The 72,089-nt window shown below is 37.4% G+C and overlaps 2 protein-coding genes across 2 annotated transcripts in view; one reads left to right on the forward strand and one right to left on the reverse strand.

The window, feature by feature from the left end:
* Positions 1-24,354: 24,354 nt before the first annotated feature.
* Positions 24,355-37,079, reverse strand: c14h1orf53 (chromosome 14 C1orf53 homolog). Its single transcript, XM_039735791.1, has 3 exons — positions 36,791-37,079; positions 25,297-25,398; positions 24,355-24,452 (listed from the first exon to the last, which is right to left on the reverse strand). The coding sequence occupies exons 1-3, from the start codon at positions 37,022-37,024 to the stop codon at positions 24,381-24,383; spliced, it is 408 nt and encodes a 135-aa protein (XP_039591725.1). The 5' UTR covers positions 37,025-37,079; the 3' UTR covers positions 24,355-24,380.
* Positions 37,080-56,904: 19,825 nt separating this feature from the next.
* The window catches only part of dennd1b (DENN/MADD domain containing 1B), a 393,949-nt gene continuing 378,764 nt past the window's right edge, over positions 56,905-72,089 (forward strand). The window contains exon 1 of the mRNA XM_039734662.1: positions 56,905-57,236. Coding sequence (XP_039590596.1) covers positions 57,220-57,236 — 17 coding nt within the window. The 5' untranslated portion in view covers positions 56,905-57,219. The remainder of the gene's footprint in view (positions 57,237-72,089) is intronic.

Below are 72,089 nucleotides of genomic sequence, written 5' to 3' on the forward strand. Positions count from 1 at the left end.
ACGTATTGGGCTTTGGTATTCTTTTCTCTTACTGGATTTTTGACCTTTGCTTTGTTATTTTAACTTTCTTAGTCTCAAATCTCCCCAACCTTGTGAAAAATTTAACTTTTCTGTCACCTGCTTTATGGTGTCAGAACAGTTCTGTATGATTGTCAAGATTCTGTAAGGATCAAAACGATTTGCAGTAGGCTCTGACATGTCACTGAGACTATATACTTAAGAAGTGATGAGAAGAAGTGACAAGAAGTAAACGTGACAAACTTCTGTCAGTCTCTGGCACTGACCAGAAATAAGAAGGCTGGTGCTGTGCATGACCTTTTTGGAACTGGGAACTCACAATAGCTCCCTTTGCACAGAGGGGGCTGGGCGGTCTCATGGTCTGAAACCCCTGTAGATTTTATTTTTTCTCTCCAGCCGTTTGGAGAGTTTTTTTTTGTTTTTTCTGTCCTCCCTGACCCTACTCTTATTCTATGTTAATTAGTGTTGTCTTATTCTAATTCTTACTTTGTGTTTTATTTCTTTTTTCTTCATCATGTAAAGCACTTTGAGCTACATTATGAATGTATGAAAATGTGCTATATAAATAAATGTTGTTGTTCAGCCGGTCTTGCTATGAAGTCAGATGCAGGTGTGTGCTTTTAATATACTAGCTACTAAAGAGCAATTCAAAATTACACAGTGCCAAAAAACAAGGAAATTAGAAAATACACATAAAAAAGGATTATTAAATACTGTACTAAGAAATCAATGTTCAAAAAAACGATTTTCAAAAGGCAACAAAAACAACAATTTCTTTTAAATAAGACTGTGTCTGCCAGTCTACAAGATCAGAAAGGCTGATAATACTCTAATATAATACTAATGCTCATGAATGCGTTAAAACAGAAAAAGAAACAATTGTAAATGATGTCACATTTCAGTGCAGGGTTCCTGACATTGTGGTGACAACGCAAAACTTGTCAGCTAAACAAAGTGATATGAAAACAAATGACCAAAGCACAAAAATTTCATTTACATACAGATTGTCACTACCTACAAAGATTAAAAAGAAAAATGTTCAGTTAAATTCAATATACTGTATATTGCTGCTCTAGATAAGCTGTTCTTTGTCAGTAAACAGTCTTAATTGTGAAATTATAAATAATCACTTGTACTGCATTGTTTTATTCTGCACTGCCAGATTATATCACCTATCATACTGCTAAAACAGAATTTACAGTGGAAAGGATTAATAGGATCATTAAGCATTTAAGGACACTTTGTTTGGACTATGTTCAGATATGGCCATTTTAGAGATATTTGACCAATTCCAGTATCTCTAGTCACTACTAAAGTAATACATTTTAGATTACCTTTATTTTGAGAAAGCATGTTTCCAAAAATATGATAACACCAAAGAACAAAACACTCTACAAAACTATTACATAGAAACTTGTAAAATACACTAGATGACATTAAAAGCATTTCCATTTATGAAAAACAGCCACTGTTCAAATTTAATCACAATAGGGCACTTTCTGAAAATCTCAATTGATCATCCATCTGGATTCCAAAATATTTGAAGGATGTGGGGCTACTGTCTGCATCTTTCTGAAATTTGCAAACATCCATATTTCAAGTTTTCTACCTATAGAAAGTTATCAGAACACCATTTAGTAAAATTTGACTCTACAGTTGCAAGATCTCAGAATACTGGCAAGTCACGGCCTTCAAAGCGATTGAGAAATTGACAAAGTGTTTGAAGCCAAAATCATGTATCATGCCAGCACAGCCTTTCACATACAGCTAAAAATAACTCCTAAAGGCACTAATATACACTTGTCCTTTTTCACTCATTACACTTTTTGTCCGTACCTTCATCACCTCTCTTACAAAAAATAAAATGCCTTAAAAAGAAAGAAATGATTTAGTAAATTCATACTCACCATGGGTTCTGCATGTGTTGTCTTATCATTCTCCAAAAAGAAGTAGGAAAAAATCGATAATGTCATTGTGCTTTTCAAGATGCACAAAATCACCTACTTTTTACTTAATGTGGAAACAAATCAATACAATTTAGAATATTAGAAAACTGTGATAATACTTCAAATACACAGAAGAGAAATGCAAGCATTTGCACTGTTTAAAAAGCACAGGTTATTGATGAGCGAACATGTGAGTACTAAGAAAGCATGAGAGGCATGGGTGGCACATCTAAATGTAGCCAGGCAGGAGCTACCAGGACAAAAGTGATGAAGGCTTATTAGTTTGGTAGGTTTAAGTGTAAAAATCCTTATTTTGCTTATCATTTCTCCCAAACAATTTTGGAACTACTGACCACATAAACCTGAAGCCACAAAAGTTACATTCATGCTGCATTTGGGACGAAAGCCAGCTTGTGATTCCAGAATTACATTCTCTGCAACATGACAAAGTAGCTGGAGAAACATGACATGGCCAAGGATTTTCCCAACAACATCCAGGAGTTCAGACACCACGACTGTTGCTACAGTCTGATCGATCCCTGTTTTTTTTTGTAGATGGTGACAATGGTGGCATATTTCCATGAGCTTCCAGCACAGAGTGAAGAACTCGGTCAATTTGGCAAGAAGATTAAGTCTCCCATATTTATGTATTTCGGGAGGTATAGTGTCTTCATCAGCAGCCTTCTTGTTTTTAAGACCTTGGATAGCAGTTTGGACTTTGTGGAGAGTTTAACACTCATCTAGTTCAGGGATCTGGGGAAGTATGGGGATTCTGTCAAGGACTGAAGAATTCGCTAGGTTCATTTGGTTCAACAGTTCTCGAAAGTGCTCTGCCCAACGATCCAAGATCTGTTGCTTGTCTTTGTGCAGTGTCGCATCATCTGTGGTCCGGACTACAGCTACATTACATTGAGAAGGACCATAAATTCCTGTGACAGCATTGTAGAACTCATAGGTCTTGTTTTCATCCATGTAGCGTTGGATTTCAGTGGCCTTGTTAACCCACCAGTTGTTCTGGATTTCACAGAGCCTGCGTTGTGTAACTGATCTAGTGTCTTTCCATTTCTGCGGGAGAGAAGCTGATGATGGATTTTCAAAATCAGCTTGGAATGCTGCGTTGTTGGCCTCGAGGAGGAAGAGAATCTTGTCTATGGCCTACTCAAACCAGCCTGGATTCTTCCTCTTGGACAATCCAAGGGCTTTCTTAGAGGAGGACTGCAGGTCAGTAAGCAGCGAGGTCCATAGTTCATCAACATCAGGATTGGCAGTTATAATGTCACCATCCGTGGTTGTGATCTGGATGTGTTCAAGCTGGGTATGATGTTGACTTGTCAATGCATTTCTGATATCAATGACTGCAAGGGATGCAACATTGAGGCATGGCTTGGGGGATTGTCTTCTAGTAGGTAGATTGGACAAGTCTATGGTTTGTCCAGCATTCTGCTCCTTGCATCGCTTGTGTGATCAAGACATCCTTGAGATCATGGACAATCATGTCTAGGAGGTGCCAGTTCTTTGATGGAGGATGCATCCATGTCATCTTGTGTTTGTGGGGGAGCTGAAACATTGTGTTGGTAATAAATAGTTGGTGCTCTGCACAGAAGGATAAGAGATGGAGCCTGTTGGTGTTCATGTTTCCAGTTCCATGTTTCCCAATTGCATTATTTCAAATGGCACTTGTCCTGGGTATGCTGCTGAAAGGCTATCACAACAATGCTGCCATAAGTGCAGATTCCATACTGAGAATAGACATCACCCAATGGTAGTTCACTTTGTCTGTTGCCCATCAATGTAGGACTTTGATGCAGGAGAAAGGAAGAAGATAGACGGAAAGAAGAGCATGTGCAAAGGAGTTGTTGATATCGGTGGTAGTGAGGGTGCGCAATTCTCAATCACACAGCTTCACATCTTGTCATCCGTGTGTGTCCACGTGGCAAGCCAAGAGCAAGACAACCACGTACGGCAGAAAGTTGCACCACTGTTGATGGACCCTTAGTGGGATGGAGTGAGGGTGGCTGAGTAAGTCTTAGTCAGGACTTCACTTCTGACGTTGCTGCCATGGGTGGCCCTACTAGGAGTATATGTCTCCCAACAGAATCGCTCAGGGGATCATTGATCACGCAAACCACTCCACCACATTAAGGTGCTGACTCAAGTGTAATAGGGTCTAATGTCTTGTGTCATGATGGTATTTCAGTTATTGATTATCAGTAACTTTGCAGAAATTTCTGATGTCCTGTTTTCACTTTGTAGTTGTGAATTGTTGAATATTGTTTGATGTGGGAAAAATTACTTTAAATGCCTTTAGCACAAGGCTGCAACATAACAAAATCAGAAAAAAATGAAGGGGTCTGAACACCTTTTGAATCCACTGTAGCAGAGCTAATATGAAAGAAGCCAACTACAAAAAAGAGACCCCCAAAAAGTCTAAGGCCTCAGTCAGTACTTGAGCCAATGGGATTCTTCTTTTGCTTGACTGGCAAAGATGCTGCAATTCTTCAAGAGTTAGATTGCTGTTAACATTTAACTTCAGCAATGTCTCGGTCATCTCATGCAGCTGAACAGTACTGGATGCATTTTTAAAACCTACAGAAAAAAAGTTTGACAATAGTTCTGAGTTTACACCTGATGTTTGAAGATGTTGGTTAACATTACCATCCTGTATTTAAAAGAATATGATTAAATGATAATAATACATTATGTCAAATTAATTCCTTCTTACACACAAAAATACTTTATGTAAGCTTAAATTATTGAATAGAAAAGAAATAATACACACTGAGAAGATAAGTTTTTATATAGAGTGATGATAAGATTGTAATCCTTTAAATTCTGGGCTTGTGTGCTTCTGAGGGTTGACAACCAATGAGTAACTAATATGGTCCTGATAAAAGGATGAATTGGGACATTCTTGACCTGACAAAAAAAAAAAGAGACTCGTTTGTCTGATGTTGCCTGTTTCACACAGCACAACAAAGTGGAAAAAATCAGAATCAGAAATCACTTTATTGGCCGGGCACACTAATGTGTACTAGGAATTTGTCTTGATAGTATTAGTGCAACATACAAGGACCATGCAGAATAAAAAAGATAAATATGAGAAGATAAAATATAAAATGATAAAATAAAGAGCTAGTAGGATTAAAATGTCCAGGCAGTCTAGTGTGCAGGTATACGTAGATACAGAGTAGAAGCTCAGACCTGATTAGTAAGACTAACTGCACATGGGAAAAAAACAGTATAAGTGATGGGTTGTTTTAGCTTTCACTGCACAAATACTTTTGCACAGGCTGGAGATTGTGGCTGAATTTGCCATACCTGTAAAGTCTTCACAATGGCACTGGTTCTGTCAAGCAGCACTTTATTGGCTGTTAAAAAAGGCTGAACTCATGATACTCTAAAAACATGAAACTGAGCTGGAAAGGTTGTCATGTAGTCATAGCAACTGCATTTTTCATGTCTGACATCCAGTCCAACTAAAAGATGTATAAAGTGACATTGGCTTTAGCCAACTCCCCCTCCACAGTTGGTTAAGAAGAATGTGACCCTACAGATAGCAAGTCATTAAATATCAGGGAAGAAGAATGATCCCAGCTTCTGTAATTAAGTGCATTGATAGTGTTAAAGTTTGGAACCATTAACAGGTGTGCAGTCACTAGAAAGTCTCTGTTACTTCAGTATAACTAGCAGTCTGTTATATAGTGAAAAGAAAACATTATTCATTAGTGAACCATGATAGTACTTGATTAGCATTACATCTATGTAGCCCTCTTACCCAATTCAATGTCTCAGGAATGTAAAATGGAATTGTGAGAAATACACCCAAAGCAGTAATCTTCCCAGCACCTTATATATCATGCCATGAGTGATGCTAAGGCCATTTCCAGTGCTTTACTCATATTTTTAATGTTTGCCTTTAGCCGAGCCCATCACATACAACTGTGACCAAGCTTCTCAATAGTTACAGAGCAATCACATATTCAGTGCTTTGTCATTAATGCTTCTACTTTCCACTGTGTTCTGTTTATGCTCTTGTATTTTCATTTCTGGCGTTAACTTCATTTCTGACTACTTTTTGCCTAAGGATTTTGTCACAGAGTTTGGCCATCTCTTTTTTCTGTTTATGCCCTTGTCTACTCCTTCAGGTATTTCCTATCTCAGATCTGGCAAATGACTTTATTCAGTCAGTGACCACTGGCCCCTAGTCTAGCAACATGTAAGAATCATAATGATATGTCAGACCTTCGGCACCTCACTCCTTTAAGTACCGCTTAGCCCTCTGTCTTGATGAATGGCCTTGCTCTCAAATGGTTGTGTGAGGCAAAGAGGAGGTGGTTGGGAATAGGGCAGAGTTGACAAAAGCCTGATAAAATTATTATTACTATTGGGGGATAAACACTTTGAGTTTTGCTTGTTTATTATGCACTTGGAAAAAGGAACAGTAATGTGATGTAAGTCGACTCATTGACCAAGTGGGCTTTCATTAAAAGACAGCAGAACCAGTGATGCAGTTGGATCATTGTGGTTCTCTTTGTCTTCTCTCCCTTTTTTAATGTTGTGTCACTCATGTTGTGCAATCACTAGTGAGACATTTTACCAGCATCAAAAATGGCTGAGAGCCAGTTCATTAGGTACACATTGGTACCTAATTAACAAATTCTAGTTGTATTTAACCCTTACGGATATCCTTATGACTCTACACTCACACAATGGTGCAATTTACTGGTTTACTGGGTGTGTTGCCTGACCTAGTCTGGGAAATTTCATAAGATAATGACACCTTTTATTGGCTAACTAAAAGATTACAATATGCAAGCCTCGAAAGCTTCTATAGACACCTTCTATAGACAGGTGTGTGCCTTTCCTAATCCTATCTAATCTATTGAATTGACCACAGGTGGACTTCAAAAGGTGTCGAAACATCTAAATAATGATCAAAAGAATGGGATGCTCCTAAGCAATATTTCAAGTGTCAGTCAGTCAGTCATGATCCAACAATGACCCTTTCCATCCATTTGTCCATCTCCATCACTCCCCTCCTGTGAGTGCACTGGTTAGAGATCAGGCCAATTTAGGAAAGGTAGACCGAGGAACGATGGGCAAGGAATTGCCCCTCAGGTGCACTGGGTTGGTTTCATTGGTGATGTCTTGCCATTGTCTTCTCTTCTTGTTAATGTGTCCGTTGTTGTTCAAAGTGATGGATTCCGTCTCCAAAGCATGCTGTCCTCAGCAAATTTCTCAAGCTGCTTATATGCAATTGAGCAGGCCTTGAGAGAATGTTTCAAGTAGTCCTTCCACCGTTTCTTTAGTCCACCTTGAGTTTGGTATCCTTCAGCAGATGTGGAATGCTTCTAGTGTGCAGATTTGCTTGCCGTAGGGAGTCCAGGATTCACATTCATAAAGGAGTGTTCATATACATACCATATGATATACCACAACCTTGGTTGCCATGCGAAGATTTTGGTTACAGAAGACATGCTTGCATAGGTGGGCGAATGCAGAGGAGGCTAATTGGAGGCAGTTCCTAATTTCTTCAGTTATAGAGTCATCACTAGATATTATACTTCCAAGGTAGGGTAAGGATTGTGTGTTGCCAGTCTTGATGTCCACTGGAGGATCTGTGTGCTGGAAGGCAATCTGAAGTGTCGGTGTCTTGGAGGTGCTGGTTTCCTGGCCCATCCAAGAATAGGCTGTATGCAAAGACTCATTGATCTTCTCAAGGCTTTCCGGTGAAGAGCTAAGCTGGCAACATTGTCAGCATATTGGAGCTCATAAATGATTCTTGAGGTGGTTTTTGAGTGCACTGATAATCTTCGGAGGTTGAACATATTGGCATCCAGTTGGTACCAGATTCTCACTTCATTAGTGTTGTCCAATGCACTTTTGGAGAAACAAGTGACAGCAACAAGGTAAATATTAAAAGCACGGGCCAGAACACAGCCTTGCTTAACACCAACAGTAATTTCGAAGGGACAGATGTTTTCCCGCCAGCAAAGACCTTCGCCCTTATTCCATCATGGAAGAGACGGACCATAGTGAGGACTTTTGTGGGCCATCCAAACTTACGTACTTCCCAAAGCATCTCACAGTGAATGGTGTCAAATGCTTTCTGCAGGTCAATGAAGGCAAAGCTGATGTCTCGCTGGTATCCCTGAGCCTTCCCTAGGAGTTGGCAGACAACAAAGATCATGTCAATTGTGCTGCATTTGGGACGAAAGCCAGCTTGTGATTCCAGAATTACATTCTCTTCAACATGACAAAGTAGCTGGAGAAGCATGACATGGCCAAGGATTTTCCCAACAACATCCAGGAGTTCAGACACCACGACTGTTGCTACAGTCTGATCGATCCCGTTTTTTGTAGATGGTGACAATGGTGGCATATTTCCATGAGCTTCCAGCACAGAGTGAAGAACTCGGTCAATTTGACAAGAAGATTAAGTCTCCCATATTTATGTATTTCGGGAGGTATAGTGTCTTCATCAGCAGCCTTCTTGTTTTAAGGCCTTGGATAGCAGTTTGGACTTTGTGGAGAGTTTAACACTCATCTAGTTCAGGGATCTGGGGAGTATGGGGATTCTGTCAAGGACTGAAGAATTCGCTAGGTTCATTTGGTTCAACAGTTCTCGAAAGTGCTCTGCCCAACGATCCAAGATCTGTTGCTTGTCTTTGTGCAGTGTCGCATCATCTGTGGTCCGGACTACAGCTACATTACATTGAGAAGGACCATAAATTCCTGTGACAGCATTGTAGAACTCATAGGTCTTGTTTTCATCCATGTAGCGTTGGATTTCAGTGGCCTTTTAACCCACCAGTTGTTCTGGATTTCACGGAGCCTGCGTTGTGTAACTGATGTAGTGTCTTTCCATTTCTGCGGAGAGAAGCTGATGATGGATTTTCAAAATCAGCTTGGAATGCTGCGTTGTTGGCCTCGAGGAGGAAGAGAATCTTGTCTATGGCCTACTCAAACCAGTCTGGATTCTTCCTCTTGGACAATCCAAGGGCTTTCTTATAGGAGGACTGCAGGTCAGTAAGCAGCGAGGTCCATAGTTCATCAACATCAGGATTGGCAGTTATAATGTCACCATCCGTGGTTGTGATCTGGATGTGTTCAAGCTGGGTATGATGTTGACTTGTCAATGCATTTCTGATATCAATGACTGCAAGGGATGCAACATTGAGGCATGGCTTGGGGGATTGTCTTCTAGTAGGTAGATTGGACAAGTCTATGGTTTGTCCAGCATTCTGCTCCTTGCATCGCTTGTGTGATCAAGACATCCTTGAGATCATGGACAATCATGTCCAGGAGGTGCCAGTTCTTTGATGGAGGATGCATCCATGTCATCTTGTGTTTGTGGGGGAGCTGAAACATTGTGTTGGTAATAAATAGTTGGTGCTCTGCACAGAAGGATAAGAGATGGAGCCCGTTGGTGTTCATGTTTCCAGTTCCATGTTTCCCAATTGCATTATTTCAGATGGCACTTGTCCTGGGTGTGCTGCTGAAAGGCTATCACAACAATGCTGCCATAAGTGCAGGTTCCATACTGAGAATAGACATCACCCAATGGTAGTTCACTTTGTCTGTTGCCCATCAATGTAGGACTTTGATGCAGGAGAAAGGAAGAAGATAGACGGAAAGAAGAGCATGTGCAAAGGAGTTGTTGATATCGGTGGTAGTGAGGGTGCGCAATTCTCAATCACACAGCTTCACATCTTGTCATCCGTGTGTGTCCACGTGGCAAGCCAAGAGCAAGACAACCACGTACGGCAGAAAGTTGCACCACTGTTGATGGACCCTTAGTGGGATGGAGTGAGGGTGGCTGAGTAAGTCTTAGTCAGGACTTCACTTCTGACGTTGCTGCCATGGGTGGCCCTACCAGGAGTATATGACTCCCAGCGGAATCGCTCAGGGGATCATTGATCACGCAAACCACTCCACCACATTAAGGCGTTGACTCAAGTGTAATAGTAAAGGGTCTAATGTCTTGTGTCATGATGGTATTTCAGTTATTGATTATCAGTAACTTTGCAGAAATTTCTGAAATCCTGTTTTCACTTTGTAGTTGTGAATTGTTGAATATTGTTTGATGTGGGAAAAATTACTTTAAATGCCTTTAGCACAAGGCTGCAACATAACAAAATCAGAAAAAAATGAAGGGGTCTGAACACCTTTTGAATCCACTGTAGCAGAGCTAATATGAAAGAAGCCAACTACAAAAAAGAGACCCCCAAAAGTCTGAGGCCTGAGTCATGGGATTCTTCTTTTGCTTGACTGGCAAAGACGCTGCAATTCTTCAAGAGTTAGATTGTTGTTAACATTTAACTTCAGCAATGTCTCGGTCATCTCATGCAGCTGAACAGTACTGGATGCATTTTTAAAACCTACAGAAAAAAAGTTTGACAATAGTTCTGAGTTTACACCTGATGTTTGAAGATGTTGGTTAACATTACCATCCTGTATTTAAAAGAATATGATTAAATGATAATAATACATTATGTCAAATTAATTCCTTCTTACACACAAAAATACTTTATGTAAGCTTAAATTATTGAATAGAAAAGAAATAATACACACTGAGAAGAGAAGTTTTTATATAGAGTGATGATAAGATTGTAATCCTTTAAATTCTGGGCTTGTGTGCTTCTGAGGGTTGACAACCAATGAGTAACTAATATGGTCCTGATAAAAGGATGAATTGGGACATTCTTGACCTGACAAAAAAAAAAAGAGACTCGTTTGTCTGATGTTGCCTGTTTCACACAGCACAACAAAGTGGAAAAAATCAGAATCAGAAATCACTTTATTGGCCGGGCACACTAATGTGTACTAGGAATTTGTCTTGATAGTATTAGTGCAACATACAAGGACCATGCAGAATAAAAAAGATAAATATGAGAAGATAAAATATAAAATGATAAAATAAAGAGCTAGTAGGATTAAAATGTCCAGGCAGTCTAGTGTGCAGGTATACGTAGATACAGAGTAGAAGCTCAGACCTGATTAGTAAGACTAACTGCACATGGGAAAAAAACAGTATAAGTGATGGGTTGTTTTAGCTTTCACTGCACAAATACTTTTGCCGGAGGGGAAGGCGGAGATTGTGGCTGAATTTGCCATACCTGTAAAGTCTTCACAATGGCACTGGTTCTGTCAAGCAGCACTTTATTGGCTGTTAAAAAAGGCTGAACTCATGATATTCTAAAACATGAAACTGAGCTGGAAAGGTTGTTATGTAGTCATAGCAACTGCATTCTTCAAGTCTGACATCCAGTCCAACTAAAAGATGTATAAAGTGACATTGGCTTTAGCCAACTCCCCCTCCACAGTTGGTTAAGAAGAATGTGACCCTACAGATAGCAAGTCATTAAATATCAGGGAAGAAGAATGATCCCAGCTTCTGTAATTAAGTGCATGGATAGTGTTAAAGTTTGGAACCATTAACAGGTGTGCAGTCACTAGAAAGTATAACTAGCAGTCCGTTATATAGTGAAAAGAAAACATTATTCATTAGTGAACCATGATAGTACTTGATTAGCATTACATCTATGTAGCCCTCTTACCCAATTCAATGTCTCAGGAATGTAAAATGGAATTGTGAGAAATACACCCAAAGCAGTAATCTTCCCAGCACCTTATATATCATGCCATGAGTGATGCTAAGGCCATTTCCAGTGCTTTACTCATATTTTTAATGTTTGCCTTTAGCCGAGCCCATCACATACAACTGTGACCAAGCTTCTCAATAGTTACAGAGCAATCACATATTCAGTGCTTTGTCATTAATGCTTCTACTTTCCACTGTGTTCTGTTTATGCTCTTGTATTTTCATTTCTGGCGTTAACTTCATTTTTGACTATTTTTTGCCTAAGGATTTTGTCACAGAGTTTGGCCATCTCTTTTTCTGTTTATGCCCTTGTCTACTCCTTCAAGTATTTCCTATCTCAGATCTGGCAAATTACTTTATTCAGTCAGTGACCACTGCCCCAGTCTAGCAACATGTAAGAATCATAATGATATGTCAGACCTTCGGCACCTCACTCCTTTAAGTACCGCTTAGCCCTCTGTCTTGATGAATGGCCTTGCTCTCAAATGGTTGTGTGAGGCAAAGAGGAGGTGGTTGGGAATAGGGCAGAGTTGACAAAAGCCTGATAAAATTATAACTATTGGGGATAAACACTTTGAGGTTTGCTTGTTTATTATGCACTTGGAAAAGGAACAGTAATGTGATGTAAGTCGACTCATTGACCATAGTGGACCTTCATTAAAAGACAGCAGAACCAGTGATGCAGTTGGATCATTGTGGTTCTCTTTGTCTTCTCTCCATTTTTAATGTTGTGTCACTCATGTTGTGCAATCACTAGTGAGACATTTTACCAGCATCAAAATGGCTGAGAGCCAGTTCATTAGGTACACATTGGTACCTTTAACAAATTCTAGTTGTATTTAAACGGATATCCTTATGACTCTACACTCACACAATGGTGCAATTTACTGGTTTACTGGGTGTGTTGCCTGACCTAGTCTGGGAAATTTCATAAGATAATGGGGCAACAGTTATAGGGCCGTCAGTTAATTTGGCATTTGTATCAGAGGTACAATGTAACTAAGTGCTTTTCTGTATTTATTTTAACAAAGGGGTGTAATTATTGGAATACAGTGTAATGTAGTGGCTTAAGCTGTTGGAGCTAGGACTTCAGACCCTGAGATTGTGGGTTCAAATCCTGCTACTGACATTGAGTCACCATAAGCGAGTCACTTCACCTGCATGAGCTCAATCGTATCTCAATATGCTGCAAGTCACCTTGAATAAAGGTGTGTTAAATAATAATCATATTATTAAGTCACTGTAGCTGCTTACTCTTGAACATGCTACACACAATTCTCCATGAGTAAAACACTCCTGCCTTTTTCTTTTAAACTGAAATGGGTAATCAGCTAAGTTTTCTCTAAGCTGTGCTATGTTCCCATGTGAACTGGTGCTCAACTGTTATCACACCACTCACTCCCCTCCTGCGCAGCAGTATGGAAGAGCCATTCAGCTCAACGACTCAACCCCCCCGGCTAAAACATTTGAAAAATCCTCATTCAGAATGGCAGCAGTAGCAGATGTACAGTAAGTAAGAGCACAACTACTAGTGTTCAGTTCTTTTAAGTCCTCCAAAAGCCAGCAGCAAATATGGCTGCATAACTTGTGACATTGTTTCCCTGTGCAGCAGCCCCCCTCTCTCTCTTAGCCTGGCTGCAGGCACTGAAGTTTGCAGTGATGTCACATAAATACCATTAAAGTAAACAAAACATACTAATAACAATAAAATTGACTCAAAAAATGAATGTAATGTTTTGTTGTGGACTTTACACATTTCCACCATGCTAACTGCCAGGGGTCACCCATGAACCTGCAATGTCTGGCCCTCAAACACAGTGCTTTACAGCATGAGCTAAAGGAGAACTCCTAGTCACTGATGGAAAGAGACTGCTTTTATACACTGCCAGTGAAGCACTTTTTGGTGACATCAGCTAAGCTCTCCGCTCAGCCCCACCGTGTCTTCACAATACCGCAGCACACTCCACTCCTCCAAAATAACAATTCTGCTGACTACGACACATGATTTGCCATAGAACTGTACCATGATCCAATCCAGTTCACACATTTGCACTGTAGTAACTGCTAGTGGTCAACCACAAATCTGCAATGCCTGACCCTCAGAAGCAGCTTCTTACAGTGTGAACTAAAGGAGAACTCATAGTCTCGGCTGTGCGAAGATTGCTTCTAAGCACTGCAAGTGGAGGGCTTCCTGTTGACCTCAGCTGAGCTTTTCACTAGGCTCTCACCTTTTCTGCATAGCACTGTCACACATCTATGTCAAGTCAAGTCAAGCTGGGGAGCATGCACTGGTACAATGCGTTGCCACACCCACTACACGACAAAACAACTTGGGATCCTGGTTGGCATTCCCCCAGGCAAACACGTGGTCCAGTCCAACATTCTGGAAATGACTCTCTATCTGACGCAGCCAGGTGTTACGTGGTTGACCCCTTGGCCTGGTTCAGCCACTTGGATCCCCAACAATGATGATCTTATGAGCTGGATCACCCTCGGGTAAATGGGCCACATGGCTGTAGTGCTGTAACTGATGCTCCCTCACAATGCAGGTAATGTGCCTCATTCGGGACTCCATGAGCAACCGCTTATTCGACATAAAGTCACACCAGTGGTACCCAAGAATTCTCCAAAGAGACACAGTAAAAAGGAGTCCAGTCTTCGTCTCAGGTCACTGGATAGTGTCCATGTCCCGCAACCATATAGCAAGACAGGAAGTACCAGGACACTAAAGAACTGGACCTTCGTCCTTTTGCATAGATATCGGGATCACCACCCACCCCTTTCCAGCGACCTCATGACCCTAAGCTCTCCCAATCGGTCTACTGACTTCATAGGAAGAGTCACATGAATGTGACTGTCAAGGTAAGTAAACCTCTCGACAAGGTCTACACTCTCTCCACAGACAGACACACTGCTGATGGCTGTGCCCAAGAGGTCATTAAAGGCCTGGCTCTTGGTTTTTATCCAGGACACTCGCAAGCCCAGACACTCAAAACTCCTCCCTAAGTCTCTCAAGCACCCCGATCAGAGCCTCCATTGACTCTGCGAAGATCACAGCATCGTCAGCAAAGTGAAGATCCATGAATCTTTCTTCACCAACAGATTGCACCACTGCCACTTGACCCCAGGACCTTGCCCAACACCCAGTCCATACAAGCATTGAACAGAGTAGGAGCAACAATACACCCCTGACGAACCCCAGAATCAACTGGGAAAAACACACGTCTAACAAACCCAAAAGTTATCCTAGTCAATTCCCGACATGGACTACGGAAACTGAGATTTGTTAGTTAAAAATAATACTTGCTAGCTCCTCCTGGAGAAGATGAGAATTGCAAGAGGTGACAGCAAATGCGAGGTCCTCGATTTCACAGTACTAATATATAGAAGGGTTTCATTTTTTTATTTCTCTGCTTCTAGTGAAACGACAGCCAACCATCACACAGATGTACTGCAATACTGAGAAAGTCACAGAATTGCAAAGTCAATAGTGACGACTAAAATGACACATGAGGAGTACTAATGACAATACTAGTGACAGCAAATTAATTATGGGACATATTAAACTAATGTAAAGTTTTTATGATCACCAGCTTAGTGTTTCTTTTGAGTCAGTCATTCCAAATGATCTGATGCAGAGTAACTCATTCAAAAATCTTCTTTATTACACCAGACATGCATTCCGAGTAAATTCTCTTTGTGTTTTGTTCCCTCTATCCATCAAATGAGTGTGCTTCAAAAGGAAAAATAAAAACACTTGAGGGGCTGTATTATAATGTGAGTAATTTTTGAAGCAAAATGTCACAGTTCAGAAAGTACAGTTCAGTGTCTGGGTGCCTCAAGGCTTTCAGCCTACAGCTACTTGCTTTGTGATGCAACCAGGCATGCATTTATCTCCTGTCAGTGAGCTGAGCCTGCTGTTGGTGGGTAATGCCATATACTGTATTAGGGCATTGCAGTTATTTATTACTTTATAACTTGCCTGTTACTTCAAAAATTAAGCAGGTATTAGAAGTCAATCTATTTATACATTTTCAGTTTAAGTACACAGCTCATGGTGTTGTATAATAACAAGGAAAACCTGCAGCGCTGGAATATCTGTAAAATGTATAATGTAACATTCTGCAAGGTGTTTATATTATTAATTGTATGAATAACAATGCCATCCACTTTTCAGCCACCCTCATACAAACTTTGCACTGTGGGACACAGAGCTAGTTATCACAGGCACAAGGAAGAAAAGCGACTGTGATTAGGAAACATGCCATCACAGGACACATTCGGTCGTACAGCACCGTACAGGAAAAATGCACATAGACACAGAATCTGCAAAACCGAAGACAGGACATCATCAGACCAGGATTCAAGCCCAGAACTCTGGGGAGGAAATATTCTGTATAATAATTGCAATAGGCTGCTCTTATAAAAGAAGAGAAAAATTTTATGAAAACAGTGCTAAGTAACAGATGCATCTTACCAACAGGTCAATTTAGCATAAGAAATTCTGCCATGTCCTTATGACACCAAGCATCTGTTCACACCATGATGTAAGTAGAAACAGACAAGCATCACATTAGGCAGTAACCTGTGTGAATAAAAGATATAAAGTTACATGAAGTAACAAATAACATGTTTAAATTAGCATTGCTATCAAGATGTTTTAATATGGGATTTTGATTAATAATAATAATAATAAAAAAAACATCTTCACCATAAAACAACCTCCAAGATGTTGTGATTTCATAAACCACCAGACTTTAAAAAGGTTAAAAACCAGGGTTTTGTCCTAAACAAATTGGAATGCAGTGGTCCGTCCAGTAGTTCGATGTACATTTTAGTGAAACCATGGGAAATCACTCAACAGAACATTTTAAATATAATACAACCGAGTGTACTATACAGTGTGGGGAACAGCCCGGACACAGACAGGCAGACACCGATGTTTTACCACCACACATGCCTTTATTAAACATCTCTTAATACAATGTCCAATACCACACAACCCAGTGCCCCTGCACTAATCACCCTTTAGTTCAGGCCCTTTTCCATGCCTTTCTCTCTCTTCCTCTCCTCTCCTCTAGGCTTCGTCCTCTTCTACCCAACTCCAGCTATTGAATGGAGGGAGGCAGCCCCTTTTATCCTCACCCAGACGTGGTCCAGTTGCCTCCCAATGAGCTTCTGCCAGTACTCCCTGGTGTGGCGTAAGTGCTAGCCATGCACCCGGAAGCACCCTGGGTGTCCCTGGTCTTCGTCCCCCCAGCACTTCTGGGTGTGGCGGAAGTGCTGAGGACCAGGGCTCTTCAGACATCTAGGCACCCCCTGGCAGTGACCACAGGCCCCTACAGGGTGGAGCATTCCATGCTCCTTTCCCATGGTCCACATTGTCACCAGGGCAGTTGCCCCCTCGTGGTCCGGGGGAGGCGTAATCCCTTCTTCGGTCCTTCCGAGTGTCCTGGCTGGGTACCACCCCCAGCTGCTGGTCACAACAGTAATAGAGAATCAAGCACGTTAACTGATATAAAATGTACTGCGGACCCAAATAATCGTAAAGTAAAATGAATAGGAAATTGAATGTCATGAAATACTTCAATAGTATTTAATTTGAAACTAAATACTTCGGGTTGAATGACGTAAACAAGCAGCATAGACGGACACATTGCTACAGTGGTGACTTAATCGTCCGACGATGGCAAGGACGATGATCTGAAGCAAGGATAAAAAATGAAAATGATTCAAAACAAAAAGTTAAAAGAATCATCTCATCTCATGGCGAGTTCAGGTATTGTGGCATTTTAGAAAAAACAACTTAAACTTCCTATTTTAAATGCTATTTTAAAGCTGGACAAGTTAAATCTGATTTGATCAGACAGAGTGGAAAAAGCAGAAAGGGGGGTCCGAAGACTTATGTGAATAAGATATACTAAAAAAGCAAGCACATTACAATTAAAGCTGAAATTTGTGATAAAGGCTTTGAAATGCAGTCTGAGTTCATCCACATTGCTGACTAGGAGTTTGCCCCTTCCTGTTGATGCTTATTTTGAAACTTGTCAACAGAAATGATTCACTCCATTGTGTGACACTCTAAAGATGAGTCATTCTGGACACTGGTGTCTTCAATTAGGCAGCTTTGGATGAAACAGGTTGGACCTGTTGTATTCAAATGTTAATGCCTTTAAATGTAAGCGTGCTGTAAATCTGAACAGGTCTCACCATCTTACTGCCACTTACAAATCTGTTATATACAACAGCAGCATTTCTTCATCATCCAAGCCGTGGTATCCAAGCAATCATTGAGTCTTCTCAGTAACCTGTTTCATCATTGTAGGTGACGTGGCCTAAGATGGAATTGGAATTGTGTCTGAACACACAGTCAAAGGTGAGCAAGGAGTACAAAAGGGGCTGCACACACTGCCCCTTTGAGTGCCTGTGTTGATGGTCAGTGTGTAGGATATAATGCTGCCAGTCTTTACATGATGAAGTCTGTTGGTTAAGAAACCAAAATCCAGTTACAGGGGGTAACACTGGGCCCTGAATATCAATGGATCCAAAAATAACACATTAAACAGTTTTTTAGAAAAAGTACAAAATATGTATTATTTTGTTTCAACTCCAATTTGTGCAGTTTTGTTGTAACAGTTGCTAAGGCTTTTTTATGGACAACGTCCAGGGTTACACTGAGTGTGTTATTAGGGGTCAAGGGTATAAAGTTTAGCTCTATACACTTCCTGGTATCTGAGATTGGTTACAAATGGTGTGAATGTGAGATGCTTGCAATAAAACTTTTTCCTGGTTAATGAACTTACTTATTGCATTTAGGGGTCTGATTTTTGGTTAGCATCTTCACTCCTGATAAGAGATCATTTGGACCTCTGGTTATGACTTCAAGTTGATTATCAGGCACAGAGATAACTGTTGTCCTTTTGAAGCAGACCACAGATTATCTCAGTGAAGTATTAAAGATGTCACTGAAGGCATCAACTGATTGGGTGCTATGTAGTTTTAAAACAAGCATAGAATTTCCATCCAGACCAAATGCCTTATAGACATTAACTCTTTAAAAGTCCTTCTTGTATAATACACAGAAACACAGGATGAAGCATGTGGTCCTGTAGACAACAGAATGTGGCAGTAGGGATCAAATTGGGCATAAAGAAATTAAGTTAGTCTTGAGGGAAAAATGAAGATGGTATTAGGTTAGGTTTTACTTTTTAGTTTGTTTCCCAGTCCAATGTTTGATTCTGCTGGGTTGGTCTCCTGTTTCTTCTTCTACTATGTTTAAAGGTTAAAACATTGGATCTGCACAGCATGATTCTATTCAAATCTTAAAAAATGTTAGAATCTTTTTAGCAATCTTTAATTTTATTATCTGCAGTGGCTTGGTGACACACGACGGTGCTCCTGCCAGCAGAGACTTGCAGTAGTTCAGACGTGAGGAGACCAAAGCCACAAAGAAATTCAAGGAAAAAGGAAAAAAAAAACAAAACAAAAAAAAGTCACAAAACTAAAGCCAGGATTGCAGCCGTAGTGAAAACCTGGCATTGAGGCTTAAATTTCCGTTACATCCAACCCTGAGCCCAATGTGTAATTCATTCTGTGATGTCTTCTGACTGCCATATCATCTGTACTGCTGTCTCCAGGGTGAAGTCTGTCCTCACGTGCAGTGGTCTCAATAAACGTCTGACATATTCATTTGTCCTTTCTCTAAAGTCAGACCTCTCTACAAGTTTCTACTCTGTAGACTGGTAAAGAGTTGCTCTTCCACGAGTTAAAACACTCGGTAAACTTTCCCAGCACAAAATCTTTTTCCATGACCTTTGTTTTCAAAGGACACGACTTGAAGGTATTTGTATTCTGGAGGGTTACATCTTTCCTGTGCAACAAAACTTGAAACTAAGAAGTAAATGTTTTCACTCTCATCCAAAACAGAAAAAGAAGGACGGAACACAAACACATTAGAGAAAGTGTACCTTAGCTTTACTGTCAGTTAATTTCGTAAAACAAAATATTCTTGAGACAGAGAAGGCCACACATTACAATAAGTCTTTAATTCATCTTAGTGAAGACATGAAAAATCAGACTCATTCCTCTTGGATCTGCTGGTGTTGAAGCAGATTAGGCAGCACTTTCACCTTCAGCCCCAAAGAAGACACTCAGAGTCTCGGGACAAGCAGCAGTATCAAAACTTATTGTATAATGCACATACAGACTCACTTAAGATGGTAATGAGTGAGCAACCATAGGAAACTCTTACACTTATTACAATTCTTATCATACAAGTCATTATTCATCCTCATCTGACTTCTATCATTTCACTGCTTTAATCGTGCCTCTAATTAATTCTACCAATATTTCTTAACTGAGGGGGTGTCAAAACCCCTCTCTGTCCATCATTTTTGTTTGACAAGGCCTATCCTTACTCCTTACTAGCTTGGCGCTTGCTATTATTATTTACAGCCAGAGTTCACACTGCCTCTCTATGCAAGGGGCCCATCTTTCTCCAGCACTCCTGCACGTCTAACCTTTGGCTTAATGAACTATTGTTTATTTCCAGCTCATACAAAATAATAGAAAAATATGTAGGCATATTTCTTTATAATCCTAACTCTTGCATCTTAATACTTAGCAAAATATAGAGTCTACTTTTCTCATGTGTTTATAATACTTTTCTAATACGTAGAGATTACCAATTTTAAGAATATATTTTTCAATACTGGCTTTCCCCAGCTCTCTTGCTTCCAAAAAAAAATCAAATAGATTCATCTGAGCAGATCATGGTTATCAATTGGCAACCATCAATTGTTAACTCTGAGTGTGGGAGCAATTTTATCACCTTACAAGTGTCGTGATCTGACTTACAATTAAAACTTTTCCTGTCTCTTTATTCATCTCCTTATTTTCTTTTGACATTGTGTTTGGAGTTTTAAAGAGCAAGTCATCCACTGGTCCTATTAATTGTGTTTCAACATGCTTTTGACTATATAAAAAATGAATTGTGTTTTTCCAGCAACACCATTTCCTGGTCCTGTTGCCATGACAGAGTAGCCAGTAGTTAGGGAACATGTTCCAGAAGTCACCTCATATGACATCATCAACATGGCCATATTTAAACCAGTTATGTGCTTGGGCATGTCGTCCAAGATTGTGGATTCACCGCAACCCTTAGAGTTTGCTCTTTTGTTGTGTTTAGACTCTTCTGGTTATGAAATTTACCCCCATTACACTGACGATGATTTTCTGGTTACATGTTCATTTATTGCTTTAGAATTCCATTCACTGTTCCAGACTGTATTTTTTCTTACATGTCCAAAGCTTTGCTTTTGTGATTCTTTGTCTTTAATTAGTTGTGTTGGTGAATTAAAGGAGTGGATGGATGAGAACTACTCCTCTTTAAACACAGATAAAACAGAGATGTTAACTGTTGGAGGGAATGACGCTGATCACAACAATATTCTGTCATCATTTAACTCAGTTGGAATCACCATTAATTTTACTGAATCAGCCCGCAATCTAGGAGTTATCTTTGACTCTAGCATGTCATTTAAAGCGCACATTACAAAGTTGTCCAAAACATGTTTCTTCCATCTTAAAAATGTTGGGAAATTATGGTGCTTTCTAAAAAAAACAGAATTCTGAGAAATAAATTCATGCATTTATTTCTAGTAGGATTGACTACTGCAATGCGGTATTCAAAGTTCAAACTGTTCTTTATACATCTTCCAGTTAATCCAAAATGCTGCTGCAAGAATTATTACAAGAAGAAGAAAATACGAACACATAACTCCAGTTCTTAAATCCTTACACTGGCTCCCGGTTAAGTTTAGGGCAGAATTCAAAATCCTTCTTTTAACATATAAAGCATTAAATGGCCAAGGTCCGGCTTACTTATCATAACTTACAAACCAGAGCGCACATTATGAGATGCCGGTCTGCTTATGATTCCAAGAATTAATAAAACAAACAGTGGGAGGTCGAACTTATAGTTACAGGGCCCCTAAACTTTCGGGTGGTCTGCCTGCTACTATAAGAGATGCCCCTTCGGTCTCAACTTTTAAATCACGGCTGAACACGCACTACTTTAGTTTATCATATCCTGACTAGAGCTGCTGATTAACAGTACAGCACTAAAACATAAGTAACGGGATAGTTATAATTGTATACTAACCCTCACCTATTCTGTTTCTCTTCTCGGTACTCAAATGTGGCACTTGGTGCCACGGCCCACCTGCCAAGTTGTTTAGCCTGCCTACGGTAGAGTCATTCCTGATAAAGGATCGCAGGAATCGTGGGAAAGAGGGGTCCTTTCATCGGATTAGCGCTATTTCAGTTGTGGAATGGCCAAATGGGGGAGGCAGCTTGATGAATGAGGTTTCCAGGACTCTGAACAAACCCAAATCATATTAAGGGATATCATCTACTGTTAAATTCTACTCTGTACTTCTAAAATTTGTATTTTTATACTGTATGGAGGATTTTTTCTGTTCTGTGTATTGTAATGTATTGTATTGACCCCCCTTCTTTTGACACCCACTGCACGCCCAACCTACCTGGAAAGGGGTCTCTCTTTGAACTGCCTTTCCCAAGGTTTCTTCCATTTTTTCCTACAAGGTTTTTTTTTGGGAGTTTTTCTTGTCTTCTTAGAGAGTCAAGGCCGGGGGGCTTTTAAGAGACAGTGCCTGTTAAAGACTATTGCGGCACTTCTTGTGTGATTTTGGGCTATACAAAAAATAAATTGCAATTCTATTCCTGTCTCTCCAGTCATGATTTTTTGCTTGTTACCTAAACTTTGAAACTTCTCCTGATTCTATTTCCACTCAAGACTGCTGCAACCCTGTATAGGATTTGTTTATACTGTTAGTCCAAAAAAATAAGCGTACATTTATTCAATGAACAGACTCATTCAGAGTGGTGGAAAGCCAAAGACTATCCTAGAAGCATGTGGTGTGATTCATGATCAAATCATCAATTGATGATTGATCATCCATTACTGAACCAACTCATGCATACACACACAAATAGACAATTTTTAATCACCAATCATCCAAACAGAAACATCTTTGGGACACAGAAAATCAAAACACATAGACGAAATCCAGGCTGAACATCCAGACTCCACGTACGTAGTGACCATGTGCAAGGTGGCAGTACTAACAAATGCAGCACCACACTACCCAAATAATAATTTAAATACAATTATAATGATTCTGCTTTTTTTGAATAAGAAAGATTAACTGACCTGTCCTTAAATACGTAAATTACTATTCTTAGTAAGATAGCATACTATACCTTAGTGACATGAGAATTTATTCAGTGAACACAATCCTTAATATCAATAAAATATATTGAAAATGAATACTTATATAATTTTCATATCAATATTTTCTAGTGATATCTCAGGTGTAAATTGTTCATCTGTGCTATTTTTACAGTTTGTTTTATATTTGGTGGTTAGATTTCAAAATAAACCATATTCTACCCTGAAAGATATTACGTATTTCAGAGAGAGAATTGAAGATTTATCGGAAGAAATTACAATCTGCAATCTGTTGTACTTTTTAAACCGCATAACAGAAGGTGTTCTATTGACTCAGCTGGAATGAAAAAGGATGGACGACCAGAGCAGGGTACTGCATCACCTGAACTGGAGTGTAGTAGAGTCCGTTCCACCTGTTCTTGATAATTTCAAAAACAGTTTCATCTATATCGGAGTCTAAAAGGGCCGCCAACATTGTAATTTCTTCCGATAAATCTTCAACTCTCTCTGAAATCGTAATATCTTCGGCAGAATCCATTTCATCGCAGTAGTAAGCATTTTCTAATTAATTTTGTGCTATCGATTCACCAATCAGTAACTAGAGGGCGTGTTAGAGCCCACCTCTCATCTTTGACGAGTGAAAATGACAGTTTTATTTCAAGCCGTATTTCATGACGGTTTGCAGGAACGTTATGGACAAAATGAAATAAATAAATAAGCAACGAACCCTGAGCATTAAAATGTTATAGCTAAATATACCCAGAACAGGCTGCAAAATGTGTAGCTCTTGGTTAACGCTAAAGGAGACAAGGTTAGAAAGAGAAACAAGGTCAAACTGACAAATGTTTAATCTCTGGAGTCCTGCAGGTTATTAAACACCCCAAAGAAGGCAAAGTGTGACATTCTCATCAGTTTTACTTCTTTTCCGATTTATTCTTTTTTAATATAATCCAACTTGACTTTGTTGTATTTCAACCACACATCAGATTAATGGAGGTACTAATTGTTAATTTACTGACAACTTGGGCATAACACAAAGGAGAAACTGAAGATAATTAGGAGAGGACATCATCAAAACCAAAAATAATGACAGGGCACAACCTCTGCATTTATAGTACCCACTGTATTCTTGTATACCTGCTCCTTTAAAATAAATAAAATATCAGTGGCTGCTATAACAACTTAATATTTGTTACTTCAGAAGTTATCCTTCTCATACAACATCATTATTGGGAGCAGAAATACCTTCTTTCCAAGCAGCAGAATACATCTGCTACTCTTTAAAAGAGACAAAATACTGCACATTTGCAAACTAATTTAAGTGTCAACACTGTTCAGTTTAATAAATACTTAATTCAAGTAAAACACCCTAACAGTGAATCCATTAAAGTCTGCTAGATTGTTTCATATTATATTTAAATGCTTGTGACATAAATTAAAACTATATAACAAAACATGACCATGCTACAGGGCACATAACAATAATTCAGTGACTTACAAGATGCTACTTATCCTATTTCCTTTTTATTTTCTTCATAAAATGGCACCAAAATGTCCATATTTAGGTATAAAAAAGTGAATTGAAATTTTTCTTTTTCGCAGGGTCTTGGACATTTTCTTGACCATATGGACACTGTAAAGAAATTAAATAAGAAAAATAATATGACATAGGACCAAAAAGCATTTTATGTGTAATATATCTGCCTCCAGAATTAAGCTGTGCTACATTTTTCTTTAATCAAATATATTTGTTATATTTATCTCATAACTCAGTCTACTTAAGTCATTTTAAAAATTCACTTTTTATTGGCGTAAAACCATTTGTTGCTGCCCTTCTCTACTTGTTACCTCAAATTAGGTTGGTTTATGCTGATTTGGCCGATTGGATTTTACTTAGTCAGGTAAATGGCAAGGTTGCTCAGAGAACAGCCAAAGTGAACTTTTCTTCTCAGAATATTCAGAAGCCCATTTTTGTTATGTAGGTGAAGAACAACCAAAAATACTTTGATATGATAAGCAATATGCAGAAATACACCCATCCATCATGGAAACTGTATTAATTACCAATGTTTTTCAATCCTCCAATATAAAACAAAGTCAAAAACAGGAAACAAAAATAAGAATGGCCAGATGCGCCTTCTACTTCATCCATTATGTATTTCACCTTTACGTTCATCTTCATGTATAGTGCTTGACTTTAATTCGGCTCTCAATTCAAATTTAGAATAGGTTTTGTTTTAAGATGCATTCAGAATTTCCCATAGCTTTAAATATACACTGTAACATAATAAAAACACTTAAAGGAGAAAAAGAAATGTATTCTGTAGATTAGAACAGCTACACTACAACATCTCAGAGCATGGTTAAAAAAAGACACACATTAATAAACCTTAATTCTTTATTGTCAAGAAAACAATGTAAACATGTTAAACACATCTTTGTTTTATTTAGTTGTACAATACATAAAAGATACCCACATGTCTGCATGCAGAACCACAGCACTTTCCCCTCTGAAGATGGGCATACTCGGTGAAGACCAGGTATCCAGTCACGGGATCTTTATATGTCTGCTGTCCATTCTGTAAACAAAACATATTTTTAGCAGCTTATACCTCATTTACATTTATAGCAGCCAAAGTGCAACATAACTTTGTAACACAAAACTCAATGACATATGCAGAAATTATTTTAAAAAGAGAATTTAATATAATATTCTTTATCTTGGTCTATGAAAATATATTTTCCCATAAATCACACTTCAAGCATTTATTACTGCGCATCTGAGTTTCTGTAAACTGTTTGTAACACTGTTGTTGACAACTTAGGGAATAAATGGTTTGATATTTTGTAAAAAATGTAAATTATTAATCAATTCACCTTTAGACAGCGCTCTAAAAGCTCGCTGTTATTATAGACTTGTAAGTATGTCTTACCATTAAAAAAAAAAAAACTCAGCAAAGGAGATGTGGCCATTTCAGTTCATCCTTCTCATTGCGTTAGCTAACACATAACGTAAGATATTCCAGTATTTTAGTGTCATAAGTCCATATCCCATTTCTTGGCAAAGTAGTGGATGTGCATTTCCATTATGTGACCAAACAAAACTAATGAAAAAAAAGGGATGTCCAACAATGTCAACCATTGCAGGCTTTCCCCACCCATCACTGAAAACAATAAGAAATGTTTAGAATTGCAGTGCTCTCTGTACACCTGGTAGGGACTTAAAGTGACATTAAAGGTGACGTTTACTTAGATGTGATTTACTACAAACACATCTGGAGAGGAAAAAGATGTTACAAAAAAGCAAAAAACAAATTGCCACTGGACCTCCTTTGTCTGCTTGAAACATACAGAACAATTATATTGTATCTTCAAATTTCTGAACACAACAGATTTTCAGGTTACACAACAATAAAAATATTTATTTAAATAGCACATTTTCATACAAAAATGTAGCTCAAAATGCTTTACAAGTAGAAAGAGTTACAATAATAAATTATAAAACATACATAAAAAGACAATACAAATAAGCAACTCACAGTATTACTCATTAATTTGCTAACAATATAAAATCTGATATTTACATGTCGCATTATGTTATATGTCTTCCACGTGAATAATGTAACATAATGCAAATGCAAATATATTTTCCCTTTTTTGTTAACAGTGAATACAGGTGAGAAAAACAAAGGAGTTGGCTTCTTCTGCTTTTGCACAGCAGTACTGCTGATGATTTGACAGATTGATTGGCTTCTAGAATGCTCCTTAAAGATGCGGTTTTGTGTGTATATCTAGTGGTAGGATTCCTCTGTTCGCTAACCTAATCCAGAATAAACAGCCTATTAAAACAAATGTATCCAAAATGGAGGTTTCCTGTTAAAATAATAATAAAAATTACAAAGAAAACCATGATTAATCAGAGAAGAAAAGGGAATCAAAATGATACAACAGGTAAAGAAAATCCCAAAAGATTTTCAAAAAATGCAGTTGCTGGCATGATTTGAACCCTTGTGTGCTTCGGCATACAGATATGCATAGTTTAAAGTCTTTCTTGCAACCTCTCCATTTGCCCTTTCAATAAAATACTGGCAGAGTTTACTTCCTGACATTTAATAAAATCACTAATGCTATGTATGCTATTGCTTGTTTAAACCTTTGTGGGACCAACTTCCTTGTCACCTTCTATACTGAAGGTATAGTAGACAGCCTGTGGCAACCCCTGTCTAGTTGGAAAAGATCACTTGTGTTCATCTGCAGTCATCTCAGTTTAAGTGTAGCCTTTATCAGGAACATCCTCTGTCCAATGGCACTTTCCTGCTCCTTAAACCCTCTGACATCTCAGTTTCAGTTAGGCAAGCCATATAAATTTAAATTACTATTTAAACTAGCTGAAATTCTGGGATTTCCTGGTGTATCTGTATAATGGGGTAAGGTAAGAAAGCAAATTTGTTATGTGATTTTTAAATGCTGACCCTTTTGTCATTGTTGGCTGACCCAACTATCACGGCACTACCTCTCTATCAACTTCTCTTTTCTCAAGTTAAGAATGTTATTTTAGTTTGTGACTGGAATCCATTTTTTTTTGGTCACTAATTGCTTAGTTGGAACTATGAATGCATTTTACTGGTTTATTGTGATTTTACAAATGCAGCAGATGCTTAATCCCTAATTAATAAACTTGTTGAATAATTTTGACACTGCATGTAAGCTTGCAAAACTATAGGTTTATGTGTTCTTCCCTCTATTGAACACAAGGTGAAACTTTTAAAATTCTGTAAATCCTATATGTTAAGTTGTGTTAAAACTAATATACATGCAAACTTTCATGAACATCTAATCAACTGTTCTGAAGTAATCGCTGGTTTTAGTGGTGTTGGTCCTACCATCATGACCCCCCACTGTAAATATATGATGTTTTAAATTGCATGAACAACAATGTAAATACAAAATTCTGTCAAAGAAGACATTACCATTTTTGAGTGATGCAAAATTTTTGTGTTGTTCCCCATCATACCATCATTAACGTGGTTTGTAGCCTAACTGGTACCAAACCATAAACAATATGCCAATTTCCAAGACCAATCTTAAGGATGTGTATTTTTTTCTTTCTTCTGTACCATTTATGTGCAGTTATTATAGGCACACATCTGACATAAAATGAAAACAATCAGAACTATGAAACACATATGAGAATAGTAGAACCATTTAGATTCAGTATTCTCAATAACAAGTCTTGTAATGCAATAATAGCTAGAATGATTTGAAGGACTTATTATCAAAGAGTCCTTTAAAATGTTGGATTTCCCCCATATTACTAAACAAAAACAATTTCCACAGGCAGAATTCCCTAATGACCGAAGCAAACTATTTTATAGGCAGGATCACTGAATTTTGCTTGCTGACAACATTTAAGAATATTAAATCCAATAAATGCTTCATTAGAGAGAAAGAATCACTCATGCAGCACATCTTAACTATTGCAATAAGCCCTAGTCATGTCCATGTTTTCAGTGTGTGGTTTAATTTCTATTGTTAAGCATTAACATAATAAACTTTCCATTTAGCTTATTTATACACAAATGCTGTGATCCTGAGCCAATTTCTCTAGTCAATTTCAGGATGCTTTGCCTTTCATTATTTTTTCTATCACAAAATTGTTTTAAAAAGTGCTCATGTATAAAGGAGTCTATAATCCTTCTCCACTTTTCCTTTACTCTATGATACATGGAAAAGTCTTCAGAAAATTTTACTGATTCATTAACTCCACAAAATCAGTTTGTTCAACAGTTTCAAACATTTTCCGTATGTGTGATTCAAAGCAGGTTTCTAGTATCATGCAGACTATACAAGTTTTTTAATATAAAGAAAATAGTACATTATCTTTAAGACGTTTGGCATTTAGTGCTACTCAATGCAGCTGCACACATGTGAATGATAGGCAATGTGTTGCTGGAGCTGATATCAAAGCAAAAACCAGGCACAGCTTAACAGTTACAATGCAATTTCTCTCTTTTTTTTCCAATTTTACTTGGAAACATTTTGACTTTAACTGTGATTAGGACTAGCAGTATGTAACCATTATGTGCAGGAAGGTGTTTTGGGAGATGTAGAACACTAATGGTAATTACCAAATAGTTAGGCTTTGGGACAAAAATGGATGGGCAGTTCATCTGAATGAATATAACCTACGTACAGGTATACAGATGCACCACAGCACACCATAAGAGCACAGATGCAATAGCCCTGTGTACAGGATAACAAATAATAGATTATCGTAGGTTAATGCAAAAACAACAAAAAAAAACAAAAAAAAAAAACACACAGCTACTTGACCTCAGGTACAGAGTACCACCAAGCAAAGCGGATTCCCCTCACAAAGAAGTGCAAATACATGGCAACAAAAAGAGTATTAAGGGAAGTTCAGTTTGTGAACTGCAATTCTATAAATGTATGGTTTTAAGGATGTGCCCTGTTATAATGATTTAGTGCAGCACTGATGGTCAGTGTTCCCCTATTGAACACAAAAAAGTTGCAGACCATTATTCAAACTGGCAGAAGTCATGCTACAATGAGTAACATAAGTATCTGAGGGCAGTAGGGTAGAGCTGTATCTGAGGATCATGGTTATAATACATGTTGAAGCTTCCAAAAGGCTAGAGGCCCTATTAGGATAACTTCTGACCCCACAAATAACCTTTATGCTCCACTTTATTAAAACTCCCAAGATGAAAAGAAACAATCCTTATACCTTGTATGTGGCATTCAGAGGTGTTCTTGTCACCTAATGTAGTACACATTTAGAGGGCAAGCCACATTCCAAGTCAGACTTGATCAAGTGTATTCACATAAACTGTAAGTATGGTGGCTTCAAAAACACAATTTCTATTGGTGCCTGATAAAATTCAACGCAAGAATGGCCTTGGGGCTTTTAGTGGCATGTCTTGTTATTTCAAATGGCACCTAGACTTTCCTGCCTATGTATTGTTCATTTTCCACTGTGTTACACTGTATTTCTGAAATCTTAAACAAGACTTGATATAAAACTGAAATTGGTTCTAAAAGATTAGTCACTGCAGTGGAAAATTGATGGTCAGTTTGAAATAATTCTGTGTTCTCTCACATTATTGAAAGCATTTGTCACACTCTTTGTACTGTATCTCACCAACAAGCAAGCATGTAAGAAAGAGTTTTCACATGCTTATCTTTTTAATATTTTGGACACAGCAGCTAACAGAAAAGATCAAGTGAATGGATAATCAGATCTACTGTAAACAGATTTAGTTAGACCCAACAGCCAGTATGGCTGGAAGCCTACTTCGCTTGAAAATAAAATCCTTTATTATTTCAATTCTTTTTTCACCTTCTCTTGGGAAATACTTATTAAAAATATCAAACATGCACGGTGCACAAAAGATATAGTATGGTTACAAGATGCTCAGATTCCCCACTACCTGACAGAAAAGACTGCCTCTAGCTCAGTTTGTAGAATAGAATTAACTGAGCAGCTACGCTACCAGCATGGCTTCAAACTGTTTTGCCATTGCTGCATATTCAAATATCTTGCAATTCTGAAATGTCTCATAGTTTAGCTGAATATCACTTTGTGGCTTCAGAATGAACCTTTAATACACTGTGCTTTTTTTAATCCCCCAAGGTCTAAGCCATACATTCAAACTTTTTGAATATCATTTAATTTATACTTTTCTATGCTGTTTGCTGAATTGGATTAAGCTGGTTTCCGATTATTATGTTATGCAAAGATCCGTAATAGTTAACAACCATTTTTCTTAACTCCCTGGAGCCTTAGAGTCAGTTTCGAGAATCCACATCTGTGACTTGTTCATATTCAGAGTGTGCATTCTCATTGACAGTTGTAATATCTGTAAAGCTTCATTAAGCTTCATTTTGATTTGGAAACAGAAAAATATACACAGTGCTAGGTTGGCAAAATACAGTGGGTGATGTAATTTATATGATAATGTATTGATACACAAATACTACTCTTTATAAACCTCTATTATTTATCTGGGAGTCAAGTGCTATGTCTGTTTTTATACATATCTTTCTGAGCACTGTTTGTTTAAAGTATGAAGGTACAGTTTAATATTAACAATAACTATCCAAATTGTTTAGTTTTCTGGGTAAATATAAAATGATTGTCAGATAAAGTAGTTCACACTTTTAGGTTTTTTTTGTATTCAGGAACTTCTGCCTATTTATTTTGACTTTGATTTGTGGTTAGTGTTAGTTATTTGGGCTCTGGGTTTATTTTTCAGCTTTGACTTTTGTTTGTCTTTCATTTTACAATTTTTGCCTTCATTTCCTAGGTCTGGGTACTTTCTAAACCTGCCATTTCACTTATTGCAGACCACCCCCCTAGTTTGCCTCCTCAGGCTATAGTAGGTCTACATAATCTCAGAAAAATATCTAATTATGATGTTTTTCACCAATATTGGGATTTAAATTATGATTACTTTCAATTTGTTACTTAACTGTTCCTACATTTAAAGAATCAAATTTAAGGACACCACTGCTACATGTATGTGTTCAGACAATTCTATTTTAGGACTGTTATACTGTAGCTATTGTCACCACAGAGCAATAAAACTTAGACAGAAACCACAAATCTTGCCTTGAAAGGAGTAATTACCAGACCTTAAGCCCACAGACCTCTTACTGTTACCATGCTTCAGCAAGACATCCAAAAAATATTTGAAAATAAATAAATAAAAAAAAAAAAAGATTGTAATGATGAGATAAGTAATACCAAATGGCTTTGCCATATAAATTGCAAACTGAATGAATTATTGGAGAGGCTGCCAAAAAGAAATATACATTGTTGGAAGTCACGTTATACTGTACGTTCTTCATTGATAGCAGTATATGGCAATGCTGACCACTACACAACAGGCTACATTACAAGTTATGGAGACTATTATCAAGTACGGCCATGACCTTTTATTTAAGACATTTATTAAATATGCATATTGAGATGAAGGAGAATGCTACTCAATCCGCCACAATGCATGTTATATGTGATATGTTAGTTTGATATTTTGGAGTGGACTTTGGGTAGTGGCATGTAACTGTACTTGTTAAAGTTGGCATTCTGAAACAGCAACCGAGGATTACAAACTGCTGCAATCTGTCCTGTGTATTGTTGGTAGAAGTGATGTCATGAATGAGAAAGCACTTTAATTAATTTCAGTGGAACAACTAAACAATTCAGCTGCTTACGGAACCTGGTAATTACTCATCTTCTGCAGCTCACACAATATTAATAACTGATAAACTTCATAACCCCTTTTTTATCCTGGACTCTTAACTTATCATTAACAGTTGTGTGTTAGTAATGTGGTTATGTTTATTGTCCTGTATCGGGGGTGAACATCAGCAAGAGGGTTACCTTATATTCCTAAAATAGTTTGTGTAGAATTAATCATTAAGATGTTTGCTTTTTGTTCAAAAAATTATTCATTCTGAAACATAGAAAAAACACATGCATTATAACAGTATCTACTTGTGTTTCAATTATACACTGGTATGATTTTTGGGCACTACTAGATGAACTTATCTGTACACAGTCAATGTACTGTATTCATAACATTTGCTCTCTTACAGGAAGATTTCTGGGAGTTGGGGGGAAGAATGGGGGAATGTAAACCTTCATGAAATGAACAAAGAATGCTGAACTTATGTATAATGTATAGAATAATTACTATCACGGCTTTTGCGAATTGAAAATTGCATTATGTCAGCTTGTGAGTTAGACATGAAATCAGTTCCTTGTATGGCCCAAGCCTATAGCACTCAGTTAATAACAACAACAAAAAAACATAAAATACACAATAATTTCATGTCTTCACAAAATACTCAGAAGGCCAAGTACAAAAAATTGCGATATTTTATTTTTGCTTCTATGCACATTAAAATTATGCTTCTGCTTCATTCCTCTGATTGCTGAAAACCAAAGGTAGTTTTGTCAATTTATGCTCCAATTTCATACACTATGGTGCCCGAAAAAGAATTGTAGTTGCTCTGTTTAGTTTTCATAACTAGGTGTTTTGACATAATGAATTAGGGAATCTCCAGTAGCATCAACAGATGGCTAATGAGTGTTGATTCTGTAGCCAAACTAGTGTCTCAGTGATGAGACATGACATATTATACCCCCACATAACAACAGTTAATATAATGTGTGGTTAGAGTGGTGCTGATGATAATTTTGGTCACTTACCCATTAAAGACCAAAGCATCAAATTAGAAATTCCCAAATGATCTAAAAAATGAGATTTTCTGATCCCATACACTATCTATTTTCCATACCTTTCCCACCAACTCTAAATTAACTATCCATTTTGGTGTACACAACTGTTTGTAATGTCAGCAGGAGACACCCATAACAAATGCAAGGCCTGCGGAAGCATGAGACAAATTGGACTTTTATTTTGGAATTTACCAGACGCCAGACATAAAAATCATAATAACAAGATGCTGAGTCTGTAAGCCTTCTGTGACCACAATGCTGCTAAATAAATTGCTGCTGCAGGATGTTTCTTCCTCTGGTCTGGCAATGCTTTCAAATCACTACACCCAACTCCAGGATGCTGGCTAATTCAAAAATATGACTCTCAGATTCTATACTGTTTGTGCTGACTGAAATTTCATGTCACTGCAATGTGCTAAAATTGAAATAAGTCAAGTGATTTTTGCTGATTCTCATTAATGTATCTGCTAAACTTGGCAGGCTACTGTAATGCTCATGTCTCTTCAGATAATGATATCAATATTAAAGCCACTGCCCTAAATTTATAAACAGATGGTGCAAAACAGATCAATTCTTTAAAACAGATGTCACTAGGACTCTAGAAGTCACACCTGAACACCTCTTCTGATAAAGTACTGCAAATTTAGAACAGACCTTAGCCGAACTGTTACACATAAAATGTTCAAAGATTTAACCTAAAAACACTGTATCAATGCAATAATAACTTTTTTTGTTAATGCCTTTTAAAATTTGAGGATACTAGACAGGTTTGCATGATTTCAAAGTTGCGTATCATTGGTGCAGTTAGTGACATACAGCAATACCCATGTGAGTAAAGCAAATCAGATCATTGCTTAAGAAGGCTTACTTTTTTCTTATACATTGATGTGGACTAATGATTCAAATTAACCAGATACTTTATTTTCAAAAACATTTTCCTTCCTGAGATGTCTTAATTTATAGAAATAAATTATTAGTATACACTTTTTTGTTTAACTTCCACATTTTTCTTACTCTTAATTGCGTATTTTTAGATGGTGAGATACTTCTGTCAGGCTAACAGTTAAATGTGTTGTTAAAGTAGCCTGTAAATTTTTTCCTTAGAAAGAGCTTCTTTTCTTCTGCGTGTGCACCACATTAACAAAATTTTGAACAAAAATCTTTACATGCCTATCAGACAGCCTCGATCTCACAACCACTCCAAACTCATTAAAAGCTGTGTTTGGGGGACTCCCTGACATGCTTAAAGTGGAGAAGGACAATCAAACTGTAATTGCCTTTGCTGCATGACTAGCACGTAGACTTATCTTGCTCAAGTGGAAGAATCCCACCCCACCACTTTTAAGTCAGTGGATAACTGATGTTAAATAATACTTAAAACTGGAAAAAAAACTAATTCTCACTTAGACAATCTGTTCAAAACTTTTTTTAAAACATGGCAGGATCTAATCAATAACATTTTCAAATATACTTCCATTTCAGGGAAAAGGATACACTTCCTTTCTTGTTCCTTTTATAGAATACCTTTGGTTGCTGGTTCGCCTTTCTTTCTCTTGGGTGGGGGTTGAATTTTGCTTTGCTTTAAGTTTAACTTGATTGTATGGAATGTTTTCTGCTTCTAATTAAAATCAATTTTTAAAAAAAGTTTATTTTACATTCAATGTCAGGCTTAAAGTATATTTTGAAATTGTTTTTTTTTTATGTGGTTGCTGCTCCCCAAATCTCCTTTGTTGCAAAACATTGATTATTTTATAGACAGAAATCATGTATGATGAATTTCTTAATTTATTTTGTATTTTTGGTAGTTGTTACACTGTATTAATCTTAACTAATTTATCATTTAATTGTAATGATTATAATTTAATATACAGTACTTTATACAATAAATTCAAAATTTCCCGTTAGGATTAATAAAGTGTATCTAATAATCTGGTTGATTTTTTCCTAGGGTAAGCATCAATGAATCTTTTCTTAAATCTAAAATTGAACTCACTCCAGACCTTTCTTTCACATTTTCTGTGACTGGCTGAGCAGCATGGGGCCACCCTATGTAGCCACTTATTTCACTTATGCCTGTGGTCTCAAACTCCATTACTGGAGGGCCACATTGGCTGTAGGTTTTCATTCTAACCCTTTTCTTAATTAGTGACCTGTTTTTGCTGTTAATTAACTCCTTTTCCTTTGATTTTAATCTATTTTTAAGATTTGTTCTTCTGAATTTCTTCATCATTCTTCTGAATTGCTTTGTTTCTTTCCTTAATTGGCAACCAAACAGAAGTGAAAGGTGAAGTGTGTGAACCAGCAGAAGACCACCTAAGTCAGTGCCGCAATTTCACCCCAACCAAGTTGCTTACTTAGGTGCCGATTCTTGTTGCTAATTAAACTTGTTCTTTAATTCCATGGCTTGTTACTGCTCTGATTGTGCAATAGCAGACATTTCTAAAATTGTTCATTTTCTCTTTTCTATGAGCACTGTTAAAATGTTTTGGGGACCTGAACATGACAACATTCCTGAGACCTTCATCTTTCTTTATTTTCAGATATTGTATGATGGATGCAGTTTGCTGGTCATATTTTGGCTTAGATTGAATCTCGTTATTGTTTGGCTGCTAATTAAGGAAAAAGAAACAAGAGGTCTGAGTTTGCAAGAGAAAAGCAATTAAAATGAATGCAAAAGAAGTTAATTACCAATTAAGGAAAGGGTTAGAATGAAAACCCGCAGCCACTGTGGTCCTTCATGACTGGAGTTTGAGACCACTGGCTTACGCCTTGAGCTGGCTCTGGGAGGTTGTGTCACAAACTTCTCCACTCCAAATGGATGCATCTATGACCATTTTTGTTGAAAGACATACACTATGATCTTATGCTTCTGGCATAGCTCGAAAATGGGGTGTTCATTTACATAAATGCAAATATAATCATCACACTAGTAATAAAGTATCTATCTACCAAAATTCCTCCTTTCAATCATTCAGCCATCCACTTAATTACTCATTTCTTTTTTCTGATTTTTCATAATTGCCCATTTGTAGAAAATAAAAGCCTTAGGAGTGCAGGCACAAAAAATGCCTTAGTCCGGAGGAAGCAGTAAGACAGTGGTACGAAGTGAACTGGTCATCTAACCTCCTTTAAATTGAAATGCCTTAATCAAAAAGCTCAGACTGCCCATTAACAGAAGTAAGCCCAATTAAAATGAGATAGTCATCCTTTAATTTTCTTGAATGCACCCTCATGGTCTTAAAACAAAGCATGTGTCAAGTTTAGGCAAACCCTTTTATCCAATCATTTTAGGTTTAACACCCACGTGACATTTTAAGTGCGCTATAACCCTATTAACTATTATGAATGTAATTTTTTGGAAAATAAAAAGAGTGAGAGATAAAGGAATAAATTGACATAAGAGATGTTTTGATATTGTTCCACGAGTCATTGTATTGATTTTGTACAACTATACATAAAGTTTACTTAAACGTGGACGCTAACTTTATATAGTTCTACACGTTTGAATTTGTATGAGTGACAAAACAATGAAACTGTAATATCCCCATCATGTCTGTTTTATGCCAAATATTGTGAAAAAATATGGAGACTGTTTTTGTCAATTCCAATTAGAAGACAGCTAATTCAGCTCTTTAAGTCTTGCAGCTTCAGGTTCTTCAAAATGCCAAGCCCAGGCAGCCGTGCCCTCGCCGCGCCCTTCTTACCTCACAGGCCCGTCGGTGGATTCGCGCGATGTCGCGATCGGTCGGCGATATGTTCATCTCTTCGACCCCTTCCGTCAGTTTGTCTCGCGTCCCCCTCCAACAAGCGTGGCGTCGCAGCGGCCACCCTGAAATGCCACGCGACCCTTTTGGTAAAGTGGACGCAGCCCCTACGTCGTATATGACGAGCCGTGCAGACTTAAAAAACGCTAACGCGCTGCTGCCAGTAGCCGTCATTGGTGCAGTTCTGAAACATCACATCAGGAAGCAAAAGACTTGTGTTTGTCACGTGTTAAGGTTTTTTTTTGTGCGTGTCAAATTCAACTGTGCAGTACGGTATGCAGCCGCGAAGTCCGGTCTGAAAACAGACTTGCGCTTTTATTCGCGTATTAAGGTAGAGTCGAGTAAACTTCACTTTGGGCTCGCCGGTTAAATGCCGTCTCAAACTCTTCGGAGCACTTGAGTTCGTGTATAAAGCATACTGAATCACGTTTACTTTACTTACTTAATATGATTACATAAACCATCCACCCACCCATTTTCTTGATCCAAATTTAGGATCGGGCGTGGTGCTGAACATAATTCTGTTAGCACTGGAAAAAAGGGTGGAACCAGCTCTGAACCTCCGCGAAAATTAAATATGTGCTTGGCAAATGGTCCGTTAATAAAAGAATACGCTGGCATTCCTTCATTTTGGGACAAACTTGTCTTACTAGGAATGAGTGATTTTAAAGCAATTTTACTGTTACATTCCTTCCTTAACTGACTGGGGAATATGAATCAGTTTTGTTTAAACGTTCGCATTTAGCTTACAGTTTTACATACAAAAGAATAACTGAACGTACTGTTCCATGTGGGCGGCACGGTTTGTGGGCCTCGCAGTTAGGAGACCTGGGTTTGCTTCCCGGGTCCTCCCTGCGTGGAGTTTGCATGTTCTCCCTGTGTCTGCGTGGGTTAGGTGCATTTGCGTTTCTAAATTGTGCCTAGGGTGTGCTTGGTGTGTGGGTTTGTGCGCCCTGCCTGGAATTTGTTCCTGCCTTGCGCCCTGTGTTGGCTGGGGTTGGCTCCAGTAGACCCCATGACCCTGTGTAAGGATATAGCAGGTTGGATAATGACTGACTGACTGTTCCATGGTCTGAACCTGTATGCTACTGTTTCTTAGCCACTGGGTGAGTCGCGAGTTGCTGTTGTTGAGCATTTTAGAATTACAGAGATTTTTACAAAATAAATCTTGTCTTTTTTATAACAATTCTTTGTCTCCCCTTTATGATACAGCCAGAAGGTTAAAGTTACCCTTCATTAAAGGGCATTTATTAATCTATCTATCTATCTATCTATCTATCTATCTATCTATCTATCTATCTATCTATCTATCTATCTATCTATCTAATGAAAAGAAGCAAATCATAGGAAAATAAAATGCAATAAATACAGTAAATCAAATAAGTTCAAATTTAAAATACTCAAAATAGCAATCTTCAAACAAATGCATAGCAAACGCTACTCTATACAAATTTCTCAAATTTGACTCACAGAACGAAAGTAGAAAGTACAATCATGTAAACGTGCTGTGCTATCCAGTTATAAACCGGTGAAAATAGAAGCACAGCATTATTTGATGGGTACCAAAATGTATTAAAAGACCAGTTAACCTCCTAACATCGCATACATAATTCCAAGTAGTGAGGCAACAGTGAGAAGTCCAACTAAGGACAGCCAGTTACCAAAAAGAGTGATGTAAAGAGCAATCCATTGACTCGCTGATGCAGTGCTACAATACAATATTTATAGGTGTACTTTACAGTACTTAACTGTTTATTTATTTTTGTATAGGCAAAATCATACAAAGAATGGTTCAGTGAGCTTTAAGATGCTCTGTTTAATTGACACACCCCACAACTTTTACTCTGTAAAAAGACAAGAGAAAAAAAATCTGTAAAATCTTGCAGAAAATATGGAAAAACTCTTGGGAAGGGCAATTCAAAGAGAGATCCCCTTCCAATTAGGTTGAGCATGTAATGGGTGTCAAAAAATGGGGTAAATACAACACATAAAACAGAACACAAGTCATCATCTATACAGAGCTAGATGGCCAATCTGTCATGGACATCTCAGAAACTACACTACAAACTACTTTGCTATTGTACTTCGCTCCTCACCAAATGCAGACTTAGGGCACTGCAACAATTCTCAAGGCAAATCAGAAGAATAGATTATACCACTAAATAAACAGATATATGTCATAGGAGGATACATAGATGTCTTTATATCAGGGCACTTACCTTGTGTGTGGATCCCAATGCCCCAGTGCAGTGACAGGGTCTCTATGCTGAAAAATGGAGCCATTCTGCAGATGAGATGAAAACCAGAGGCCCTGAACCTCTATGGTGATAAAATATTCTGGGGCATCCTTTGAAAAGAGTAGGATGCACCCTGAAGTCCTAGGTACATTGCCCACCATGACCTTGTTCACCCTGGCCCACTAATCATTCTTTTTTTTCTTGATTCTCTCTAACCCTTTCTCCACGTAATATAGGTAATGCATGGTGAGCATACTGGCACAAAATGGCTGCCGTTACATTATCCAGGTTTGTGTTGCACATTGGTCTTGACGTGATTACCAATTATCTTTGTAAAGTGCTTTGAGTAGATTAGAAAAGTGCTATCTATATAAATGTAATTCATTATAATTATTTTACTATTATTAAACTAGTAGACAGATTGCTCAGATTTGATGAAAAACACAGAATCTACTCTAGAAAACTGAGAAGGACGTGGGTGGCCAATTGTCCAGGAGTGGGACTTTGTTTTTGACTTTCTCTTTTACAATTTTAATCTCTTCCGTTGTCAACTGGCCATAGTTCAACAATCAATTAATGGACAGATATTGTTGACTTTCATTGATGTTTAATTAGTCTATACCTTGTTCTCTATGTGTTTTAACAAATCTATTTATATGTGTATAATTTCTGTATTTAATAATTATTATAATCTACACTTGTATTTTAACTAAGAATTGTTCATAGTGTTCTGTGCCTGGACTCAATGAAAAGCATTATACAAAATATAAGAATTGATGTTGTTATCACTTCTACATCTGGGGGCAATGTGACTGAAAAATTTATCTCCTCTACAAGTTGTATTTATTCTTGATACAGTATTTAAAAAAGTAATTATAAAACTGAATAATGTATGCTTTAATAAGATTAGTAAATTGAGCCAAAGGTACTTATAGCTTTATCTACAGGAAGATTAATTTAGAAACTGTCCCTAAAGTTAAAAGAAAACCAATGTATGGATTGAAGAGCTGGATGTCTATGATTACATTTTCTAGTTCTCCTATTGATTCTTGCTGCAGGCTTTTCACTGATCTACACTCTAGAAATCATATGTTTTTTACAGTCTATGAATGTTACATTCCATTGGTGAATACTATTTGCCGTGCATAATTTAATTTTTCTGCATCCTACAAAGTGAGAAATTAACCTTAAACATCTGTTATTGCTTAGCTAGAAAGAGCAGCCTAGGAAAGTGCAGTGATGGGATGGCTTAGATATATGCCAGTGTCATAAATAACAGCGACATCACATGTAGATATTCAGTCTTTCTGATGATATTGCGTATATATCTGCACAATATGTAAGCACTTGTGCAGCTTCCTTTTTCATGGTTAAATATGTGTATCTATCTTCGATTCAATATCGTACGTTCCCACAGTAATTAATTGTGATAGAAAAAGAGATCCATGAATTTTACTGTACAGTTTACAGATACGCATTAGATTAGATTGGCCTGTCCAGCTGCCTCTTATTCACATACAAGTGAAAGTGATTATTTTCAACAAATACAAGCGGATACAAAGGAAATAGTAACAGTAACCAAATACCGAGTCCTGCAGGACATCATATTTAACTTTAGAATTGGAATCTGTATACACTAAAAGCAGTTTGATCTACCAGGATTAGTAGGAAGTGAGCCACATTAGACCCATGTCTGACAGCCCTGTGATCAGTAGCGTGAGTCTTAAAGCTAACATTGTAATAAGTGTAACGTTTCTGCTGTCTGAAGTTATTTAAAGTGCTGTTGATAAATAAGTCTCAAGACAAAGCCATATTGAATCTCTGAAAATAGACTGTAGTGTGGAATGCAATGGCAATGCTTTTGGACCACAGTTTTCTGAATGATTTTAGAAAGCAACTGGCCTAACATTATTAAGTTCATTTTTACTTAAGCCAGTTTAAAGGCACCAGGAAAATGACCTGTCAATAAAGATGTATTAATGACATTATGAATGGCTGCTGCAAGAACAGTAATTGCATTTTTCACTGATTTGACTGGGACAGGATCTTAGGGACAGGTGTCTAGTTTAATTAAAAAATAGTAACAGGATTTCCTGCTCTGTCGCTATGCTTACAGTATTTGTTTATAAGATCAGTATTTTCACAAGTCATCACTTTCACAAAGGCAGTGTACACAAAGAATTATTATAATGAAAGAATAGCATAACATTCAGAAATCTGCTTAATGCAATTCAGGGTCACAGATGACTGGATGGCTGGAGTCGATTTCAGCAGTTTCAGTCCTGCTAAATCGACTTTCCATGGCAAATGTGGAAGGATGTTCAGCATGCTTTTCTTTTGTTGTTCAGGAGCTCTCCTCCTTCTTCGCCTTGACTACACCTTCTGGTTGCAGGCAATATTGTAGTTTTTCTCTTCAAGATTTTAACACACAGTGTCCTCTTTTGGCTAGCATAAGTTTTGTGTCTTTTGGGCAGCTGGTGATCAGTCAACTCCTGTCTTTAGCAAGAGGAATGCATGGCTTTTACAATGGTCCTTCTCTTGCTTGCTTTTCCTTAGCAAAGTTTGGACTTGAGGCCCCCTCATCTTACTCCGACAATAGACATTTCTCCCACTCTTCCTATTCAGTACCAGGTTGCCCTTTACAGTAAAACAGATCACTCCAGCCTTTGTTATGGCCACATCCTGTAGGCAATGGGGTCCCTTCTATGGAGAGCAAAATTTAAGGGCCAGGCCAGGCAGAAAGTTTAGTAGTGAGAGCATACTTGTAGATATGGAGTGTGCACTGGCTTTTAAAGGAAGGAGTAGACATCTTGTGATTTGTTTCTTGGGTTCATAAAATCATATCCTTTTTGACTAGTTATTGGTGCAAAGTATTGTCCATCATGGTTGCCAGTCTTTGAGTTATAGTTTATTTGACCAGAATGCTACCACAAGAAGACATCTCAGGGGTATCACTTTTATCAGATAAGGTCCAAAGGCTGCATTCCAAAGGCAACATGTGGAGAGAAAACTCACTCTTGCTGGAATTAAGACAGTCTGGCAGTTTGCTTTTTAGCAAAGTTCTTGGGTGCCAAAGCATAGCAAAATGGGTATTTCAATCTGTCATATACTTGGATGCCCACATTTACAAGTAATCCAGAGATATGTAGCATCTTTTATTTTCTTGCATTGAGCTATAAATTGGGAACAGAGAAAGGCAACATATGTTTTAGTGCCACATACAGTATTTCGATGTCAGGTATTCTTTGTAATTCCAATATACTCATTACTTTTGGTATCATCTTTGTAATATTAGCAATATGGTCAGGGTGAATTTGTGGCTTGTTTCTCTTTCTCCATGGATCTTTAATGAAGTAAAAAGACATACACTGTTATTAAGCTTGAAGAGTGTGTTAACACTTTTTCAGAATTTCATTCCACACTACCAATTTTAAAAAGGATGACCAAGAGAAGTGACAGCAAAGAGTCAAAATTAAAATTCAGTCCTATCTTTTGTCAATATGTAAATCTAAAATCAAGAAATGCAGTGATGAAGATGAAAGCAACTGTCAAGCACCAGGAAGTCTAAATCGATCGCACACACAAAAGTTATTTTTCTTTGAATATCCACAAACCCAGATAGAGATGTATCTGACATTTTAAGAATCACTGTGCTGATGATGCCAAATATTTAACTACCTGGGCTGCATTCCATAGAAACTATTGGTGCATCATGAAAACAGTGACACAAATGGTGGAACCTTTGGAATACCAGAAACCTAAACCGAATGTAAACAGACAATTATACTATTAAGGCCAAAAATCAAAATGCAAAAACTCCTTGCATACAAAAAATGTTTAAAAAAAAACAAGGCCAGGCAGAAAAAAATACAAATATAGTAAAAACAACCTAAAAAATAAGAGTGAAAGAGGAGCCAAAAACACAGAGAAGAATGTCAATGCCTCAGCTTTTAGCTCTGTAAGCCCTAAAATAGGACCACATGAGATAACCCAGACATTACTCTCTTTAAGGCCAGAACTGAGTTATTTCAGATCAGGAGGTTAAGCATTTGTAAGTATTGCTATTTTTGGTGGATTTACTGATTTGTGTGACTTTCTTTTTTTCTATTTAAGGATTACTTCTTCTGGAATATGGTTTGGATTTGTTTGCACTCGGATTACCTTTTAGGCAACTCCTTTTGACTATTTTTGATCTTCCCTGCCTTTTTGTTGCATTTTCCTATTTTTTGTTAATAAATTATTTTTTTTTTATTAATTGCTATTTTGTACATAAGCCAGAGGTTTACAGTCATCCTTCATCTTGTGGGGCTTTTCTTATATTTTAGGACATATCTAATTATTTTGCCAGCTTGCCTTGTTGAAGAATCTAATACAGTAGGCTTGAAGCTTAAATTTAGAAGTTGTGTGGCTGGCTGGATTTGGGCTGAGTCTCCTTCAGCAGGCTAGTTAGATTATTGTCCTTGCTCAGGAGGAAATAGATAACTCATTTTTTTGAGAGGAACCAGGAGATGTGTGCAAAAGGAAAAACAAAACAAATAAAATATAAGCGTAGCAACCAGTACCCAGATGAGTGTCAAGAATCAAAGTCAAAAATGAGGCAATCAGGCAATTCATGAAGATCAGTTAGCAAAAAGAGAGTTTTTTGTGTATTTAAATGACTTATCCACAGATCAGATAAAACTTGATGCAAATGCTGACCTTTTATCCTATCATACCAATGAACTCAAGGTCACGACCCCAGAGATCACACCCCTAGAAATGCAATGCAAACCAATTGACAGGTTTACAAAATGTCAATAGGATCCTGTTAGAGAACAGACAGACCACAATAAAGAGTTGGGGCACCACCCTGGTGATCCCATATAACTGAAGTGCAACAAACACAAAAGAAACATGCAATAATTACGAAAACATCTTTCCAGACACAAGTTCCCAATTGAACTGTTTCAAGATGGCAGTCAATCCAGCAAGGAGTGACAGGTCCAGGCAGACATACAACAAAAGTGATGTCAGAGGTGTTACAGCTATCAATCTTTCGTTCTGCAGTGGGAGGAAAAGAAAAGACATTAAGACATAGCACCCACCCCTGGAACAGCTGGGAATTAGAATCCCCACAGCTCTTAAGCTGTCCCCTATGTGTACGCATGTGACAACCCTAAAATTCATCCCAGATCGTGACAGTTATGACCCTGTCTTTGTGGTCCATTTAAGTTATGTTATGTTTGAGACTTCTAATCACAACATTCCTACTCTGAAGGTTAAAAAAGAAACAGAATAAGGAGACTGCTGATAAAAAATAAAGGCCAATAAAGGCTGACAATTCTTACAAAATAATGCGCAGTTTGCATTTTTAAGCTTTATTTCATAAGTTACACTTTGAAACCATGATAGTATTTTGCTGGATATACATATTGTTTTCTGTTTTAACCAATTACCAGCTCACATTGTTTCAGTTTCTGCCACTTGCCATAGAATATAACAGGAGCAGATTACAAAGTCACTACCATAACAAGGGTAACTATTGCTGAGAGCAATCTTTGTTAATCATGTAATGATGAATGCAAGTTGACAGTTTTTGGTATATAAGATATACCAAAACGCACTACCAGAACACAGCTTTAACCTTTAAATGTTGCAGTATGAAAAGTCTGACTAAAACATTAGGAAAACAGCTGACTAAGCATGGTGCTTGCAGGCAGAAAACCATACGCTGAAAACAAATAACTTAAGGGAAAAACAATACCAAAGGTAATTCTGTACCCATCAAATAATAAAAAAAAATCCACAATGATTTTTTTTTCATTCTCTCCCCACCAACATGAAAACAGGATTTTCTACTTTCCTCATTTCTTTTAGAATCTTTATGGTGGCACTACTCAAAGAAAATGCTAATATACAGGAGCAGTAGTGGCAGCAGTCATATTTGATTCCCCCCAGCATAAAAGATTTCTCAGGGTATGCAAACATGCATACACTCACAAAGAGAGAAAGAGATACACACACATACACAGTCATGTGAATGCATATGCATTTCTTTCAGTTTTATCAAATAGTGTTTGCCATACCACAGCTGACAAAAAATGCTATAATAAAGTTCACATGGCCGTACTACAAGAAGCCATTATTACAGGAAATGAATAGCTAGGCAAGATACTATCAAATAAACACCCGGATGAATCTTAGAAGGGAAAAGAAAAGCTATGATGTATCTTTAAAGTCATCATTCCAGAACAGCCTGACCTTGTTTTATTCTTTAGCACAAAATACTTCAGCTTATTGTACTACGTTCATTATTCCTGTGTTGAAAGGTAGTTACAGTGGCAAAGGTAGTTTCCTCCATAGGACTGACCACCCAGATGTCCCAGAAGATGTCCACTGCCCAGGTACAGTACATCTGTTTTAGAGGTATCTAAAAAAAAGTAGAAACTGCTCAAAAATTAAGTTGAGTTTAGGAATGTAGGTGATAAATTGAATACAATTCATCCTGAGTCTATTTCTGCAGATACTGATGAGTGCTGGTTAAGGCTACCAACTGGAAATGGGGAGACATTATTAAATGTACAGTAATATAACATTTGGAATTGGGAGAGCCTACACCCAGGAATACTGCATGCAAAGCCTAAACCAACTCTGGAAGGGATGACATCTCATCACTGTTATGATTTCATTTTGTTCTTTTAGCTTCATCATTGTTATGGTTTTATTTTGTTCTTTTAGCCTCCTCCTAAAACTGTTCTGCTCTTTAATTATCCCTTATTAGAATATGAACTATAAGGATTCTAATTTTTTTTTTGCATTAAAAATGTATTTAAAATTGTTGAAAACATTTTATGCCACTCTAACACCATTTTGTTAAATTATTTGTGAGGTCATTGTCAAAATGTGGCTTCCCGGTTGCAGGTGCTGCACTCAAAGGCTGGAACAGGACCAGGCGATAAAACATACACAAAACTAGAAACATTTCAAAACTGAAAAGATGCAACTTTTGCACCAATGCGTAAATGCTAACAAGTGTTAAAGTCAATAGGAAACCAGAGAAATGAAAAACCAGAAACTGAAGACAGATATTTGCAACTGCATTTAATTGTGTTTAATCCAAATCATAGAATTAAATATTGCATTGGTATTTATGGCATCAGGCAGCTGACACAAGACACGATGACATCTGAAACCATGCTCTCTGTCAACAGGGGGATCATCCCACTAACAGGAATTATAACATAGCAGCGCCCATATGCAAAACAAAGTAATGTCATGGCACTGCAAAATAAATAATCACTATATTCTAGAAACAGTGTAATGCAAAGTAACCTTGCAGAAATGTTCAAGAGTAATAGAAATCAATGTTCTCAACGATACCTTTTCTTAGAAACTTGTATTTTAAAAGTAATACATGTTTAAATGAACTGCTGGTGGCAATGGTCTCCAAGGTTGCGACCTGTCATCAGTTACTCACGGGTTAAAAGGTCAAAGCTGGCGGACATTTTCTATCTGATTTTGCAGATATCTTTTTTCGCAATGATTTTCACTTTTTGGCTTGTTGAAAGTGGAGTTTAATGTTTGGTTTTGATCACTGTGTATATCTCTGACTATGTCTCATTTTCTGGTCTTCCAATTTCAAACACAATGCCTCATCATTTCACATGGCACAGTCGTAAGGCAATCTGTAGAGCTAATGTAGAACTTCCAATCAACTTAACATGAACAACCTTAGTATGAGATGAGAAAGATCTACACATACTTGGGGAGAACATGCAAACTCCACATAGACAACATAAAATTTGAAATTAGGATGCTGGATCTGTAGAAAGCAGCATGAACCACTACACCACCGCGCCATCCCACAATAATGTAATGTGAGTGCAGGTCAGGTACCAGCCATGGAGTCAATTAAACACTCAGTAAAACTTTAACAGCCTGCTTCTTCATTCTGGTTTAGCCCATCTCTTTATATGTTCCATTAGAGTAGGGGACCCCAAGTTCAATCCAGGGGTACCAGGGTAGCTGTGGGTTTTCATTCCAGACAGCTTCACAAATAAATGGCTTACTCTTACTTCTAAATGGTCTAATTGTTTAATCAGCCTTTTTTCTTCTCTTATTTTGCATTCAGAAATATGTCAGTATATTTACTTGTAAAAAAATGAGAAATTTGCAGTATTTGCCATATCTTTAAATTGTAATTGTCTTATTGTTTATAATTTACCTTTTTATGTGGACTTCACTCCCTTAATTCTACCCAAATACTGATGATTGATGATAAGCAGTGCAGACAAGGGTGCAAATGACACTGAATACTAAAGGAAGCAGCTACTTCAGTAGAAAATTCACTTGTGATCTAATTAATAAGAAAAGGGTTAAGTGACCAGGACATACTGTAAAAAAAGAGCAGAACCTTAAATGCAAGAAAAAGAACACTAGTTAATGTCACACAAACACAAATGCTTGCTACACTCCCCTCAAAATTTAGCAAACCCTTTTATTCATTTTTGGATGGACAAAATAACAGCGTAAACCGCATGCAATTCTGATATGTTCCCTTCTTCCATTGTAAATTCATCCAACAGTGAAAAGTGGAACATAGACACCACCGAGTCCTTAACTATTCGTCTTCGTCTAGGTGACCTGGCTAGGGGAAAAGACACCCAAAGGCTGAACAGGATAGTGATGGAGGAAAAAATGAATAGATATTGACTGCTCAGTATGCAAAATGCATTATGGTGTAGCATTTAAAAGAGTTTTGAGAAAAGGCTTAAAATGTAATTCACAAAACTGTTTTCAAATATTTCTGTTATGAATATCCTTCTAGGAATCAAGAAAAACTTTGAAGATGGACATTCAATGTTAAGTTTGTTAGCAAACCAACTTTAACTTTAGCTAGACTGTCAGATAGAAGGTATTTAACCTTACATTATTTGAACAGTTCAGGAACAATTCATTCAATGCTACACACTTTACTTCTATTAGAAGCAGCAGACTAATGGCATTATTTACTCTTTTAACACCTTATAAAATGCTTTATGTTGTTTACAGAATTTTAATTGTCATTTTTTGCAGCTGATGAACAGACCCTCAGTGGTGATTCTAGTGTAAACTGTGATGAATCTTTGCTTGTGCTAAAACTTCCCAGTGCTGTGCTAATTGTTTATATCATTAGCCTGCTAAGTGGAGCTCCTCACTAAATGTGAAACTAAATTCTACCCTCAAGAGCCTGTAAACTTGCCAAGGATCTGCAAAATACGTTGGTGGCATAACTACAGTAGCAAATTATGAAAATCAGAATGTGGAAAATATTTCAACAGATTTAATATGAGGTTTACAAGTGAATTGTAAATGACACTGCAGAAGAAGTAGTATTACATAGCATGGAATTATTGTCAAATATAAAAAACAGTCATTGAATGGAAAACATTCAGAATGGTAAGAGTAATAATCATCTTCAGCAATGCGGTCACAGCCATTGCTAAACTGCCTGAAAACCCACTGTATCAGACTGTACAGAATATAACATTCTCAAGCCCCCTCAATGTCCTGGAGATTTTAAAGGCGGACAAAGCAGGAATCAGTCCTGGAATGGGGGTGCTAGTCTAGTGGAAGGCCCACTCACACACCTCATGCAGGACTAATTTGAGATACCAGTTAACTTGTTGAAGGGGAACCAAGGTACCTGCCCTGTAAGAAAACTCATGTAATTTTACAGGCATTTTTCACATTAAAAGTACCATTTTATTAGATTAAATATGCCACTGTTAAACACAAAACATTCTAGGAAATATCCTAAGAGCTACGTATGCTTACAGGGGAAAAAACACAGTGCATCCTGGGAAGTCTACCTCTTTTCTGAAAATAAACAACTTTAGATTGAAAGCTGTTGAACAATCAACACCACAAAGGCAACCTCGCCTTCTCCTCAAGATAACATGGCTTAAGTTTCTTGCTTTTTTACCACTAAATTTAGTTTGACTATTTTGCCAAAGCACAGTTGTATTATGTTGATATAACTTATAATGAATAGCTTTTCACTCCAGATTGATTATTTTTTATGGAATATTATTCATGAGAGAATTAAATGCAGACAGTGTTAACTGCATCGCAGTGCAATGTATAAGCATGTGGCACATTTAATTTTGAAATGGTTTTATTGTGTCATAATTAAAAACATATCAACCAAATGATTTAATTGTTGTTTTGCTAATGCACACAATGTTGATGTCAATTTAAAATACAATACAAAAGCATATTGCCTTTTAAATTTTGTCCATAGATCATAAGATCATGTGTCATAACTAAAAGCAAAGAAAACCATATTGCGATCCGTTTAGTGGCTGCTCCAGGTGTATTGGATTTTGATTGAAGAACACTCATTAATAGTGCCAAAATTTAATGTAATCAAATGCTCAATCAGTGTCAAAGGGGCATCAAAAGTTGTGGTAAGAGAAGTTCTAATCACAAGTGTTTTAACTCAGCTTTAAACATGGCAAATGGGAAGTTCATAAGGCAGGGGATCCCTGAAGTCATTGAACAGGAGGAAGCCAGAGGTGTAAATGACGACTTCATTCTATTTTGTGTTAGCTGGTTGTTGGAAAGGGCCAGTATAATAAAACCAGCCACAGGAGGAAAATTTCCAACTGCTAAAGTAATATCTTCAGAAAGCATGCAAGAGCTGCACGATATGATTACGTAGATCATCATCTGGGGTGTCTGTTCGACCATATTCTCCTAATGTGGTTTGTAAACACCTGCAGATGGTAATGACAGTACCATCCACTGCTAAACACCTTGACATATCTGTCAGGACTATCAGAATAGGATTTGAGCAATGTGATATAAAGCAAGGATAACACAACTTAACGTAAGAATAAACTTCTTCACTGAGACCTAAAACGTATTTCTCACCATTTTGGTCAATTACTCTACATTGATGAAATTTATACTTGCTGCCAGAACACAGTGAAAAGTCAAGCAACATGACACCTTTTATTGGCTAACTAAAAAGATTACAACATGCAAGCTTTCAAGGCAACTCAGGCCCCTTCTTCAGGAAAGATGTAATACAGAAAATGGAGTTCCCTATGTTTACTGTATATACTGTAGACACTAGGACAGATACAACATTGGAAAACCTTTAAGTGAGACATCTTAAATTTAAAAAATGAATAGACCTCTTCCAGAACACAGAAATATTTAAATGGTACATCATATACCCCAGCTGTTGATGCTCCTTCTCTCATCTTTTGACACTGATTGGTAATTTGATTAATTGTGCCAAAATGAATGTAATGTGTGGTCTTGAATTGAAATGCTGTACACTTGGAGAAGCCGCTAATTCAAATGCAATGTGTTTGCTTTGCTTTAAGCTATGACACACATTCTATGGACCTGAAATTAAAAGCAATATATCTTTATATTGCATTTTAAATCAACATGAAAATTATGTTCCATAGTGAAAAACAATAGAACAGCTGGTTATTATGTTTTTAATTCTGACACAATAAAACTGAGCCAAAATAAAATGTGCCACGTGCTTATGCATTGTATTGCAATGTAGTTAACACATTAAATTGCATTTAATTCTGGCATGAATAATCTTCTATTGAAGAAAAATATGTTTGCATGATTGCCATATTCATTATTATGCACTTTTTTGTGACTTTTTCTACATTTTTGGTGTATTTTTCTTGGCTGAGCACTCTATATTTGCATAAAGATGAAAGATTTACATATGGAAAACGTCCCCTTTGGGTTAAAGGTACAAATGGTTCCCAGCCATCTCCCCTACTTTGGTCAGTGGAAAAGAAACTTTAAGATAGTTGGTAAATTGTCTTCATCCCTGGTCCCTTGTGGTTGTAGAAGATGACTTATCGTGGGCTGTTTTTAATAAACTGGAAATCCTGACGCACACCTTACATCACAAAAGTCTCAGTTGCCTCACGTCAGCAAACAAAAGATCAGCAATGGAAGTTTTTTCAGTGTCTGAGTGATAGAAAACTATGTACTCTGCTCCTATTAAAAAAAAACAAGTTTGTATTTTGTTTTTCATTTTATATTAACACTTTTCATTGATATATGTATAGTTGTACTGTATGTTTATAACAAATTAATCTAATATTAATAATGATAAACATTTAATATTTATTGGATTAGTTTTTTCTGGAATTATAGCTGCTAAATTACTAAAATCTGTTTTACACTGGGTGTTATTTTTAAGGGTTTTAATTTATAGTAAATTACTGGTCCTGTACTGGTGTTTACAGTAGTTTACTTGAACTATACAGTAGTGTACTGTTGCATGATTTCAGCAAATAACTTATTTTATTTTACAATTTCTTACTGTACTACTTACAGTACTTACTGGCAACTCTGCTGCCAATAATTTACTGTAAAATTGATGGTGAACTTCTTTCAAGTGTTTGGAAAGCTTCCTACAGACACCACATAGACAACTACAGAATCAGGATGCTAGAACAATAACACATCAGTGCTAGGCATTATATCATTGTCTCACCCATGTCTTACTACTTAATTGTCATTATTTGTAGAACACCTTCACTATTCTGTAAAACTTAATGTTGCATAACCATTCTTATTCATGTAACCTCATTTTATTCAGCCATTCTGGGCAAATGGATTGCCATGGTTCACTGGATAGCCCAGTACATTCATGTTCACTGGTCATCACAGAGTTACAGAAGTTGTGAAGGATGTCACTTCCCACATTAAAGGAACACAGTCTCCTAAGCTGCATAATGACACATTTTTCTAAAAATAACTTTTAATACCTTAAAAACATATTAATTCTGAGTAAAGTCAATCTAAATTAATTAAGTGATATACCCAGAAATTATGTCTTTAAGTGATGGTACTAATTAAAGCAATGAGATCCATTCATGGCATTATTATGTAAATCATACGTGTTAATGTGACACCCAAGAAATTTAAGTCATTTGTACTAGAAGTGGATACGTAAAGCCTTAAAACCTACTGATTTTGAGTAAAGTCAGTTTAGGTCAGCTGAGTACTTGGAACAAAGCTGCCAAGGAATTTTGAGGAGCCTGTGGGATGAGGGGAACAGCCCAGTTTTGCTTGTTTTACTTGTTTTACATACATTTTTTATGTCAATTTTCTGTTTTATTGTTTTAAAACTGATCTTTTATTTTTTCACATTTTCCCAAAAATATGTACTTCTTTTTAATTTTACTTATTATTTTGTTAGTTGTATGACTGAATTGTATATGGATTAAGTTCATGGTTGTGGCCTAGTAAGGAGATATAGGGCAGCAAAAATCTACCTTGCCTGAGGCGACATTGTTTCACTCGCTGGCCTCGACCGGCACGCACACATGCAGTAGAAAAATGGGTGACTGCACATATGCACACTTACTGCCTCCCTCCCCTGCCATAGTAGGACAGGAAGAAGAAGAACAGGTCTGAGAGAAGTTTTATTCTTGAGGCTGATAGAGGCATCAGAATAGATAGCAGGAGAAGTTGTGATCAGTATGGGGGCTCCCTAAGGATGACTGCCTTTGCTTACAATGGGGTTGCAGGGTGAATGCACCATGTTGAGGTCAGCCTACAATCATCCTTCTTGTGTGACGGGACATAAAGCGATAATGATGACAATTCTCTTGACATTTGTGGCTATATAGACTTCAAAAAATATTACTTTGTAAAAGTAGTCTTTCAAAACCACATTCTTATCAGCTTCTTCAACAAATACAGAAATTTGAAAGTGTAAATTAAAAAAGTATGATACTGAAGGTAATTATACAAAAATGGTAAGCTTATGTGTGTAATATAATGGCATGTTTACGTTCAGTATAGTCATCACTAAGAGCACTGCCGGCAAACTTAAATATCTTATTTAGGAAGGGCCGTCACTAAGCATTTCAGGTTCATGTAAAAACTCGCAACAGCATGCCTCAGCTCACAGACACTTAATTACCCCTCTGTCTGCCTGTAGGAATTTGGCAATCAACCAACTGGAGTGTTGTGAAGACGCACGACAAACAGAAGGTGCATGTATACAGTGACAATGGGCTTCCACTGGGAAAATGACAGGCATGAAGTGGTTTAAGTATCACTCATATATATTTACAAAATCTTTTTGATATTTTATACTTTTAAGTATGTGATACAAATTTTGTAACTGCAATAACTTCTGTAGGTATAGTCTTCTCTAATGTGGATGATGTGAATTATTGGTTTTTACTGCATTTGCTATTTCTGAGTTATGCTGTTGCTTCAATGCACAATTCTTAATACACTGTACCCTGCCCTTAACGATTTTCTTACAGCTTTACAGATATTTTATTTACAGATATTCCTGATGTCTCTTTTTATTCTGGTGTTTATAACCTTTTATTTAACACTGATATATTAATATATACATATATATCTACATATATATATATGTACATATATATATATATATGTACATATATATATATATATGTATATATATATATATATATATATATATATATATATATATATATATGTATATATATATATATATATATGTAGAAGACTGGCCCGGACACAGAATATCCAAAATAACACGTTTATGTCCTGCACACAATACAGTGCTCCAATACACACAATACTCAGTCCTTTTTTTTCCTTTCACTGCCTCTACTCCTTTCTTCCTAAGCTTCGTTCTCCTCCTCCCGACTCTGGCTCCTTTAATGGAGTGAGGCGGCCTCTTTTATAGTGCACCCGGAAGTGCTCCAGGTGTCTCTTGATTAACATCCAGCAGCACTTCCAGGTGTGGCGGAAGTGCTGCATGCCCAAACTCTGGAGCTGTCCTGGTGCCCCCTGGTGATGGCCACGGACCCCCACTGGTTGAGCTTCATAGCTCCAATTCCGTGACCCCGTTGTAAACCAAGTGGGCTGCCCTCTCATGTCCCAGGGGAGGTACTCCTGGGAGTACGCCCATTCCCTCGGTCTTCTCTTGAAAAGGTCCCATACGGGCAGGATCCCAGGCCATCCATCACTATATATATGCAGCATACATTTTCTCAAACATTTTAAATTTACATATCCAGTTTAGGATTGCCGGGAACTGTTACCCATGTTAGCTACAATGGGTGTGCAAGGTCAGGTTTGAGGGTATGCTAATGTACAGTACACACCCAGACTCACATTGGGATGCATTTCACATTTCTTGTCTTGAATCCTAGTCTAGTCAAATCCTGTGTGGAGTTTATATGTTTTCTTCCTGTCTACATGAGTTTTTCTCCATTTCTTTTTCTTTTTCATATGTGAAACTTGTACTTTTAAAAATAAAAGTGCCAAAGTAGTTCTTCAAAGCAATGCCATAAAGGAACTATTTTTGGTCCCCAAAAGACCCATTCATGTGAAGGTTCCAGAAAGAGCCTTTATTTTTTTAGATCCAAAACAAGCTCCATACAATAGTTAACCATGACTAGATGGTTACATATTTGGAAATACCAAATAGTTTTAAATGACTCTCAATTATATAATGGTTGTCAATTGGAAACATGTTACAGGCACATTATATAAAATAATTCATAAATTTTGAGTAACTACAGTTGTGGAATTGGCAGCAGAAGTGATTCAAAAAGGGCTACACAATGAATCAGTAGTGGAAATGCAAACATTTTAGCTTTCATTGAGTCCACCCCCTGAGCCACCAAACTTCATTGCCTTTCTGGCAAAATAAACAAATATTTACATGAAATAGCTGTAAATAGCTCAGAGCTTTTAAATCTGTTTATTTTGTACTGTCAAAATACATTAGGAAGAAAGTAATAAATAATGAAGACAGCCAACTAAGAGGTTAGAGCATTTTAGGGATGGATGAATGAATGAATGGATGCCACAATGTAGACTAAACAACATCTGGCTATGAAAGCTGGTAACAAGGAGACTGTAGCATTCAGAGATGAAGGACATCAGCCTGTAGGGCTGAAAGCACTTAAGCATGAAGATCACTGTCCAGAAGATTGAGAGGACTTCATGAATGGAAGACAGCACGCTGTAGGCCAAGACATTTAATGAGAAGACTGAAGTACTGTATGTACAAATGAAAGACTCTCATCAGATGGGTGAAGCATTCAGGGATGGACACACATACCTGTAACTTTTACAGCATCTCTTGATGATGGCTATGAACTAGAAGACAGTATAGGGTCCAAAGAATTAACACAGTAAACTGTAGCTTGTTAGTTATTTCAAAAAGAATGTTACAAATCAGCAGAGTATTATAAATCCAGGTGGGATGGGAGATACTCTTCAGGCTGCAGTGCTAGTGTGAACACTCGTCTGTTTGACAAGGTCTTTGAAATTAGCAACTTTTCTAATGAAAGCAACATTCATTTAGTTGAATTAGACAAGGTACTTGCTCTTACACAGATTTGGTACAGCTTGGCTTCAAATCTCACTTATAAATTGGTTGCAGCATTTATTTGAATGGCAAGACTGGCATGTAACTGTACTTCTGAAAGAATCAGCAACCAGTGCCATTTAAGAAAAAAGTAGTATTTTTTTAGTGCAGGTATATTTAAAAGCCACGACATGCATCACTGACAATTGGCTTGCTTGTGCATAGAGTTATGCAGAAACCGATGGTGTGACTCAGATAGACATTCAATATGTTGGCTCGTTCTTCAACACATGGCCGAAACTGGGTTCAAATTCTACTAGCGGACTTTAAAATCATCTACAGCAAGTGGTAAAGCTTGTATAGTACTGATAAAGATCACAAAAGAGAGGAGTGAGAAACACTTTGAGAATTAGAATATGTAAGCAGGCACAAAGGCCATTAAACTGTAGATTTTTTTGGTATTCATATACTGTGAATTCAGAAAATATTCAAGCTCCTTCAATTTCTGAACACTTAACTGCATTTTAAATTTATTGTAAATGGATAAATTTGCGGTCCTTCCTGTGTCGAGTTTGCATGTTCTCCCCGTGTCTGTGTGGGTTTCCTCCCACAGTCCAAAGAGATGCAGATTAGGTGCGTTGGCGATTCTAAATTGTCCCTTGTGTGTGCTTGGTGTGTATGTGTGTGAGTGCCCTGCAGTGGGCTGGTAGCCTGCCCGGGGTTTGTTTCTTGCCTTGCGCTCTGTGTTGGCTGGGATTGGCTCCAGCAGACCCCCCGTGACCCTGTAGTTAGGATATAGCGGGTTTGATAATGGAAGGATAAATTTGCCATTTTTAACCATCAGTCTACTCAATAACCCATTATGACACTGAAAACACGTTTTCAGAAAAGTTTGAAAATTTATTAACGATTAAAAGCTTAACTTTTTTATTCATGTAAAACTCCCTTGTATATGTACACAAACACTTTCACTTGCTCATTTTCATTTTATTACTATTTAATTTAATATTGTTTCTTTGTATCAGTATACTGCTGCTGGATTATGTGAATTTCCCCTTGGGATTAATAAACTATCTATCTATCTACTTTATAATTGCACTATTGTGCAAAAGTTTATCATTTATGTTGTTTAACTGATGCTATTTGTATGTGATGTTGTGTCATGTTATAAGCAGCTCCAAAGCTACCAAGATAAATTATGTACATGAAGTGATCCTGATATTGATGTAGACGTAGGCCAGTATACGAATCAATTGATCACAGTAGCTAAGAGGTTGTAGAGCATTAGGAATGGAGGACGCTGTATAAGGAAGTGAATTCACGTCGGCCCGCTCCTGCCATTTTCTGAATGCGTATTCACGCAATGAGTACAGATTTATAATTTTAATCACAATCCTAATCCTATGCGCCTCCCATAGCGTCCTCTTTACCTGAACAACCGACGTGTTGCTGTCCGTGGGCTGCGCGCGCCGACGACTATCAGGTGCTGATCAAAGACGTGACGTCACACCGACTCCTGCTGCACTTCCTGGTTTTTTCGGTTTGCTCCGAGGAGCCGTGTGTACTAGCGAGGAGGGGAACCGAAACACAGAGTGCTGACCAGAAGAATAAATGGAAATAGTAGGCGAAGTGTATGGGAAAGAAAATGTGATGTGCAACTAAGCAGCGAGTCTGAAATTAATGAGCCACTTTCGGAAGCAGGCGGCACAATTGCAGTCGCTCTTTGCGGATTCCGACAGCACGAACCCAAGCCGGTGAAGAAGGGAGATGTTGTAAAAAACAGCGAAAACATGGACAGCAGAATCAAGTAAGTGTAGTCCAAGACGGTCATAACGTGAGGGGAGAATGCGGAGGCGGTGGAAACTCGTTGTATTTGCTCCAGCGGATGAAATTTTGAGGTTGCCACAAGGAAACGGTGGCCTCTGAAGTAGGGACTGGCATTGGTGTCGATCGCTGTGCCGCGGCAGGCCCACGTTGCTGCCTTGTCCACGAGCCGAGCCAGTCCGGTCAGTAAAGGAGAGTACCGTAATATCATCCATCCTCTGTCGCTTATGCGTATTCACCCAAGTGAGGCGCGCATCAGTGCGCTGCCTGCGGGCGCTTTACGTGCCTTTTACCATTCTTAGCATCAACATGAATTAAGATCGCCAATAATTTTGTCGTTTGTAACCAGATTCCAAAAGCACCTGCCGCACTCATTTAAAACAGTAAAAGTGGGTGAACAGATGGAGCCCGTAGAAAAACTACAGTCTGTAGGTTAACGAGCGGAGAAACAAGGGTTAAAAATAAACTCGAGCTCTCTCGCAGAAAGAGCCCGCGGCAGCTAAAATAGCAGACAACTTCAAACAGTGCTGAAGGGCCTCGAGAAGCTGTCACTGCTGGCTTTCAGCCACTTTGAAGTCTTTGCGTTGACCCTTTAGACGCGAGTCAGGTAAGTGAACTTACTGGCCCAGGTGCAGTTTGAAAGTTTTTTTAATGTCCGCTTCTCATGGACCTGTGATATTTTGTATTATGTACGTTTTGTCAGTTTCGTCTGTTTAATACTTAATAGGTGACCTACCAGTCGAGCTGGAGACCACAAGACTGAAAGATAAAATTGTACCACTGACTCAACTGTGTTATCCATAGCAAAACCTTTCCCATCAGTGTAGTCTCCATTTAGTGGCCTAGCTAATACATCAGGAGCCTGTGGGGAAAAATATTGAGGGACACCCCCCATATATTTTAAGGAAAAATATAAAAACTTAAACGTTTAATAAGATGGAGATATTTTTGATTAAGTACAGAGCTAGTTTTTATAGTCAGATATTGAAGTTTTTTCCAAGAGGACACTGTAAATACATTATAATAATAATTCTTTACATTTATATAGTGCTTTTCTCACTACTCCTAGCACTGTCTGTGCAGGTAGAACCCAGGAAGCAAACCCACAATCTCCTTACTGCCAAGCAGCAGCGCTATTACTATTTCAGGAACATAAATTTATCATACTTTGTATGTACAGTTTCAAGTACTAGAAGCAGTACATACATATCTACTTACTCATAGATCTACCTCAATCAGAGCTTTGCTGCTTCTGTCAACAATACACATGGATCCACTTTGTTCAGAACTATTCATTGCTGAGATCCAATACTACTGTTGTCTTCCATGAAAGCACTCCCCATAACACATTTCATGTGTTGGTTAACTAATACAACTGGCCCCAGTGGAAGGGAAATTCACTGTTGTTTTATATTCTATTTAATGCTTGTATCTCACTGGTTAAACAAACTTTCATATTACATCACAGCGCGTTGCTTCTCGGCTCACTGCCCCGTTGCATATGCTTTTATCCAGCTGCCCTCCCTAATTTCAAGGGTAGGATTACAACTGCCAATTTGAAGAATATGGTTTTAAACCGTAAGACCAATGATAAATGCTGTTAGAATTTGTAACCGGAACTGTCATTGGTCTAGCAATTTGAAACCATACTCTTTCAAATCACCGGTTGCAATCTTGATCACATTTGCTTGCTGCTTGTAAAACGGTGGGAATATTTGAAAAACAAACAAACAAAAAAAAAAAAAAGACAGGCATTTAGGGGGCTCCCCAGTCTAGGGGACTTAAGGGATTTCCCATCCATTTCATGCAGTTAATATGTCACTACTTCCATTATAAGTATTAACACGTCTCCATCAAAGCTGTTTAATCAAGATAATGGTCACAGAAATCCTGCACAGGAAGAGCCACTGCATTTCAGGACATGCTAGCAATAGAACATTAGAAGAAGTGTGATGAGAACAGGCCATTTAGCACAACGCCCACCAATCCTATCCATGTGAAGGATACTTTCTGTGTTTTTCAAGTTGAAGTTTCTTTTTCACAATCATGTATGTATTAATTTGCTGCATGAAACTGTGCTCTGATATTAAGCATTTTTTATACATTTTAAAATTACCTTGTCTGTTGTAGCAGTTTTCATTGGAGGTCTAGGATACAGAGGTTAATAGGTGATAGAAAAGCCTTAAAACCTACCAGACATGACCACTTTGAAATGACGGAGATTCCAAGTTAAGAAAATATTCCTACCACATTTATGAGGCATTCGTGCCTCGCTTATTATAACACTACTTGGTAACTTAATTCCATATGTCTGTGGTTGTTTATGTTAAAAGCTTGTAAGGTTTGTGTGAAATGTACCTTTAACAAGTTTCCAACTATGTCCCAGTGTACTCCCTTCATAATTTTAAACACTTCATACATGTCACGTCTTAATCTCGTTAAGTAAACTGAAAAGACTCCTCTGTTTCAATCTTTCCTCGTCCTCTTCAGTCCTGGAATCAGACTAGTCGATTCTCTGGACTTTATGTACACCAGGTGAGGTCTCAACAGTGTGTTATAAAGCTTGAACATAACACATTGTGTTTTATATAAGCTATCAGTCCTTCTCACAAGGTGTACTTTCAAGTTTCAGACCTTGCTTTGTGTGTTTAAAACCTCCCATTGTATATTCAGTCTCAAATGAGGGAGGGGCCAAAACTTAAAATGCATCCTGTATTGTAATACTTTTTTAAACACCTTCAAAATACTCCTTCAGATATGTGAGTAATAAATCAAGTATGGGCGTTAAAGTAGAAAATGAAAACTTCAGACTCTTGTAGGTTTTGCTCTACCTTCCTTTTTGCTATTTAGTGGTTTGCAATGAATGTATCAGACTAATTTATACATGCAACATCACATCTGTGGGAAATCAGCTTTAATCTGATAGTACAGTTCACGAACACCAATTAAACATTTTTAAATTCCAGTGCCACTTTGTGGCAAAATTGTAATCTGTAATTGAGAAGTTTTTGTTGACTTATTTGCAACAAATAAAATGAAAGACTGTATAGAGAATCAATGGTTGGGGCCTGGCATTGTTTGGTGTGTTTTACCTTCTCCATCAGTCCTTTATTGTCGTTAACGTCTTGTTGCTGTTAATGGTGATATTAACCTTTTCCTGACTATCTGCTAGGTCTGCATCATTGGTCTCATCTGTAGTATGTATGCTTGTTCAAATTATCATTTTAGTGTATTTTTTTTAATGTAAGGTATAGTTTTTAGTAAAATGGCATCTTTTTATTGTCTCTCTTTTTTTAATTTTCATTTCACTGCACCCCTATTCTCTCATTTTGAATGACCATCCGTTGTGACTTTTTCTCTTTTACTGTGCAATAACACCTCAGGTGTCAAATCTCATAAATGGGGCCTCATGTATAAATGGTGCATATGTACAAAAATGTTGCATAAGAACGTTTCCACATTCATATTGCGATGTATAAAACCACGCACATTTCCATGGTAGCTCTTACCGTGTCGTACACAAGTTCTGCGCTCGGTTTTATAGACTGGCACCCAGCGTCAAAGCAGTGGTACTGTTCCTGTGTGGTTACCCTTTCTTTTTTTAGATCCACATCCCTGAAGTGGCTTTATAAATACACTGAAATTAACTGGATATTGTTTATTAGTTTAATGCATCTGATTGTAATTAACCTGTAACAATATAATGGTTCACAGAATGGCCAAACTATTCTAAATACAATAGATACTTTAGCGTTGTTACTGTCACTGCACCATCTTCTTCTTCTTTCAGCTGCTCCTGTTAGGGGTTGCCACAGCGGATCATCTTTTTCCATATTACTCTCACTGCACTGTATCTGAGTGGGGAATCATAGCTCTACAGCAGCTGATCAGAAAGAGAATTATTGGTATACAGCATCAAGCACACGATGCCTCAGCCATGCTGTCTATTGAACTGCTCTCACATGGCAAATGCTTCAGAGCCTTTCCTGTACTGACCTTGCAGTTCAGAAACAGTTTCATCCCAAGAACTATAAACACACTCAATCATTCCATCAATTGCTCCATGTAGAATGCTTTGTACTTATAAGTACAATTACCTTACTGTAAACTTGCACTACAGTTATAATATTACACAACCTGAGCCACTTTATAAAGCGCGTATTTACATATGATAACGATATAATTTTTAACATGAAATGCAGCAAAATATGTTTATTATATTATACAGATAAAACTTTAACTTCATTTAAATAATCTATATTGTTAATAGTTAAACATGCAAGGATACGGTGCCGCAGCACTAGCGAGTCTCTGGCGCTCCTTTCACGGATTGTTCCTGTCTCGTGCTGTATTCTTGCTGGTGGTGGCACAACACTGGAAGGATAGATGGATAGAATAATTTAACATGTACTATGATGATATTTCAATGTTCCTTAAAAGTTGTGAAGAATCTGCGTTCTAAGCTTACAGATGGTTTAACGTCTATTGCAAAGCTGATTGTGTGGTGATTAGGTATTTGGAGAAAGAAAAGGAACAACAAGAGCCCCAAGGTACACATACAAATCATCCTCCTGGTACATCTGGCCATGCTTGAGATATAATACACTTGGCCCAGTACATCTCCCATTTCTGGAAAAAATTCTTGTATTGATCTTTTGTTACCAAGTCTATAGTCTTTTTCCTGGATTTCTTTCATGGTAGCAAATCTTCCCATCACTCTCAGTTTTTATTTCATGAAGAAAGCACTGGCAAGTATGGGGAGTTCAATGCAGTGGTGGCTGGTGGTCTTTCAAACAGGGGAAGCACATTTTAGGCCTACATCATAAAATGAGTCAATTATTACATCATATTCTTTATATGTTTAATTTTGCCCTCATTTTGTTTTTTTTTAGAAAATGATCTGTGACCCTGTCATACGAAACTGGGAGATTTTTCCACAGACTTGACCAGTTTCATCTCAATGACCAGCAGAGCAAGGTCGCTTAAATGGTTTTGGCCCAGTGTGTTGTGACTGTATGACTTACTCGTTTTTAAGCAGGTGAAGTTCCTTTCTGCATCTGCTGATGTAGCTCCAATTGTTGGCATTAAAGACAGTAACTTGTAGAGCTAAGGCATTCCACTATCCATTTCCATGGCTGTGTCTTGTCCTGCAAGTCAGGATTTGAATAAACGACTTGGAGTTCAGATCTCAGTCTGCCTAAATCAAAGAAATGTCCATAACTTTTCAGAACACTCTGGAATGCCTCTTCAGGGAACACCGTTCACATCCCATCAAATTTCCATGGATTGATTAGTTCTAGGAGTCACATACTTTCCAAATTATCTGCTCCATAAGATTGTTTAGGATGGCCATGTGCAGATTTCTGTAGTGCTCCTGGGGTTCCTGTAGTTGTGACAGACACTAACACTTTTGCCTAGGCTCATTTTGAGGATCTGACACGAGACTTGCCACTTTTGCATAAACAGCTTTGAAAGCCTCCTTTGACCTCTTTTCCTTTGAAAAAGCAATACTACTCTCAGTTCTTTTTTTCCAGTAAAGAACATCCATAGCCCTGTGCTGCACAATGTCAACACTGAGTGTGTTCTCATCTACTATGGTGTCATCCTTGATAATCTTTTCAAAAGTCTGCAGGAGTCCATCAGAGTTGTTTACCACAACTTTGTTCTCCATCAGTATTCGTGATGTAAAGTTCCACTGAGTAGGAGCGTTTCTTCGCAACGTTGAACACCTTCCAGACTTGAAAAGACATCCTCTTGGTAATTAAGAAAAAAATGTAGAGTGATTTAAAAAAAAAAAAAAATTCCTGGATTGAGACGCGCATTTTGCCCCCGAGACAACGCCAGATTCAGTTTGTGTGTATACATAGCAGTGTACAAACATTGCATTGAGGGGTATTGTTTTAACTTTAGCCTGAAGTCCATTCAGAGAGGGAACCATGAGAGCAGCCCCATCATAGGTTTGATCTATAAGTTTGTCTTTGTAATTTTAGACCTGTGTGTTTTCATTTAAAATATGAAAGGCAGATTGGGCATCTCGCCCCATGAAACAAAAATATCCAAATTTAACTAATTTCTCTTGAACTTAACTTGCAGTATCTATATATCTGTTACACACAGTTTTTCATGACATGACATGTCACTTGTCTCATCCACATGCCATGCAAAAAAGGGAGCAGTTTGAACTTGACCTTTGATTTCATCAACAACAGTGGTTGCAATAGCAGGAATCAAATAATTTTGAATGCAATGGGACATGCCAGAAAGCACAGAAGAAGACTGAAGTGTGTGGCCAAGACAGAATCATTTTCAGATGATGTTTCAGTGAATTCTTGGCAGTTCCCCTTGATAGCAGATTCACTACCCTCATCATGTCTTCTGAATGCCAACTCTTGATGGCCAAGCAGTGAAGTGACATAAGTTAGGCGGTTATGAAAGGCCCTGTTTCATTGTGTTTTGCCACCTGAATGCAAGTATCATCATTAATTGCATGGTCTGCTCTGGCCCTGCCAAGACAACCTAACCGTGCACATGAATGCTCATGTTCATTGTGTTTTTCTTGTCTTTTGTATGCCCTGTTAAAGTTAGCCAGATCCCCAAAACCAGGATTTCACCAAACAACTTGAGATGGTTTCATTAAGTGTAAAATGCAGTTTTGGGTGCACCATTTTTCTGGATATTTTACCTGGTGCTTTTCAGTAGAGGCATCAGCACTCCTATGTATGGGTATTACATCACAAATACAGTGTTTTAAAGGTGACTAAAAGGGAAGTATACACTGTAAGGCTAGGTTTATACTTCACATGATGTAATGCATGCTCCTCCGGATGCTACTGTTTGTACTTGCATGCGAAATTTACGTAAATCTGGAGGTTTCTACCAGGTGGCAGTGCGAGATATGATTGCTGTGAGAACAGGTTCGGCTTTGCTGTGTTGTGAATTGCCAGTGATAAACTATGAGATTAAGGTGGACATTTCGAGATTTAAATCAAGATGGCACAGAAGATGGTATGTGAGAATTTGGAATATGTGACACTTGAATATTAAAAATGCATTTGTACGTCGTCACAATATTGAAGCATCACATCGATCCCGTAGGATCCGCAAAGCAACTTTCTATCACATGTAGATAGTAAGCAGAGACTCTGACATCACATTCCGACTTTATCACACTGCGGTCCCCGACATTTTGCTGGTACTGCAACTCACGTTAATTTCTGAGGATGTGCTCAGAGGATGTGTCAAATGAACGTGTGACAGCCATGATTTGTGTGCAATCGTGTTCCGAGTGTGAAGTATTAATGGACCCTAACAGTTTAGATCAACAGTTGGCCAAAAATTCCTCATATTTAAAATGTATCAGGAAAACCAAAACATAACTGTCTCAGACAAGAAAAAAATTAACAAACTGCACACAAACATTTATTGGGCTGAGATTTGAACAGGCTTAATCTCATTCAGGATTGTGGTGAGCCAAAGCCTATTTGTTCAGCTTTAGGTGGAAGCTGGAATCAGCCATAGTTTGGGCAACAGCTGTGTACCTGTAATTCTTTGGAATTCATTATAAAACATGCTGTCCAGCTGGGTATTTGCTTTGAAAGTTTTAAACTCTGTTTCTTCTGGAAGTTTGAAATTCCACTTGGCCTTGTCATGTGATTCCAATTTATAGGTCCAGTTGTTCTTTGTAGCGTTGGGTTTTAGTGGGTTGTGTAAATGATGTGTAACGTTACACAATTTTTTCAGCCCTTTTCAGTTGTGGAGTTCATTTACATAATCAAGAGCAGTTGCGATGTGCATTGGAACTAACAGGCCATGGGTACAGGCAGAAAAGAAAAGCCTTAAATCTTACTAAATATGTTCATTTTTCAAGCCAAGATACTGTAGTTGTCAAGTATTGATCGTCATTTTATGATTCTACATACATTGTAAAATAGCTTATACATGCCATTTTTTAACAAAAATGCACACAACAACGTTGTACTTTGTGCCAAAATATTAGCATGCCTGAATTTTTTTTTCCTTCCCAACTTTCAGCAGTGCAGTAGAATCCCTGAATATTGTTAATAGTATATGAGTACTGGCATGCCAAATGGTTACCCAACTGTACATAACTCAGCTTTCAGAGCCCTTCAGCAGATTGGTATCCCTTCCAGGATTTGTGGTTCCTTTTAGCTAATGCTAATAGGTTGGTTAATGGCATCTTTGATTGAGAGCACTATCTCATAGTACTTTATGCTTCTTTAATTTGTTAGTACATGGAATGAGATTGATAAGAAATTAATATCCTAAAATGCCTTACATGACATGTTTAATACAGCAAATTAAGTTTGATGTATGGTAGAGCACAAGCTAATTAAATAAGTTGCTCAGGGGTGATGTAGCGAGTCAGAAGTACTCTTTTAAGCTCTCACCTTGTTGTTATCAGTTCACCTCCTTACCTTCAAATCAACAGGTAATGCCTAAACAGAGAACAAGATCAGTATAAAGCTATTAAAATCAACTTGGAAAAAAAGACTTTCTTTAATGATTTAATTACAGAGTTAATTAATTTTCCAAAGATGTGTGGGGAGTGGAGAGATGTGCACTTTAATGAAATGAAACGATTAGCAATGTTAAGCTGGAATGAAAAGCAGAAGACTAATAGGCCCTTGAGCAATGGAAATGAATACTAAAAGGGTTTTTCTTCTCTTATTCTTGATGAGTGCATTGTTTTGAGTTATTTATTCCAGCAGCTCATTTTTTAAGTAATGTCAGTTTTTTTAACTTGGTGTAACTTGATTTAAAGAAAGATTACATCCTTAGTAAAAAACATACTTTTGTGATTATATTTACCAAATCTGACACAGAAAGATACTGTAACCAACTGTTTTCTATTTATGTACATGTGATTAATTTTAAGACTAACTATTGTGAATTTGTTAACTTGAAAGTCCAGTAACTGCACTAAATTATGATTTATGAGTCCAATTCTTCTTTGTAGTGTTGGGTTTTATTCGTTGTGTAAATGACATATAATGTTACACGATTTTTACAGCACTTTTCAATTGTGGATTTCATTGACATACAGTGGAACCTCAGGTCATGAAAATCTCAGAACACGTACAAATCGGGTTACAACCAAAAAGTTTGCCAAACTTTTGCATCTGTTCACGACCACACACTCGGGTGACGAACAAGCCAGTATCCCTTCCGGTTCATACACGCTGATGATTTCTGCATGTGTTCAGTCTCTCCCTGTACATTGTTCTCGGTCAGACATGCGTGCATTTTCTGTGAACTCTTTGTGATCTATTTTGTGTGCTTTTGCATTAATTTTGCAATTAACCATGGCCTCTAAGCAAGTGAAGAGTGGTAGTGTTGGTGAGAAGAAAGGTTCGAAGAACATTGAAATTGAGTTAAAGAAAGAAATTATTGAAAAGTATGAGTGTGGCATTTGTGTTACTGATCTTGCCGCCGAGTACAAGAAGAGATTTTGACTATTTTAAAGCAGAAAGAGGCCATTAAAGCAGCTGATGTTGCAAAAGGAGTTGCAGTGTTAACCAAGCAGAGGCCTCAAGTGCTGGAAGAGGTGGAAAAACTGTTGCTAGTGTGGTTGAACGAGAAGCAACTTGCAGGGGATAGCGTAAGTGAGGCGATGTTATGTGAGAAAGCCAGGAAAATTCGTGGTGATTTGCTGCAATGTTAGTTTTCTTGGTTGTTTATGATTAGTTTTTGTATAAATTAAGGATTTTTAAAATTTTCATTTTTTCCACCCTGTGCTTAAAACTCATTAAAAAAAAAAAAGTGTTTACAGCGAGCGGTTCATAAGGCTGTAGCGTGAACTCTTGCAATGTTAGTTTTCTCTGTTCAAGGTTTTCTCAGTGTTATTCAATGTTTTTATATTTAGTTTACTATTACAGTGTGCATTCTATGGTATAAATTAACTATTTTTTTGCTTAAAAATCTTAAAAAAATATATTTACATACAGTTCGTACGGCCTGGAATGGATTCATTGTATTTACATACAATCCAATGGGGGAAATTAGTTTGGGTTGCGACCAGAGTTTTGGAACGAAGTACGGTTGTGACCTGAGGTTCCACTCTAATCGGGAGCAGTCGCAATGTGCAATTGTGACCACATTCGTCTGGTCTGACATACCCAGTAACTCAGTCTGACCAATCTGTTATTCACTCCAATAAAGTAACCAAGATTTTATGTTAAATTGTAGGGTTGGGCTTGTAGGCACATGAGAGCTAATAACTAGGGCCCACGATTTACCGTGGCAAGAAATCGTAAATTCCGAGGCAGATTTTTTAAAAATTCTGCGGCGTACCGTGGGCACAGAAAATGCAGTACCAGAACTCCATAAGACTAATTCATAACCCAAGCAATATAAATGCAATTTTTCTTATTCTTAATAATAATCAATCATAATTCGTAATACTAATCAAATAGGTATATCAAAGCGTTCACATCTGCACATTTTAATCCACAGATTTACTTTAGGCAAACGATGCTGAAACATATGTAGGCATAATATTATTTTCAACAGATTATCGAATAATGTTTCTAAAGTTATTGTTTATTGTTGAAGAAAATGGCACTGTAAGCTCGTACGTTTTCTTGTGGCATAGAATATCTCAGTGGTGACAACACCAATCCATATTTTGAGAATGAATGTTCCACATCAACAGAAGAGATCAGCAATGCAATGTAAACTTTAGCAAGAGCTGCTAAGCGAGGCAGTCTGTCCTCTTAAGGCACGCCAAAAATCAGTATCAGCTGGAATTACTTCACAAGATGCTATGTCCAGATAAACTTGCTATTCATCTGCTGCAGCCATCATTGTTGGTACTGATGGTGCATGATCAGCAAAATTCTTCGATAAGAGTGGTAGCTGTTGTGGATCAAATATTCTCACAGATCTGAATAGGTCTATTGCCGACTGTTTGGTTCGCACAAAATATTCTTCAAGTTTAGCAGCAGCATTATGCTTTACATCCTCACAGCTGCTGGTTGCAATTGGAAATCTGGACGATTTCAGGCAAGACAGTCTACTTTGTTGTAGACATCGACAGCCATGAATGACTGTGCCTGAAAAGAAGTCAAAGTGTTCATAATTGGCTGGCAGTGATAAGATACAAATTCAAGTTCAGCTCTCAGCTCGTTAAGTTTATCAGTACTTTGCAGCAACGCCGATAGCTTCTTTAACTGAACTGTAGCTCCACTGTGTTCGATTTCAGTAGCAACGAACGAGATATTAATGAGATTATGCAATAGGCTAAAGAAAGAACTTAAAGAACTAATCAAAACTAATCATACTAATATCAATATGCCTCAAATGGTGAGATTTCATTCAGATAGGGTATTTTCTGCGGCAGTTAGGTTAATTCCACGGCGTGGCGTTTTACTGCTGCAAAACCCTAAATTCCGCGGCGTGACGTTAAATTCTGCGGGCCGCGGTAAATCGTGGGCCCTACTAATAACCAAAGAGCGTTCACCTAGAAATATAGTTCATATAATGCATCTACAAGGAATAAGGAGTGTGAGTGTTTTGGACCTCACAGACAGAAGAGAGGCTTATCTGTTTGGTGTCTAATTTTTAATGTACCACAACAAAAGTGATAAAAAGAAACAAAAAATCCAGATTGTAGCCAAAATGGCCTTACTTTTAAAGCATTTGTACAGCACTGACTCTGCTAGGCAGCATGCTAATAGCTGTCAGAAAAAGGGGCAAACTCACGATATTTTGGAAATTTGAAACCATCTCGAAAATTCATCACAATGTTGTGTTATTTGTCATGTCCTTTGATTTCCAGTCATATAATCGGACATCCTCAGATGACAAGGTCTGCAACTCCATTTGTCAAGTCTGACATTCCATCTGACTAGAAGTCAAGTATTGTACCACAGTCTTTTGCTAGGTTTGTAGCCAGTGCTTGTAGAGAGTGCAGAAAATGTTTTAATTTTAAATTGGATGTCATTTATTTCCAGTTTAATGAATATGCAGACCATGTCAAATATCAAATCCCTGATTCTTTACTCAAACAATATTTTTAGAAGTGACTATACAATGAAGGAAAAAAAAGACTCATTATACAATATATGCTTTAAAATACTTCTATCATTCTAGCAATCTTAATCATACTTCACACAAGGATTCCAATGCATTATGTGGTTAACCATTCCAGGTATTTATTGGGATGTGTTTCATGATGAACCCTTAATATTGTTGAGAGGTGAGAGGGTAGATTGATTACAGCCTTAAGCAAGGGAGGGAATCTTGGAAACTACATCAATATGCAACCTTAATGTCAATATTTTTTTTTGGCTAAAAAGTTTTAGGTAATCTACTGAACACATCCTTGTACTGAAATCACAAAGATCCGTATCAGAATTATGTTGTTTTAGGAAGTGAAAAATAGTTGTGCCAAATATCATTCATCTGTGAGCAATACCTGAAAGTTTCATTAAACCTCTTTTCCTGCAGATGAGCTTTGTGCTTTGTTGGTTTAACTGCTGCCTTAGTGTCCCTTTCCATATTGTTGATCAGAAGCTTTTTCTTGCAGCAGTAGGTTTTGCTTCGATGCATTACTTCTCTTACTATTATGGAAAAAGAAACAGTTCTCCACATGGAAGTGCTTCTGATAGAAATCAGGCTTAATATCATCTAAGCTTTATTTTCTAGTGCCTGACTTGCAGCAGGTATGTCGATGCTTAGGTCTGTTGTGATTAATTTCTACCTTGTTCTCTGTGTTTTAACAAATCTGCATTTATATGTGTACCAGATTTGTATTTAATAAGTAGTATCTTCTATACTTGTATTGTAAATGAGAATTGTTCACAGCACTCATTGGCTGCACTCATTAAAGAGTGCAATACAAAAATAAGTGGTATTGTAATTAATTCACTTGCTTTTCGTATTTATTTTTTTAATGGTGTTTAATCCAAATATGTTAACCATTTTATGGTTCTCTTGACATGTAATTCCATTGATCACACTATGTGTTTAAATAAGAAATTGTCCAGTTTAATTTTAATATATATGTTTTGTTTACACATTGTGTTAATTCTGTACTCTTACTAGTGAATTTGCGGGGTGGCCTACATGTTGAAAGGGGCTACTGTACTACATACTTATAATGAACAGAGTGCTTTAAGAAATACATTATTAAAGCAAAAAATCGATTAAAATTAGGCTGCCATGATTGTAAATGTCATTAAACACACATTGGTAGATGTGCATTTAGCAAAAGGAACAGAAATGGAAAACATTTCTTTTGTAAAAATATTCCATAACTAGTTGTGTTATTGACCTCAGTAGTGCCGTTTATTAATCCAGTGTATCGGAAGTACCATGTACTTCTTAGTATACGATATCTGCATGTGATTTTTATTTTAACTAGGGGCTTGTATTATTAGGTCTCAACAGCAGCTTACTCTTGAACATGCTACATATAAATACCAATTATTAAAACATTTGTGCCGTTGTTCATTTCCTGTGTTTGCTGATGTTGGCTTTTGTTGGTGGTGATTGCAAAAGACAATTTTACAGAACATGTCTTAAATACAATTTCTAATATAAAAATAGATGTATTTATTGCTAAAATATTATTGACAGTTACTTCCTGAAACCCTACTTTAAATGTAAATTGGTAAGACATCACCCCCCATGCTGTGTGTTTGAAGTGAAGATCTGTCCCTCCTACTCATTCATTGATGAAGAAAGGAACCTGTTAGTTTAATTGCTTTTTAATATAAGATTTTAAAATTTTAAAACTCTCTGTAGAAATTATTCTGTTCAGGATGCTGTATCTCAGTGAAAATTTAACTCTCTCAACAAATTTTCTTGAAAAATAAATGTTCCATATTTTAACAAAATTAGTCCATGGGGGCCGAGTTGTTTCAAGCGTACGGACAGTCAGACATACATGGCTATTGCAGTAGGTGCTTCATGCATTATATGGGAATACACCTAAAAATGGTAGATTCAACCAGATTAGAAAGAAACATCTTGTACTCTTAGAAACTTTAGGACGGCTTACATTTCTCTAAACCATTATAGAAGGCCCAATTTCAAGAACAAGATAATGAGGAGGCATTGCTGAAGGACTATGAGTGTTCAAATATTTTTCAGGATTTCCTGACTCATCATTGTCTTCCACAGAATCAGTAGATTTGTAAACTGCTTGTGGTGTATTTAAGTATTTTAACATGTATATGTTTAATTCAGCTGCTTCTTTTTTGGTGTTAACAGAGCTCTTTCTCTAAGCCATGAAAGTGGTTTTTAATTTAATTGAGAATCTATATAGATATTTAGTACTAATTCTTCTACATATTCTACTGCTGTTTCCTAATTAATTGGAATATCAATTTTTTTTATTAATTCTCTGCAATGCGGCCCTCTCCTATTTTAAGTAACAACTCAGAAAATTATTTAGCTTAATAACTGAATTTCAGTTTTATTCTCTTATTTGTTAAAAGTGGCAGTTTTTCCAGGTGAATAGTAATCACAATTATGTTGATCTCTGAATTTTTTGTACATATTTAGCTCTAGATTTTTAAAATTGATTTTGTCTGTTATTGTCTGTATATCTTGTACTTTGCTATTGTTTTTTGTTTTATTACTAACATTTTGAGTTAATTTTCTCACAGCAGCTATAGATGACAGTGTAGATGATTGTGATGTTTGGTGTAACAAATTTTGAGTTTGAGCAAGGTCATTAGTACTAATGGGTTAGTAAACATCAAAATGACCTCTGCATAAAGCTCCTTCGCTAGTCAATGTTTTAATCTGTCCCCCTCCTATTTAGCAAATACACGGTTTCTGTAAAGTTTTAGATGCAGTTTTTAAAATT

This window comes from Polypterus senegalus, chromosome 14, assembly GCF_016835505.1.
Source record: "Polypterus senegalus isolate Bchr_013 chromosome 14, ASM1683550v1, whole genome shotgun sequence".
Lineage (NCBI taxonomy): Eukaryota > Metazoa > Chordata > Cladistia > Polypteriformes > Polypteridae > Polypterus > Polypterus senegalus.

What these genes read in the sequence shown, in the direction of transcription:
- c14h1orf53 (XM_039735791.1), bottom strand. Translation starts at nt 37,024, where the DNA reads ATGACGGCTACTGGCAGCAGCGCGTTAGCGTTTTTTAAGTCTGCACGG. An exon ending in TCCACCGACGGGCCTGTGAG is followed by an intron (nt 25,399 to 36,790) that starts GTAAGAAGGGCG and finishes TTTTGTTTACAG; the next exon opens with AATGGACAGCAGACATATAA. An exon ending in GTGGTTCTGCATGCAGACAT is followed by an intron (nt 24,453 to 25,296) that starts GTGGGTATCTTT and finishes ATTTCTTTACAG; the next exon opens with TGTCCATATGGTCAAGAAAA.